At 45.8% G+C, this 60948-nt stretch overlaps 2 protein-coding genes across 2 annotated transcripts; both read left to right on the forward strand.

The window, feature by feature from the left end:
• Positions 1-3967: 3967 nt before the first annotated feature.
• Positions 3968-33524, forward strand: chst15b (carbohydrate (N-acetylgalactosamine 4-sulfate 6-O) sulfotransferase 15b). Its single transcript, XM_040177081.2, has 8 exons — positions 3968-4210; positions 18292-18907; positions 19845-20184; positions 28957-29088; positions 30597-30753; positions 31151-31307; positions 32240-32387; positions 32969-33524. Exons 2-8 carry the CDS (start codon positions 18467-18469, stop codon positions 33166-33168), a joined length of 1575 nt encoding a protein of 524 aa, XP_040033015.1. The 5' UTR covers positions 3968-4210; positions 18292-18466; the 3' UTR covers positions 33169-33524.
• Positions 33525-41730: 8206 nt separating this feature from the next.
• cpxm2 (carboxypeptidase X (M14 family), member 2) lies at positions 41731-60674 on the forward strand. The gene is made up of 14 exons (XM_040177051.2): positions 41731-42444; positions 43833-43934; positions 46945-47054; positions 49142-49281; positions 51899-51983; positions 52538-52688; positions 53218-53306; positions 54619-54742; positions 55059-55255; positions 55948-56127; positions 56760-57057; positions 57376-57515; positions 57911-58010; positions 59837-60674. Exons 1-14 carry the CDS (start codon positions 42144-42146, stop codon positions 60091-60093), a joined length of 2274 nt encoding a protein of 757 aa, XP_040032985.1. The 5' UTR covers positions 41731-42143; the 3' UTR covers positions 60094-60674.
• The last annotated feature ends 274 nt before the right edge of the window (positions 60675-60948 follow it).

Genomic DNA, 60948 nt, shown 5'->3' on the forward strand with positions numbered 1-60948 from the left:
CCCAAAACCAATGGGGTTAGTTTCCAGGCATCAGGCACGTTTGAACTTTTCCTCAGGAAGACAATAAGTATGGAGGAGGATGCCTTGGACACTACAATAGCGTTTATAAATGTGAACATTTCCTGTGACAAAATGGTTTCTGTCATATATTCAGCACCTCCATTCCCAATAATTTTCCATTAGCAAAACTGTTGCCAATTACTGTCGGATACTGTGTTACTTGTCTTACTGGCCAATGTATACATCACCCGCCATGTCAAATGTTCCTGATTCCTGATATGACAATAGGTGATGAGACCACGTATTTGTAACCACGGATCAGCGAAGGAGCATCGTTAATGCAACGCGAGACTCTCAGATAATATCTGAGAGTCTCGTTATGCTTGCATGCATGAATTTTAAATAGTAAATTCCATATTGCTGCATGGCATTGTGTTGTGGCAGATTGTTGTGCACAGTGTGCATGTGTGTGGAGGCCGTCTGGCGAGCTGATGTATAGCATCCGGTCCAGCGCCGCAGGACTCGGCTCTATTGGCTTCCTCCGGAGACGGGGACCGATTCACAGAAAAAAATCCCTTTTTTCCGCGAGAGGCGACCACGGGGGCGCGAGCAGGCCTCTATAAATCAAACGTGTATTTCCTCCGCCAGTCTCCACCTCCAGCAGGCTCTTTGAGCTCAGCTCCAACGGAAATGTTCAATCTGCCTCCATTCGTCCGACCGACTTGGAAAGAGGCATGACGGAGAGGATGGAGTGCGGCGGCTCCGATCAAAAAAATCAACCTCTTGCTAAAGTGCTGAGGTGGCAATATTCCCCCAGTCAGGTGCTCATGTCCCGGACAGTTAATATCTTACAGGGGATTTACACATGTAATAATAATATTAGTAATGACACAGAGCAGCTTTATACATTTGAACCAAAGAAAAACATCCTGTGATGGGGGTAAATTTAGCCCGCTCCGTGTCAAGCTGTAGGACTGTGCATTATTTATTCACGTGATGTTAGTCCCTATCGAACCATCATTTAAGCTCTTCGTAACATCCGGCTTCTTCCGCCACAGCTACGACAATTTAGCTTTTCATCGAGTGAGAACTTGGCTTTGGGGACTTATTTTCTCGAATGTTAGTTCAAAAAAGGAACTAACGTCATCGAATCGAATGGCAAGAAGCACGTGTTGTGCAACAGAGAGATCTGTTGAAATGAGCTGTGCTGACGGAGTGGATCTTGATGAGAAAACCAAATAAATCTGCTGAACCTAAATACTTTGAAGATGTTCATCTTCTGCAGGAATTCATCAACTTGAGGCAGAGAGCAAAACAAATTAAGGCGGGTTATTGAGACGGATCAATGCATTGGCAGTTGTTTAACATGAATGAATTTGAATGGTGATATGAAACATATAGATCAAGATGTGAACACAAAGTGGGGAAAGGTTGATCATTTGAAGATTTGGGGTGAACAATTCTACAAGGTTAATTCTGAATTTATTGTTTCTTGTCTGAATTCAGAAGGAAAAGCTTTAATTGTTACAGTAATATGTATCTTTACTTTACTTTACTATTAGTTAATTAAAGAAAAACAAAGCCTTTCTTGTATCTAACTTTGCTTTCCACATTCTTTGTTCTGTGCTGAATAGCTTTTACAAACATCATAATGACGAGGCGGGGATCGCATTTCAGCCTCCGACGTACACATCGCGGAATGAAAGAGATGAGCAATCCTCAACCACACGGAAGCAGCTGCCTCGGCTCCAGGGAGTCACGACCAGACTTAGCAACAAAACATTTGTGCGGTGGACAAAATGGAGACACCTCATTCCCTCATCATGACCAAAGCTATTGGAATCTGTCTTCAGAGGAAAGAGTGAATAATGTTTGTTAGACTATTACACTTTTTATCACGGGTATGCCATTTTCGGAGCAGAGGCCATAAAAAGAGGCTAGTGCTTAAAGGGCTAAACTACAAAATAAAAGTTTAGTTAATTTAATTTTGTTTGTTTCCTATTTTGAGGACATATGAAACCTGACAAAAATGTAACTTCAAAGACTATTTTATGCTCCTTTCATCGTAAATGGAGGCTTAGAAGTCGGTTGACCGATTTGTTGACCACCATTGCTGCGCAGTGATGACATAAAATGAATTGTTACAGTAAAAGGATAAGGGGATCTTTGGCATGTGGTTTCAGCGAGAAAGCAATTCTGGAACGCATGCGATTACAACCAACTGTATCAACCGAGGCTCTGATTCAAATATCTTGTGAGTCCTTTCACCGGAATTGGCTTGAAGGCGAAGAAAACAACAACGGACACAAGTGCCTCTAGAACCAGCGCGCACACGTTGCTTTCCTAATGCGTGTGATGAAACACATGAAACGAGCGCACTGGGTTATGCAATTTTCTCAGCTCAGAATGCACGTAAGACCAAACCAACAATAGCAGCGACGATTCTGCTTTTGGTTTGTTCTTTCCAGTGGGCTTCAGAGACCAGAGGCTCAGACTGTGGCTGAGAGGCATGTCTGACTGCAGACGTATAGGGCACTCTGCAGGCGGGGTGCCTCATAGGCTCCGCATGACTTGCTAAGGAGACGACTAGCCATTACACTTCATCACCCTTGTCATCATCATCATTATCATTGAGGTTGAATACTTACTAACTCTGCTACAAGTTGTTTTCGATTGAGATCATCCTGGAGTGAAGAATTCCTTTTGTGAGAAGAAGATATTCCTGAAAAGCCAGAGCCTCCCTTGGGCTAGTTAGGGCAGAAGAAAGGAGAACACCCACTGGCAATAACGGAGGTCCGAGTTCTTTGAAACTAGCACGTGGAAAAAAAGAAACTGAAGGCTTAATGGTAGCCATGATGATGATGATGATAATGATGACCGTAATGATGATTGACATCCCCTTGAACATAATATAAAAGAGCACGTTTTACCAGCTTTGGGAATCAGCTTCTGGTGTAGAGAAGCAGCACAGTCGAGCCGTTCAATCATCTCCCACATCGCTGCTGTGCACGCTTTCATCCGCCTCCATCATGCAGGACCTTGGGGTGTGTCTGCAGCTGAAACACCGGCGGATAAACACACATTTTCAAATCAATGTGATATTATTGGCCTCTGTTTTCCCAAGTAATTGCAGCGCTTTCTGTGATATTCATTTGTCTTGGAGGCAAAGCCCCCTTGCTGTCTGAATTGTATCGTATGCGCCGCTAACTCAAAGGAAGCAGAGGAAACCTAACCAACGCACAGATATAATTATGTGGCCTCCTACAGTATACGTCCTTCTTTGGCCTGATGGTCTGAATAACCAGTGAGTAGCAGCTGTCTTGGCGTCCTCGGTCCCCTCCCCCACTGTCACCCACACTCAACCGACCCCTCTATGGAGTGACGGAGCACTGCAATAATACATCGACGGTCCAACGGAGACTTGAGCAATAATATGGTATGTTTTTTCTTGACCATGCAGAGGTCTGAAAAACATGCGGGTTGGAAGGCAGTGATCCTAAAACGTCTCGCTTCGAGCATGAAATGTTTAAAGGATTGAGTTTGAAGAATAACGTTTTGATCAAGGAATTAATTAAGTGATTCATATTTTCTGGGTGCGGCTGTTGATTTATTTATCTCTCTTTAATTAGAGGGGGAAGTGACGTCAGGTGCAAAAAAGCCAATTCTATGCATATCAGGGTGCAGTCAGATACCTGAAACCTGTGCAAGTAAAACCCAAACTATGTGCAGGATTGTCTGCACTGCAGGGTAAATAAGAAGAAGAATATTTATCTGTTTATCTTATCCAGGAGAATTGGTGTGTTTTGGTATCGTGGTTCTAATTAAGGAATCAATGCTGCTCCCATCCAACCGATATGGGAGAGAGAGAGAGAGCGAGGCAGAGAGAGAGAGAGAGAGAGAGAGAGAGACAGAGAGAGAGAGAGAGAGAGAGAGAGAGAGAGAGAGAGAGAGAGAGAGAGAGACGCTCACTCCCGCTGTTCATATCGCAGAGAGAAGCAGAAGGGAACGAGCGGCTGTCACCGCGCAGACATCCCCAACTTGTTCACGTGCAGCACGCGAGCCGACGAAAGAAAATCATCATTACACGGATTTATTTTTATGTTTACAAATGCCATTAAGCCCGTGACCGGTGACCGGAATGGAAATACATACGAGCCGACCGGGAGAAGTTGTTTGAACCGGGAGAGCGCACTGCAAGGAGAAACTCATGGTAGGGTTTATTATTATTATTATTATTATTATATTATTCGCGATGATTATCTTTGTAATTTAATTTCCGCCCATGCATTTATTTAGTTCTATATTTTAGTTGCAGTATATGTCGTTGCGCTTCATCTGTTTCATCCCTGACGGTGAAGTTCATGCTGGGTTTTCAGTGTGTGCAGAAATAGAAAAAAGTTTTTCCTTTGGTTGGGGGGGGGGGGGGGGGTTGTTTGTGTGTCTGTGTGTGTGTGACTGCATACAACCGGAGACATCGCCGATATAACGGGCTCCTTTCAGCGTGCAGAATGAATGGGTCACTATGTATTCTAATCTAGAGGCGACCCCGCTCGGTTTAAAGTGGCAGAAAGAGCCGCCGCTCCTGGAGAGAACGGAGCGCACTTCATGCGCGGTGGAACAATCGAATAAAGGGATATGATCAATTACGTCTTCTGTCGGAAACACAATGTAATCGCGGTGTCCATCTGGTCCGCGGGGGCTTTTATTCTAACAACGCGATATTCTGTCAGGCTTTTCCTTGGAGATTGTGCGCTAATATTTTTGGCTTGCGTTCATCAGATGCGTCGTTGGGCTCGTCTGTCCGTGCGAGCCAAAACAAAAGGATCTCCCGCTGACCAATGGGAGCAGAGGAAGCCTCTGTTGGACGGCATGGTCCTCTCTTCTCTTTGTCCTGGACCTGAGACACGAAAGTATAGACCGCGTACCGCCGCGGTGGGAATGCTGGCCACACGGATCACCGCGCGTAAAACAGAGACATGTTCCCATTTAAAAACACGCAGTTGTGGGTGCCCGGTTGCGCGCGGAGACGCCCCAGTGGATATGATACGCATTAGATGTGCGGGTGTTCATGACCCGGTGAGCCACCAAAGCACCTGCCATTTAAAGGTCCCTAATTGAGTTCAATTTGCAAAGGCGTCTCTCAGCAGACTCATTTTGAATGCATCGCAAGACATAACCGCCTATAATGGTCTGTACGCCGAGGCGGGACATATGGAATCATGTGAGGTTGGATAAGTTTTGGTTAATGGTTACGACATGCCCTCGGGGTGCATCACATCTCACTTCCCCTCATTACTTCCTGCAGGAGTTGCAGGAGTCAATGTGCAGAGCAGCACAAGGTTTTTAAAAAAAAATACTGCACTTGAGCTTTGCAAGTGCAAAAGTCGTCAAGAGCAGTACAGCGCCACAGGGGTTAATTGATTATTCTGATTTAAATGACCCAGTCATTTATCAGGAATAACATCTATGTATTCTGGCTCTGGCTTCTCAAATGGGAGGACAAAGGGAATGTTATCTGGAGAAAGCAAGCAAGTTGAAGGTCCTTTTAAGATGTGGACACTTGTGATGGGTATTTTTCCACTTTATTTGACATTTCATAGATTAAACTAATACTACGTAATGAATAATTACTTGGCAAACTAAAGAGCACTTTCAGCTTTGAGGCACATATTTGACAATGTAATGCAGTTTGCTTACAAGTCGACACAGTGTCCGCGTGGGAAGCCGAGACCGTAGGCGTCGTGAAGCGAGGTGGGATGGATGATTAGGATGATTTAAATTCCACGGCTGGCAGCCACTTCGCCTTGGCTTTCCCATCGCAGATTTCCGTGGAGTGACTTTGATCAACTAACCCGTATATTTCCGCTTCTGATCGCTCTTGATTGAGATCAATTCGGGCCCATGGAGTGTTCACATAAAAGAACTTAAGAGTAAATAAACAATGAATCACATTGGCACACGTTGTGGAATCTGCATGTGAAACGGGACTAATGAAGAGCAAGAGACCTGTGAATGAATAATAAAAGAGTTATGACATGAATATCCGATCAATTAAGAAAACAGTCTTTCAACCGGACCTGTTCTATGTAATCACAGCGGGAAACGCAGCTTTTAGATTGAATTTTCCCATCAGTGGCTTTCATTTGAGATTCCAGTGATGCGTCTTTTTTCAGTCACAAACCAGCTGTAGACTAATTATTGCCCCCACAGACAAAGAGGGAATGCCTTTGTTATTGAAATCATCGGATTTCTAAAGGCAAGGGTATTCAACCGGAAAAGGCTGACTGAACCTTTGGGAATTCAATTTAAATGGACCTTCTTTTCAGGCCACTTCATCATGCAAACCGGGCCGAGCGTGGAAACAAACACGCACACAAGGCCGTTGCCTTTTTCAGATTGGAGCGGGTAAGCGACAGTGATAAAACATATCCTCATGTTTAAACACATTTAAACAGCAGGCTGGATTAGGATGACACCAGTAGATGAAACAAGTGTTACTTCAAACCTGTTTTTCTGTTGTTGTTGTTGTTGTTTTTTTTTGGGGGGGGGGGGGGTCTCTGGGAATAGGCTGGCAATATTTGATTGTCCTGTTTCAATGTTGTTACAGCATGGTGTCTTTCTGTGAGATTGGCGGAACAACAGCGTGGTTTTCATTAGCCGAGAAGTCCTTGATCCGAATGAATGCTAAATTGTCCTGCCATCCTGGATTAACTGCCCCGCAGATTTGACGGGCTGCTGCTCTCGTTTGTTCGTCCGGTTTGAATTTCAATTTGAGAGGAATTACGTTCAGAAACTTCTCAACGCTCAATGATTTAAATAAAAATAACTACAAATCCAAAGAAATGATAAAGATGATTACTTGCTGCAAACTTGCTTGTCTGGGACGTTTCGTACCAGTCGGGGCATCTGGCTCAATGTCTCATCCCCAGAACCGCTGACCAGTTCTTTAGTTTCCCTCGTTTCCCCCTGACTAGCACATTCCTGCCCCGCTCCGATCGCTACGTCACCCCCTCCGTTTCTTTTGGACCCGTCTCCTTCTTCAGCCCGAGAGCCTGAAGCAGCATTCTGCGTTTCTCAAAATGAAGCATTTGACCTCTTATTCAAGGGTCTTTTCTTTCAGTGTTACGGTAAGGTCAGTATCAAGTATGCGCAAGGGGGGGGGGAACGGGTCTTCTCTGGGTCACAAGGCACACGGATGGTTCATGGGGGCCCTCAACCGTGTGCATGCACCATTAACACATACCAGGGTCAGCTGACTTTCCTTGACAGACACACACAACTTATTTATACCAGTAGCAATGTGAATTTGCAACTGTCAGCAACACAGAGGACCAACTACCGGGAACCAAGTGACGCAGACTGACTGGGGTAAAGCTACACTTACGTTATGCTGTGTACATCTAGGGCTTTTATTGTGAAAGACGCTCTGCACTTTCCAACGCTGGAAGGAGCGATTAAGTTTGGCATCTTCGGCCGAGTTGTGGAGCCTCTGGGTGGTTGTACACTATACTGAACATTTTGAGTGGGTGATCGGCCGGCTCATTTATTCAACTGTTTATTTTTACAATAATGGAGTAGCAGATAATTCAAAGCCATATCTATTTGAGTTCTGGTGGTCAGATGATGAAACAACAGTAATTCATTAAGAAAACTAGCCAAACCTCCATTGGTTTCCTTCGCTCTGATGTGATGGCTGGCAGCGTTGAAATGTATTGCTGCAAGTTAAATATCGGAGGCCTTTAGGCACAAAAGCACTGTGAGGAGCATTTCTCATTATTTGAAATCGATAGACCAATCAATAAGAAAATAAAAGTCTCATTAGAGACTTAACGTTCACGCTTAACCAACCGAGCCGTGCACATCCGTCCTCGTCAGTATGCAGTTTATTTCCATCAACAGACTGTCAGACGCTGCTTTGTTTCAGTGTGCGTGTTTAAAGTCACGTGCCGGAGACCCGCTCGGGCGGCCCATCGAAAACACGGCGGCGAAGGTGAAGGCGCCATCTTTGGCTCCACTCCCCCCCCCGTCGCCAGTAACCCTTTGTTGCATGAATGTGACGGCCGGCTCCGGGGGTTTAGAATGAATCTGTAGGGGGGGAGACGACATCCGGCTGCCTCTCTCTCTCTCTCTCCGACTGCGCTCAAGTGCAGGGGTCGGAACTATGAACGTAACGGCGCACGCTGGAGGCCGGTGATGGATGGGTCCGGCCGATGGAGCCGCGTCGTGTATTCCCGATGAGAGAAGCGGATAAGCGGGCGGGATTTATGCGGCTGTGAAGGAGCAAGCACTCCAGGAGACGCCGTCCGACTTAAGCGGCCGTCCGAGGCTGTTTGTCACCGTGATTGATGAGCTTCCGGTGATTAAGCCAACATGCCGGCGGACATCAATCTGCTTTATCTCCTCAATGACTTGGTAGACAAGGAGGGAGCGTGGAAGACGGGTTCAATCTTGTCTTGTCACAGGCTCTTAAGGTGTAAACTACTTTGCCGTTGTTTTAGGAGGTCGTTATAGGCCGAACCTGAGACACTGTTAAGTCAGATGAATCCCATAAAAAATAGACATCTGCCTGTGAATTCAGAACCTCATGTGCTCTCTGGACAGTAGCTTCATTTTCACCTGTGATCCATTTTTTTCAGGTGAAAACAATTAAAAAGATTGATGTATTTTGTACACAAAGACATAATTGCGACAAAAAGTCCTGCGACCTTTCCCGTGTGTGTGACTTGTGATTTGCAAACCCGTCGGAGCCCTCGTGGGACCTTGAGGTGCTGAGTAAGAAGGTAAATCTGTCGTCCCAGAGTCGCCGTGTGTCGCTGCCAAGTCGGGGGAGGTTATTGCTTGTATTAATGACGCGTGGGAACCTAAACTGGCTTCTATGTCCCTCGCCATCTGTTCCCAGTTGTCGTGTATGGAGTCAGCTAGTGGTTTGATTTATGGGACTGGTAGTGGGGGGAATATTATTACTTATGCAGGGAGAATTGTGTTTACGACCATGTAGAAATCCCTGTTTACTGAATTACACTTCTGGTCATTATTAGCATTTAAATTGGTGGATTTGTTTTGAGTTAAGTTGTAATAGTTAAGCCTAATTGCTTTTGGCCTTCCCTCTATTTTGCATGATTTGGGGGTTTGAAGGAGCAGGTTGGGAGGCAGCGCTCCCCCAAGGACGTGCAGGAGAGACGAAGATGTGAGATTCAGTGTAAATATTCTGCTTGAGGTTAAGGTCAATTACTTAATAACTCAGCACCCAATTGCTTTTATTTACCACCAAACTCTTATTCCTTCTCAGTCATAACTCTCCAACCGACATTGACAACCCCCAATTAAAACTGATATATACGCCCTCAAATGCCCTGAAGGTGTTTCCTGCAGCGAGACCATTCAAACAGAGGGACGAGGTTGCGATTCTCGTGTGTCTGAAGTGTAATTTGAATTCCTACAAACGGTAAAAGCTACTTTCTTCCAGCCTTCACACCTTGACCTTTCCCTCTCAGACAACTCATAGGAATTGGTCTTACGGTGATGGACATATTTGTAAATTAGGCAAGTTTCAGGTAATAAAAGAAAGAAATAATAATAATAATAATAATTAAAAAAAAGAACGCCATTACAGAAAGGTAAGGAAACAGTGCTTCTGTCTACGCTGGCGTTTGATCGTGGATGCGGTTGTGTGTTGCCGTGGAAGCCAATGATTAGGTTAGACTCGGTATTAGTGGTCGTGTGTCTGTAAACAGCATCTGTCTTCCACATGTCCCTCCTAATGGGCCTCAACACGGACCCGTGGGGACGTCGACAACATACAGCACCGGCGAGTTCTTTTTCCAATTACCTTCGGCAACTTCTATTAAATGAGCTACTGTGAAACCTCTCAGCAGCACGGCCATTTCTAACAACTTCCTTAGGACCTCACCACCTTCCTCATAACGGCATCACTGAGCCGCATTTCTATTTACGCCTAAGTGCTGCAGCCGGTGATGTAAAGTAAACGCCACGGCGGTCACCCGGGCTAATTTCACCGCAGCGAGAGACGACGTATTAATGAGCTCAGACGGGTCAACAGAGAGAAACATTCGCGTGCGCTCGACACCCAGCTGCACGTATGTCTGAGTTCAAGAGGTCAACACCCAGGTCCGTTTACCAGACAGCCTCGGAATGTCCGGCGGGAACCGCCAGGCGCACCTGCAGGGCGCTGTTTTACAGCCCCACCCAGCCCGGGTCACATGGAATTCGTGCTGGACGTTGTTTTCGTCGCTGCGGCTGTCATTCCGCGGGATTATACCTGCCACGTTCATTTGGAGCTGGAGTTTCATATCTCTGCAGGCAGCTGCTGCCAGTGTGAACCTTCGGCAAACCGAAGGGGCTGTGTTTTTTTTGTTCTCTGTGCAAGATGAATGTGCTGTTGTAGTTAGAACATCTATCACCCTCGCTCCATTTATCAGGACGTGCCCGGGCAGGTAGAGGTGTGATTAAACGCTTTTTTTCTTTCTTTTTTTTGTTGCTACAATTTACTTCCCGAGCATACTGAACAGGGCAGATGCATTACTGTGATTTATGCTAAACCGCACACACAAATTGCAGCGCCGGCCGTCTCTTCTGTGAGAGAGGTAGAACATATTGGCAACTTTAAAAATGAAGACGCCTCTCAATTAATCCTCCGTATCGAAGAGGAGACCTCTACGCTCACCCTTAATTTGGAGAATTAACCTGCCTGTTAAACCTGGAGAATTTGTCCGAGCCTTCACTGTGTGGAGTCACGTGTGTAATGTAGCAGGGCGAAGATGAAGCGCGGCAATTTATAAATTGAAATTCCACAGGCCAAGTTAACACTATGGGACCCGCTGGGATGCCCTCCGGAAGCCCCCCCGGAAACTGTTGGCATCAAGCCGGAGCAGCAGGAGCAGCAAGCCGGGCCGACTCAGTAATAGCCTGAGTTTTGTTAATTCACACCTTTACTCGCCAGTCGTGAGCTAACACATAATCCGCGCACAGAGCCCACATCTGCTGGGAGGCTCAGTGCGGCCGAGAGGTGAAACGTAGAGGATTACTACGAGGAACCTCATGGAGGCGGGGAATCGGGGAAGGAAGCAGGAAGGCGAGGCGCTCTTCCTCAACGCCACATCCACGGAAGCAAATGTAGCATTGTGTTAATGCTGAGTATAGCCTCAGAAGTCCTCGCCACAACATTTTTCATCGTCTTTTTTAGGGCCTAAAGTGTTACGGTTCTCCCCCGCTAAATGTTCTCTAAGCCGATTTGGGTCGGGGCCATTTATGCTGCGCTGTGGGTTCAGAGGCATTCCACTGGAAACAGTAAACATTCCCATTGGATTAATTACCGACTGCTTCCCCGCCAGCTCTGTCTGCTGCTTGTCAAAAAGGAAGATTAACAGTAGATTGAACTTTGGTCCACATTGAGAGAGAGAGACGGCCCGTCGAGTCTCCCGCAGAGAAGGGGGGAGGGCGAGCCGAGCGGTGAACGCGTGAAACGGCGCTCGTCCGAGAAAAAGGAGTCAGAGCAGGAGAAAATAGAAAGGGAAATGTTTAACTTGATTATCCTTAAATGGCACTTCTGATCCCAAATCAATACCTTCAGTTAGCTGTTTGTTGGAAGCTCTGCAGCTTATAGACAAACGGTTGTTAACGGCGCTCGGTTATGAATGTTTTCGAGCTGCCACCCACATTATTGGAAATTTGAAATAACGATTAATGGACCGTAAGGGGATTGGCACATATTTTACAAACCTGGACAACATTCAGTCCTCCTACACAACCCCGAGCGCCCAACAACCAAAGCGATATTTCACGACTTCTTACGCCCACTTTGCTCCCCCCCCCCCACACACACACACACACACACACACAACTAACTCACAAGAGGTTTTCCTCCGTCAGTCAGCATTATTATTTAACTCTGTCCCTTTCTCGCCTGTTATTTCAACCCACGTCTCAAAAATCACTCAGCAGTACGAATTAATATTTCACAAATAAAAAAAACAACAGAACGCTAGACAAAGGACACAATGGAGAAACTGAATGGTTGTCACGCAAGCGTCACAGTTTAAAATATCTTATACCAAAAAATAAAGAAATCTAGGAGGGCAGATATGGAAATAGGCTCAATGATTTCTCTAGAATGATTCAAATCGGAGTATACGCGTTCTGAAGTTAGATAATAAGTCACGTCTCATCCAAGTTGGTCCTGATGCATTATTCATCGGTAGTGGCTTTGCTCACACAGCACTGTTTTAAATATGCGCCTCAAACTTGCTCTTTATCCATCACAAAATAAATCCTTAATGCTTCATGGTGTTGAAAATGCAGTTCTTCCCGCCCAGCAAACTTGCAATAGCGCATTCATAATTCAATGTAGAACCGGCTCCGCTCCCAGATAAGTCACATGCCCCGTCACCTTTTCTCTAATCTGCGTCCCAACTCTGCAAAGGTGTGAGGCTTCTGTGCGGAGACCTGAGCGCTTCACAACGCATCCATTACCGCTATCAATAACTTAAGTATCAGCCATTGTTTCCCGCGCCATTTTTTTTTTTTTTATAACACCATCACGAGCACTTCTCCACCTCAGATGGAGACCGTGCTGCGGGAGGCCGCCAGTGAAATTAAAGCAATGAATAAAAGATAAGACGAAGGAAAGCGCTGAACTGGGACTCCGCCAGAGATCCCAGCCGAGCGTCGCTTTTGAATCCAGGGCGGAAGTGTCAAAACGGCCGCGTTGATAATTTGACCCGGCGGCGGCGGCGGCTCTCGGGTCGGGTCGCGGTCAGGTCGTCTCGTCTCCTGGGGAGGGGTCGGGTCGGGAACTGTGCTGGGCCCTGCTGCCTGCATGTAATGGAAAATATAACTAGAGTGGTTATAATAAGAGGAAAGTCATTTTGTATGCACATACGCATCGTTCTGTGGCTACTTCTTCTTTTGCTATGTTTAGAAGTTTGTTGGCACGCATGCAGTGTTCTCTGACTGCTTCTTTTTCTTTTGCTATATTTAAACCCCAAAAACCAGTTAAAACACGTCTGTTTCACCGGACTCAGTTGTGATCACGTCTTAGCTGTAAACAACAGCTTGACCACAGTGTAACGATCTGCAACGGGAACTCTTGAGGTGTAAACCTCGCAAATAGAATGAAATCTGTACGTTTCCACTGATACGTGTCTGTGAAAACGTCCCTCCGCTGGCAAGCAAAGAATTTAAATGAAAACTCTCTTATTCTCCTCGGTTGATGAAGTGCTATTCAGAGGTTTGACCACACGGTTCACATTCTGGTTTCCACAGCGCTTCTGCTTCGGCCTGCGGGTTTTTGATTTCCACAACGCCGACTCCCTGGAGACCATCTTCTGATTGTTGGTCGACGGCGTGTGTGAGCTGACGGAATGTGATGGATGACTTTCGAAGGGCTTCCGCTCAGAGCCACCGAATGCCGGGCTTCTCTTTTTCGTGCTTGTGTTACCTGGTCGTGATTTACATGATGAGACGGGGCTGAGGACACAGTGGGGGGGGGGGGAGAAGGTAGTGGCATTCTTGACAGGGGCTCCTGCTCACTCTATCATCAGAGGGCGCCGTGGTAAATGCAATCCCATCTCCTGATGTTTCCCTTGTACTCCCCGGCTATCATTGATCATTGAGCAATTTCACGCCAGAGCAGCTCGCTTTGGTTCTTGCTTCATTTGCTCGCACCACGGGTGCCTTTTTCCAATTGAAATCATTCATTTGATGGGGGAGTCCACAGTAACGCATTTATTACTTTTTCTTTTCCAAGAGTGGCTTCTTATTTCTTTTGACGATCCAAATTGTTAGTTACTTAAAGAAATTATAGAAATTGTTAATTACTTAATTGTTAGTTACTACATTTTTTTTGCACTAGGAAACATACGGTTTCCTTGTGTTGGAGACATAAACACTGTTTTTGTTGGACAAAATCTAAATCCTATAATAATATTATTTACATTTATATACAGCATTTACTTTTTGTCTGCCGATCCCTTGCTGGATTCAGATTGCTATATATACACACGTATAATATAGATGCATGTATTTCATATTATCTCACTAATAACAACCCATCTGTAATAACTACCCGCTTTATTTACTAAATTACTTCTAATGCAAACCCAACAACCCAGCGTTAAAGTCCTTAACTCCCGAAACACAAAGCCGCCGTGTTTGTCGCATAGTAAAAATACAAAACAAGACAATGGTCTTATTATAAATTGTTTCATGAGCGAATCATTTTCAAAATAGTGGAAGAAGAAGCAGCAACATCAGGCCGCTAGATGAAGAGCTGCGGGTGACAAACGACGGCCGACGATTACATCACTGTGTCAGTTTAAAACAACCTAATCTGACAATTTCAAACTTGTTAAAAACAATAACGCATACACAAGACACCTATGCACAGAATATGGAGAGAGTTCTTGCCCTTTAAAGACCCCGTCCCTGCAAATTAAAATAGCCTTGACACTGGAGGAGGCAGTGTCTGTGTAATCAGTGGCTATTTATCGCCAGGTCCACTTCGGCCAATCACAAGCTTTCTTCAGTGTCACATGTCGGGCTCAGCCTCACGGCCGTACCACCCTTGCGGTGGCCTCATGCTGAACTTTAATTATTGAGAGTGGCCTGGTGGGAAAAACCATCTTCCTCCAGCTGACACAGCGATGACGACGGCCTCTTTTGTTCCTTCCCTCGCACTGTTCCTATCAAACTCTCTCGCTTCCTGTCTGTGGGTAAAAATGTTAAGGGGTCATGATGGAGAGGATGAGTCCTCGCATTAGTCCTTCAGATAGTATCAGCTTTTACAGTCATTAGCTGTGTAGAAGAGGCCACAACGCTAAAGTGGCGAGTCGATAGTTCACTACTCTATTCTTCCGTTTTTATTTTTTAATATCAGCTTGTTCCTGACTGACAAACAGCGTCTTCGATGTCACGACGGATGGTCGAGGGAGTGCGTCCCGGGCGGCTTGACACAAAGGACAAAGGACATGTGCTATTCTGCTCTCAAGGTCTCAAAGTCTTTTCATCACCAGGTTCTCCGTCCACGTCAGTTTGGCCTCAGGTTTATTTTCCTCCTCGGCTGTGGCTTCATTGCAGAGCTCGCTGGCTTTGGCTGGGAAGGCGAGCGAGGAGCAGATTTTTGTTTATATGCTGTGCACATTTCACTTGAATTAATCTGTATTCCTCTAGCGTCATAGACAGACTCTGCACGTCTGAGTAGACACATATTTCTCAATGATAATGTAAAGGCGATATATATATATATATATATTGTCCCAGGAATAATTGGAATAAACAATATCGTAAATATAGAAAAAGGGCTGCGGCTTACACGGTCATCACGCTCGTTAAAATGATCGGTGACTTTTCTAATGGGAGCAAACAAGCACGCTAATAAAACGGGCAATATCGCGGCCAGCTAAAATGACCATGGTTATGTCCATACAACGTAAAATGAGTCAATAAGGATAAAATAGCCGACCTCGGTACCGTATATCGTACAATAAATCGTGATTGCGGCCATGTGTATGTATTGTATGAGTCTTTGCTAAGCGGGAAAGCGAACGATTTAATGGAGTGTATAAACTTCCCAAGTTCACAGGCAGAATGGGAAAAGTAGTATTCCTGAGCTGCAAGTGAAGTCTAGTATGTTTGTATCAGTTCTGTCTCCACAATCAATGCCAGAGAAAGCAAATTGTTACGCCCACAGCCCGACAAGAGCTGTAATATAACCAGGCTTTAGTTTGCTTCAACAGAAGGATTAATAGGGGTTAACAATAGGTTTTGATTTACGCTATTTTCTTCCAGGTGCAATAGACAACACTCTGCCCATCTCGGCTGATTTTCTTCCCAGACAAATAATCAATCTGACAGCAACAAACACAAAGAAAGAAATAGTTCAGCGGAGAAGAAAAAAAGGTACACAAGAGAACGGCAATTAGCAGCCGGTGCGTGAGGCCCGTCGTTCCTGTTTTTTCTTCCCAGAGCCGGAGACGTATGCAGGCTCAGAGCGGAGCAGATGGCAGAGTGCAAAACAAATGGACCACATCTCCGAAATGGACAGAGAGTACGGAGAGGTATCCCTGCGACGGCTTATTAAGGCCGTGGCAAATTGCATCTGTAGCACACTGCGAGGGAGGCGGCGGCACAGCGTGCAGGCCGTTACCACCAGAGTCTCTGGAGTTAATCGCAATCATCGGGGATTCGAGTCAATGAGTTCGATCTATGCACTCAGACGACACTTAGGACTTTCTGATATAGCGGCTCGGATTTATATTGCAGATACAGTTTCTAAAAAAGCTTGCTTATAGAAGTGTTTGTGATTTGTACCTCACAAGGTTTTACATTTTTGTAAAAAATCATTCCTTAAGGCCTAATACTTCAGTAATACCTCCTTCATCATCTGACGTTCCTTTAATGAACGATATTTTATTATAATCTTGATGGCCAAACCGTTACACGTCTCTTGGAGGGAGTGGAGGGAGAAATAGTTAGAGTTATAGTTTGAACATACATGGTCTACTCTATAGTTCACTCATTGGATGCGCTCACTTCCTGTTCAGTTGACCAGCAGGTTTGAAATGGCATAAAATGCATTAGTTGAAATTCAATGTATTAATTAATCAAGGCATTATATATAAAACCCTGCACTAAAAACAGGTTTGTTTCCCGGCTTAAAGAACATGTCAGTATCCGACTGTGGTTCCGGCTTCTGGCATCCAGCCCTCTCTTTCTGTGACGACTCAGACAACCTCTCCAGGGCTGGAAGTCAGCCTTTTTTTTTTTCCCCCCCGAGTGGGGCTTGTTATTTCCCCACCTGTCTCCCAGAGAGACCGTTGCTGTCATTTACTCCGAGGGGAGTAAATGACATTGCTTGAGCAGCTTGGCGGGCGCTCTCCAGCCGCCCTCTTATCAGCAGCTCCGCCGCGAGCCCCATTAGTACAGAGTTGGGCAAAAAGGGTGCGGACGAATGGGCAAGGGAGACATTATCGGAAGCCACAGAGGAGCAGCCATGACTCACTTTGTCTTGTGTGATGTGCGGCGAGTCGGATGCAGGTGTGAAAATGATTCATGCATTTTTCAGGGTTTCTGGAATATTCACGTCCATCCTGTGCGTCCTTTGAAATAAGACAAAACTACACGTCGCTGCTGCAGGGGCATTATCATCACAGGTCCCAAATTCTTTCAACCTTTAGACATTGGCTCCTGCTTTCATCTGCGGGGCGACTGTTGATCCATGCGGCTTCCCGGTGAGGAATACCATTTTCTGATAACACAATTCCTCCTCCGGCGCAGGCCGAGTCGCTCCTATATATCGTGTCTCTCCCCAGTAGAGTCCGACACACCTTGAAGTTCCTGGACTGAATGCATCCCTCGTCCCGACGTCCTTATCACTGCCTCCACATTTTGACTCCGTTGCAATGGGAGGGGGGGGGGTAAGGGGGTGGACTGTGAGGTTTTGCTATTTGCTATTTGATCAAAAGGTGAGGTGAGGAGGGGAAATTTGTTGGAATGCTGCCCAAACATGGTTTATTGTCTTTGTTGGTTTTGTTTGATAGGGATATTAAGTGAACAGTATATAACCTCTTTTTATTGACTCATTTGAAGAGTTCATTTAATAAACCGTTTTCGCTCTAGTTGTCATGCCCAGGAATCTGTGTTAGTAGATTACAATAGTATCATGTCTGTATTTTCAGCATTTTTCTTAAATTCATTTCAGCTTTTTTCACTTCTGTATTCCACTTTCTGCGGAAAATTCATTTTCCGCATTCGTTGGAATGCTGAAAGCTGTTTCAGCATTCCAACGCATTTTCTGCAGGCAATGCATTTTCTAGTGTAATTTGTAATTTATAAAACACATTGCTGTCATCATTCCCACTACTTTATTTTTATTTTCTTCCAACCCGAGGTTGTATCGCTAGTGCTGCAAACGCACCGAGGTTAAAGAAACTCCCTTCAGCTATTTAATCGTTTGACTGCTTTCTTTTTAAAGGCGGCCGTATTTTCACTGGGGTTTTCTGAAACTTAGAGGATGTGATGACATGGCTCTTGTGGTGTGAAATGTACCTTTCATACCTCACAAAAAATGTAAACAATCAGTGCCTGGGCATGGTTGCTCCCCGAATGGAGCACATTCCAAGTCATCATATCTGACGTCTTTATCAGCTATCGGTTATCTACGTGTGGGTGGAAAGAGACTATTAGTGCACTACTAGTCTGTTTTTTGTTTTGAGGTTTTGAGGCATGAAGCAAGTGCGTGAATGCAGCCGACGCTCTTCTCCCCTCTTGCTACAGGCGGGGGTCAGCGGATGAGGTGGGCTGTTCTCCACGACCCATCATGGACGGTCGGCCCCTCCACCATCCCGAAGCCTCCCGTCCCTCTGGATCCTGCTCCCTTACGCGCCGCAGTAGCTGAGCCTTGAGACCTGGGCCCCGTCCCCCCGCGTCCCCTCCGCAGGCCGTCGGGACCATGACGCAGATGGACTGCAAATACAGCCTGCTGGGCTCCGCGGTGGACGACTACCGCAGGAGGCCGTTGCTCCTGCAGGTGGACGACGCGCCCGTGAACCTGTTCGCCGTCCTGGAGGTGAAGCGGGAGCTGCCGCGGCGCTGGAGCGCGCTGGCCGGCTTCCGCAAGGTCCGGCTCTACAGCTTCCTGTTCGGCCTGGCCGTCACGTTCCTCATCATGGCGTCGTACATCCTGACGGGAGACAAGAAGGGCCTCCTGCTCACCCCTTCGCCGTACCACTTCAGCAGCCTGGTCAGTCTGGGACCTTTCGCCTTCAACCTCTCGTCGGTCAGGGACAACGCACATATGAAACTGGTGGTGAAGTCCATCGCGTCCAAGGTGGAGTTTCGCAGCGGTCGACAGCTCCCGGAGTTCAAAGCACTGGTTGACACTGAACCACATGTGAGTACGCAGTGTGCTATGCTGCAGAGAAGTTAGAGGACGCGCATTCTAGCAAATAAATTGACTTTGCTTTCAGATTGATGGCCGTAATGAACACCTCAGAGTTTCATAGTGTCGATATTATCTCTCCATTTTGAAACCATAACAAAAAACAAGTCTGAGGGCAATATTGATCTGTCTTTTTAATTGACAATCTCACATCTGTCTGTAAAGAGGTGAGTCATATCAGCATGCATGCCCACAGGCCTTCTGCACAGGGTTCGATACAGATACACTTTTGCAATTCTCCACTGGGTCCAGTTTCTAATTTATTTTATAAGAGATAAAACTGCTCTGAAAGCGTTTTATAACACTTCATGTCACACCAGATAATTGCACACGTCTCTAGTGCTTTTTTTGAAGTACTTGCAGCACGTTGGTCCAATGGCTTTCTCAAAGTGTCTCACCTCAAAGCCTGGTTCAATTCGTTGTTAATCCTCATTATAAAGGGCTGATTTCCAACATAATCAATTTCTTATTGAACTAGGAGAGTGTAGCCTCGAGGTAATCGATAACACGTGCGCGGACGGATCCTTCTACAGTTGAGGATGAATCTGCTTTGGGTGAGCTGCACGAGCCAATTCATTTTCTTTGTTTACTAGTCAGTCGCCTTCTTCTGGAGAACTGTATGTCTCTGTGCATCCATGCCAACTCTCTGCCCCTCTACGGATTGTCTCACATGTGCGGCGGGATCCCGCGCAGATGGTGTTTGCCTACACCAGCCAAAACAGCGGCCTGTATAAATATCGACTGTTGAAGCGAACCTCTTCCTTTTAATGAGACTGGAAAAGCATTTGCCTTCCACGGTGCAGCCTTAGCATTGATCTCTAAGCTTTGTCCAAAGGTGGTTGGAAAGTACGGAGACTTAATTCCAACCTGCTTTCTTTGCTTTCCACAGATGTTTTCTGCCGTCCCTCGCAAATTCCTGCCCGGTGTCAAGAACCCATGCTGGTACGAGGAATACACTGGGAATATCACCGCGGACCCTTACAGGACAAACCTGTACGCGCGCTACTCCAGGCGCTTCCGAACGGTGTTTCAGCACCTGAGGAACACTTTCCGAGAACACTTGATCCACCGCGAGGGGAAGCCGTACCGCATGCGGTGCCTTCCGTACTTCTACATCATCGGCCAGCCAAAGTGCGGCACGACGGACCTGTACGACAGACTGAGGCTGCACCCGGACGTCAAGTTCACCACTTTCAAAGAGCCGCACTGGTGGACCCGCAAGAGGTTTGGTGGGTAGAGAAAACCGCAACTCGCTGTTTGCTGAGGCCCTCAGGCTGGTACACAGTCATGACAGCCCGAGAGCGTTTAAAGTGCGAATCGTGACTCCCTACGGTGTATCATTTGGGTAGCGGCGGGCCTCGGGGTGGCGGGGGGCACTTCAGGCATTCAGCCACAGGCGTTTGAAAGGGTCTCCGCCTCAAAGGCTAACCGGTCTTTTTGCATAATCAATTTTCTTTCTCCTCTGTACTTGCTCTCATCATATTGCAAAGTTTTGTGAATTGCAGAAACCCGCATTCCCTCGTCCATATGCATTTCAGTTATTTTCATTTTTTTTTATTATAATGTGAAACCTATTTGGTTGTGAACGGGACATGAATTAAGAATCTCCAATTCAAGCGGTTCAATCTCCCGATGCAATTAACCAGAGAAGTGAATATTCAACACCCATTTGGTGCCGTGCACGACAACAGAGCTAAACGGTCTATTTCCTACCCGAGAGCCGCCAGCCCCACGTTTACAGCTCTAATGGTGCAAGTTCTTTATTGCTTCACCCGCTCTACATTTCAAACGCTAAACGGCCCTTTTTTCCTTTCCCCCCTTTCCTGTACGCCATCACGGCATCACGCCACGTCCCGTCTCACCGCTGTACGCCACTTCCCCCCTTTGTGATACGTGCAGTCAGCTCACGCGGCGGCGGGGGCCCTGCTCATTAACGGCTCAACCGGGAAAAAAAAAAAAAAAAAAATCCCGACCAACTGCTCCTTTCCCCCGTCTGCGACGTAGATGTGCCTCTGTGGTTGAAGGGACTTGAAAAGAACGCGGCGCCGCACGCTTTGAACCCACGTGTGTGGGCGAACCGTTTCCTGCCCTCAGATGCACTTGCGACATTTCTTGCCACCGTGATCTCAGCCTCGTTCTTGCTTTGTCTCACACGTTTGCGGCTGCTCTCTTTGCACACCGTGGATTTTGTACCCTCATTATAAAAGAGTGGCAGAGCAATCGCCCCATTTATTTAATTCGACAGCATATGATTCATTCATTTCATGAGGGCACTGTTTTGTATTTGACAAAGGCCTAGTTCAGGATGGCATTTCTCTCCAGTTTTCGAGATATTTTACCGGTCGGGATGGCGAAGACTTTTGCATTGCACACATAATCCCTAGCACATTTTGAACAAACTGACACACACGACCTGCCGGCACAATCCTGGCCTAAACTGTTGGTTTTTCCTGGTTTGAACAGGTGGCAATTTGTCATTTCCCCAAACAGCTGAGAGATAAACCCTCAGCAGACATCTGCTCGACTGGCGCCTCTGTCATCTGAACGCGTGGATGCCACCGTGTGTTTGCTTGGCCGTGTGCGTCTGTGATGTTAAAAGAACCACCACGCCGCTACGGATGGGAGTAAAAAAAGCCACGCGAGATCCGGGATTGAGACGGGATCTTGTGGAAATGAAAAAACGTGTGTATTCAAACACAATCCCGCCCCTCACTTACCTTGCAGATGCTTTGTTGCGCTGCTCATTTGGGGACCTTCACCTAATGACCCAAACAAAGCCTTCAGTCCATTCCCTCCATTTGAGTGTTTTCTCTCCAAATGACATGCAGCAGATAATTAGCGACCAACTAAAAGTTGAACTTGAACTTGAACTGTTTTCAAACTGAGATTCTAAATTGGTTTTTCGCTCCCGAAAGAAGGCCGGTGATTATTCTCAACACCTATCATACGTTTTGTTTGCTCTTATAACCGAAACATCCATTAGGACTCATGAAGAGAATCTACAGCCGCTCAAAGGGCACCAGACATCAGGAGTGTGAGTCTGTGTGTGTGTGTCTGTAACTGTGTGTGTCTGTATTTGAGCAAAATAGAAGACGCAAAAAACGTGAAGAGCAGCTTTTACACTGTAGGGCAGCGATCTGTTCAAAGTCAGCTCTGATTAGAAGCAGTAATCAGAAGCAGATTAGATGAATATTTACCGAGTTGAAAGAGGGGAGTAGCGAGTAGATAATATCATGCTAATATCTCTTTTAAGAACAGCAGCTTATTCTCAGTAAATGACTGATACATATGTTTCTCTTTTTTTCCGCTTGGAGCTATCGGTCTAAAAATTACGTTTTGCATATAATAATTTCTGCCTGAGGTTGTTTTGGCACAACACTTGTTGATCATTTTGTGGAAATGTTGTTGAAAATGAATCAAAAAGAGGCTTAACATAACCGTCGTAGCCAAAAGGATCCTTTTGAAGTTCATCCAGTTGCCCCGTTACGGCTCTAATCCCTCGGAGGCCCGACCGCTGCACTGATCAGCCGCTGCGCTGTTCTCTCTTTAACAAACTGTTCAGTCGGATTCGATGGCTGTTCTTTGCCCCGGTTTGTCCGCCTCGTGACCCAAGGACCGGTCATTTCATCCTCCCACCTCCCCAAATTCATCCTTTCATCTCTTCTCCATCCCTCCCTTAGTAGTGTTGCACTTTAGAGCTGCGTGCTGACAATCAGCACTTTTCTCTTAAAGACATCCCCTTTTGAGAATACAAATGGTGACATTTAGCATGTATTTATTCACTTCATTCACCCCCTGGAAGGCTGCGTTCATCCGATTCAGTGAGAATGTGATTGGACGTGTGCCGGCGTTGAATCTCGGCGGGACGTGCCTGCGGTGCGGGAAGCGCAAAGGCTGTTTCAAAAAATGACTCTTCATTCACGTTAAAGAACAAATTAGGGGATGAAGACAAAAGCCTCGAAGCGAGAGACACACACACACACACACACACACACACACCGTGTCCCATCACAGCTCACACAGAGTAACCGCTCAGGATTAGTAGAGATGAAGGCTGGATTGTTTGGAGAATTTACTAATCGTGTTTTTGTTACGAAGGAATGATGGGAAACCAGGAGCGAGATGCGGTAAAGAGTCTTTTAATGGTCAAAAGGAAAAACAGTCCTCAATAATGAATAAACTCAAAGTCCTCTGGCGTTGGCCGGAAACATAACAAAAGCAGACAGGGGAAATCAGGAACTTAGGGGCATAAGGATTACTCCCGTGAGGACAGCGTTCGGGGATCCCGGGGTGCTCCCTACCAGCCGGATCCAGCAGAGAGGTGAAAGCAGATGAGCTGCCGGGGGAGCGCGCCGGTCGGGCACTCTGGAAAGGCACAGTCACAAATACGCGGACGGTGAAGGTGCAGGGCAAGACAGGACGAGACGAGTGCTGACGCGTGTGCCTACATTCATGGAATAATCCGACAACAAGACAAGGCTAGAGGGAGGGAATAAGAAGCAGGCAAAATCAGGTGGAAGAGGTTTCAGGTGAGACAATGATGAGGACGAGGGGAATCAGCTGTGAGGGATAATGAGGGGAGAGAGAGAGCAAGGGCAGGGGGTGTTTGCCTGAGAGTACCACAAGAGGGAGACAGGGGACAAGGAGGGAAGAGGAAGCCAGGGTCATGACAGTACCCCCCCTCTCAATGAGCGCCCCCAGGCGCTCCCTGGGATAGTCGGCGGGTCCGGCGGAAGTCATCGATCAGTGCGGGATGGATGTCCCGGGAGGGGGTCCAACTTCTCTCCTCTGGGCCGTACCCCTCCCAGTCGATGAGATATTGATGACCGCGACCCCGGCGGCGCACATCGAGAATACGGCGAACCCTGTAGGCAGGAGCGTCTTCGACAAGACTAGGCGATCGAACAGGACGAGGGGGGGGGCGAATGGCGGGTTTGATACAGGAGACATGAAACACAGGGTGGACACGGCGAAACTTAGGCGGGAGACGGAGCTTCACTGCGACTGGGTTAATGATCTTAGTGATACGGAAAGGTCCTATGAAACGGTTCGATAATTTCCGTGACTCTGACCGGAGAGGTAAGTTAGAGGTGGATAACCAAACCCTCTGACCACAAGTGTAACGCGGACTCTTGATTCTGCGTCTGTTGGCCGCGACTGACATGCGTCTACCTGCTCGACAAAGGGCCGATCGCACTCTCCTCCAGGTGCGTTTGCAACGGCTGATAAAGGACTGTGCGGACGGGACGTTGGAATCCGAGTCTTGGGACGTAAACAGCGGAGGTTGGTAGCCAAAACAGCAGTGGAAGGGCGAGAGACCGGTACTCGCGGTGGGAAGGGAATTGTGGGCGTATTCGGCCCAGGATAGTTGTTGCGACCATGACGAGGGGTTCTGATGGGTGAGGCTGCGAAGGATGCGGGCGACGATCTGATTGGTTCGCTCAGCCTGGCCGTTAGTTTGGGGGTGGAACCCGGACGACAGACTAGCGGATGCCCCAATAAGGCGGCAGAACTCCTTCCAGAATTGGGAAGAGAACTGGGGGCCCCTATCCGAAACGATATCCGTCGGCAGACCGTGTAACCTAAAAACATTATCAACCATGATCTGGGCGGTCTCCTTGGCGGAGGGGAGTTTAGCGAGCGGAACAAAATGGGCTGACTTAGAGAAGCGATCGACCACAGTTAGAATAACGGTGTAGCCCGCCGAGGGTGGAAGCCCGGTGATGAAGTCGAGAGCTAAATGTGACCAAGGGCGGGTGGGGATGGGTAACGGACGGAGCAGGCCGGCTGGGGGGGAATTGCCGGCCTTGGTCTGCGCGCACGTGACACAGGAGGTAATAAACCGACGTGTGTCTTGTTCCACGGAGGGCCACCAGAAGCGCTGACGAATTACCGCGAGGGTGCCCCGAACGCCGGGGTGGGCAGCAAATTTAGAGGAGTGTCCCCACAGTAGGACCGCCCGGCGCGTTGACGCGGGGACAAACAGGAGTCCCTTAGGGCAGTTCCGAGGGGTTACGGCTCGCGCAAGAGAACGCTTAACCAGCTTCTCAATCCCCCAGACGACCATGCCGACCACACGACCCGGGGGAACAATCTCCTCCGGGGTATTCGGGGGAGAGGAGTCAAAGAGACGGGATAGCGCGTCCGGCTTGATGTTCTTAGACCCCGGGCGGTACGAGATGGTGAAGTTAAAACGAGTGAAGAATAGAGCCCAGCGGGCTTGGCGAGCGTTGAGTCTCTTGGCCTCCCGGATGTACTCCAAGTTTCGGTGGTCCGTCCATACAATAAACGGTACGTGGGCTCCCTCCAGCCATTGTCGCCATTCGCCTAAAGCCAGGCGAATGGCTAGTAGTTCGCGGTTTCCGACATCGTAATTGCGCTCAGCGGGGGATAGGCGGTGGGAAAAAAACGCGCAGGGGTGTATCTGACCATCAGTAACGGAGCGCTGGGAGAGTATAGCCCCGACACCAACCTCGGATGCGTCGACCTCAACTATAAATTGTTTAGTGCAGTCAGGAGTGAGGGCGATGGGCGCGGTAGTAAAGAGGCCCCTAAGGACATCAAACGCCCTCTGCGCGGACTCTGACCACCTGAAACGGGACTTGACTGAGGTTAGCGCGGTAAGGGGGGCGGCGACTTGGCTGAAACCTCTTATAAAGCGACGGTAAAAGTTCGCAAACCCGAGAAAACGTTGTAGCGCGACACGGGAGTCTGGTAAGGGCCAGTCAGTGACCGCCTGAACCTTGGCCGGGTCCATACTAATCCCCTCGGCAGAGATGACAGAACCCAGAAATGTGACGGAGGAGGCGTGGAAAGAACATTTCTCGGCTTTAACATAGAGTTTGTTCTCTAGAAGGCGCTGGAGGACACGACGAACCTGTTGGACGTGCACCTGGAGCGATGGTGAAAAGATCAAAATATCGTCGAGGTAGACGAAGACGAAGATGTTAAGCATATCCCGTAGGACGTCATTGATTAAGGCTTGAAAAACCGCGGGAGCGTTTACTAAGCCGAACGGGAGAACCCGGTATTCGAAATGTCCGAGGGGAGTGTTAAACGCAGTCTTCCACTCGTCCCCCTCCCTTATACGCACAAGGTGGTAGGCGTTGCGTAAATCAAGCTTGGTGAAAAATCTAGCTCCCTGCAACACCTCGAAAGCTGATGACATCAGTGGTAAGGGGTAACGGTTCTTGACCGTGATGTCATTTAAGCCCCGATAGTCTATGCAAGGACGCAACGAACCGTCTTTCTTCCTAACGAAGAAGAAACCGGCCCCTGCGGGGGACGCGGAGGGAGCGATGGTGCCGGCGTTGAGTGAGTCGGACAGGTACCTCTCGAGCGCCTCGCGTTCGGGAGCGGATAAGGAGTATAGTCTACCCCGCGGGGGCGTTGTGCCCGGGAGAAGGTCTATACTGCAGTCATACCGGCGGTGAGGGGGGAGAGAAGTGGCCCGGGAACGACTGAACACCTCCCGCAAATCATGATACTCCTCCGGTACTCCTGACAAATCACCTGGCTCCTCCTGAAAAACAGCAGCAGAAGAGACAGGGGGCACGGCAGAGGACAGACAATCAACATGACACGACAGTTTCCACGAGGTTACAGAGCCGTTAGCCCAGTTAATCTGGGGGTTATGAAGGACTAGCCATGGGTGGCCTAATACCACCGGAGTATAGGGGGAACGGAAAATCAGGAAGTCTATAGTCTCTCTATGATTTCCTGAAACAGTGAGAGTGAGTGGTAGGGTCTTTCTCTGCACCATGGGAAGGGAGCTACCATCAAGAGCGAACAGGGGGGTGGGGTCATGCAGGTCTGCGAGGGGAATACCTTGTTCTAGAGCCCAAGTCTCGTCAATGAAGTTCCCCTCTGCTCCTGAGTCAACCAATGCGGCGCAGGAGGCAGATGATCCCAGCCACTGGAGATGTACTGGAAGAGAGGTGCAGGACTTAGAAGGAGAGGACCCGGATGAAGCGCTCGTCAGCAACCCTCCGCCTACTGACGAGCGGTGGCTTTTACTGGGCACTTTGAGGCAAAATGGCCAGCCGCAGCACAGTACATGCACAGGCGGTTCATAATCCTGCGCTGTCGTTCTTGTGGAGATATACGGAGCCCCCCCAGCTGCATTGGCTCAGGATCAGCAGGAGATGGTTGCGGAGGGGGTGCTGCTGCAGAGGCCGGAAATGGCGGAAGGTCCATCCTGCGGGTCCTCCGTCGTGTCTCGAAACGCCTCTCTATGCGGAGAGCCAAATCGACGAGGGCATCGAGGGCATCGGGGACCTCACGGGCAAGGATCTCATCCTTGAGCTCAGGGTTAAGGCCCTCGAGGAAACGGGCGACGAGGGCCGTCTCGTTCCAACCACTAGTGGTGGCCAGGGTGCGGAATTCAATAGAGAAGTCCGTAACAGATCTTCCTCCTCGGCGCAGCGTCGATAGGAGGCGGGATGCTTCATCTCCGTGTGCAGACCGGTCGAAAACTCTGATCATCTCTCCCTTGAAGAGGGAAAACTCAGACATGCAGTCTGCCTCTACCTCCCAGTTGGCCACCGCCCACTCTCTTGCGCGCCCGTCGAGAAGGGAAATAACGTAGGCCACTCTGGACCTCTCCCTGGCATAAGTGGACGGCTGGAGAGAAAAAACAACCTCGCATTGGGTGAGGAAAGCTCGACACTGTTTTGGCTCACCCGAGTAGCAAGGCGGGTTGTTAATTCGCGGCTCAGATGAGGTGCGCGCCCCGGTCGACCCAGTAGCCTCGAGGCGATGGAGGTGGAACTGCTGGGTGAGGTCCAAGATCTGGGCGGTCAGGGAGTCAATGGTCCGTCTTGCGGAAGATAGGTCCTCTTCGTGTTTGCCCAAGAGGGCTCCCTGAAGTTCGACGGCCTGGTGGAGATGATTGCCACTCGCCTGGTCCATCTTCTGGTCGGATTATTCTGTTACGAAGGAATGATGGGAAACCAGGAGCGAGATGCGGTAAAGAGTCTTTTAATGGTCAAAAGGAAAAACAGTCCTCAATAATGAATAAACTCAAAGTCCTCTGGCGTTGGCCGGAAACATAACAAAAGCAGACAGGGGAAATCAGGAACTTAGGGGCATAAGGATTACTCCCGTGAGGACAGCGTTCGGGGATCCCGGGGTGCTCCCTACCAGCCGGATCCAGCAGAGAGGTGAAAGCAGATGAGCTGCCGGGGGAGCGCGCCGGTCGGGCACTCTGGAAAGGCACAGTCACAAATACGCGGACGGTGAAGGTGCAGGGCAAGACAGGACGAGACGAGTGCTGACGCGTGTGCCTACATTCATGGAATAATCCGACAACAAGACAAGGCTAGAGGGAGGGAATAAGAAGCAGGCAAAATCAGGTGGAAGAGGTTTCAGGTGAGACAATGATGAGGACGAGGGGAATCAGCTGTGAGGGATAATGAGGGGAGAGAGAGAGCAAGGGCAGGGGGTGTTTGCCTGAGAGTACCACAAGAGGGAGACAGGGGACAAGGAGGGAAGAGGAAGCCAGGGTCATGACAGTTTTCCTGCTAACTAGAAAACGGTGTATTACTGTAACACCATCAAAGCATCTCTGAAAATAACACTCATTATCCTCACGCTGCGAATATGCTCCTAAATCTGCCCTGATACCCCCACACTGTCCGTTAAACCGTAATCATGGACCAAAGCAGCAAAGAGGGAAGACTGCACTTGAAGCTCAACCTTCCAATCGGCCGTTGATGGAAAACAGCGAGAATGGAACAGGAAGGGAACATGTTCCCTGCTGAATTTGGGTTCGATTGGATTTAATTTGGTCACCCTACAGTGAAGGCCACGCAGTCCCAACGGCCTCCTTAAAAGGGATCCCAGACGCACACGGAGGACAGAAAGAAGAAAGATGTGCTTGATGGATCCAAACCATCTTACGATTTATTGGCCCGTCTCTACTTCTCTGTAAAAACAATACCATGTGATAACTTGAACCCAAAGATGTTTTTTTCTACCATCCGTGTCCTCTCCGTCCCCAGGTATCATCCGTCTGAGCGAGGGCTTTCACGACCGGTACCCAGTGGAGGACTACCTGGACCTGTTCGATCAGGCTGCTTACCAAATCCAGGGAAACCTCACGGTGAATGCCAGCCAACCCGACATCATCATCGGTGAGTTGATGCCTCATTCAGATGGGCCAGTAATGGCCGCGAGGCGCCTTAACTGCTGTAAGTGGTGACAGAAAGGGTCGCGTGACTGTCTGGGATGGTTTTATAGAACCAAAAAATACAAATGACAAAGAAAAAGACTAGCTGTCAACGTTGATACTTTCCGTGCAATTTGTAGTGGGACTACAGTTTGCATGGTTCGACATGAACAACTTCCCATGTTTTGTTTGCAATAAAACCCCTCTGTATTTCAGAATGATCATCCAAAGCATCACATGTTAGCGGAACGCGTTGCTATCAGAACACAGTCGGCCACCTCTAATCACACTTCCGGGCGCTTCGGGTTGCGCAATACGGCCTCCCTGTTCCTGTCAAACATCATGTCATGCGGACAATATTCAACAATATCGATATCCAACGGCGTTCGTCTCGGGGGGGAACCTGTCGCAGTGTCAACTTGCTGGTCACGTCGCTCGCTAATCTCGCCCGCAATATTACAAAAGCTGCCTGCTCTCCATCCCCACGAGTCTTTGTGATGCTGGACTTCCTTCTGCTTTGCTGAGCCACTTCACCAAAGTGCCGTACAAAAGGCCTCATTGTTTTGTGTGTGTGTGTGTCAGGACAACAATAATATTCGCAGCGGGTGTGGGGAGGTCTTTCAAAACCTCCGTCCTCCATTTGCATACCCTGGTTCCATCCGGCTCTGTCTTTGTCTTTAAAAACAAATCTCAGAACTGATTTAGCCCTCCCCTTACGCAACTTTTTTTTTAAAATGGCCCCGGAGACCTTTAAATAGACTTGATCGGCGTGTATCATTTCAAGCACGGCATTAGCAGCGATCCGGTTCCACTCTCACTGCTGGAGGCGGATCAGGCCCGAGTTGCGTTCCCTGCAAATGCATCACAGCTTCACTCAGGCAGATAAGAGCATAATGAAGGCACAGACAGCCTAATGAGTCCTGGGTATCATTTGTCAGCGCGGCCTGATAAAGTTCCTGCTCTCGCATTGTTTGGGAGATGGACGTCCTCTGACTCGTCATGAGCGACTGGTTTCTCCACTATTTCACCCACAGCTGGAGTTGTTGTTGCACTTAGACCGTTGAACTGACTTGGCGGATGTAGTTACTGCTTTGATTCAAAGGGCAATTATATTATATAAAAAAAACATACTTTCATCTATTAACTATTACATTATTATTTTGATTTTTTTTTTAAGATATATAATAACTGTCTTCATTGAAAAAAATTATTTCTTGATGGATCTACTCTTGATTTATTCATTAGTAATAATAATATATAACGGAAAATAGATTAAATTGACAATAATATAAAAAGAAATCCTCACATTAAAGTAGCTGTATCCATGAAATATTTGTCATTTTTTATTTTTCAGTTACTTGTGGTTTGAATACAATGTGCTACAAATCTTGAGTCTTCAACAACACACATCAAATGAGTGAGAGACACTGTGAAAACGGGTCTTTGTGTACAAAGTACATTTGGTTTTGGCAGGAGAAGCCAGCGCGTCCACCATGTGGGACAACAACGCCTGGGTGTACTTCTACGACAACACCAGCGAGGGAGAGCCTCCCTTCCTCATCCAGGACTTCGTCCACGCCCTGCAGCCCGACGCCCGATTCATCATCATGCTCAGGGACCCGGTGGAAAGGTGACTTACCCCCCAACACCACGTAAACCCCACCAAAGTTAAAGTTCCTAAATGTACCAAAACTGCGCAGGATTGGGGGACGTGCAACAATTTACAAACGGCGCCCCATACGTGTCTCACGCCTTTATTACATCCGGACTTACTGCTGTTTTCTGTTAAATTGTTCATTAACACTCAAAACGATTATTCATGTTGCTATATTCTCAGAGTTGATATCTGTCTCCACATCCACTCATATCCTCAGTTGCCCTCTAGTTGCACTTGACGCCTCCACTCGGAGATTTGCCATACGCTGGATCTGAATAAATAGATTGTTGGTCAAATCCTGAGAGACAGTCTTTCAGCAAAGTGAAATCTTTGGGTTTCACGTTCAAAATGTGTCTCCATTTTCTCGCAGGCTCTACTCAGACTACCTTTACTTCGGTATTTCCAACAAGTCCGCGGAGGATTTCCACGAGAAGGTGTCAGAGTCGCTGCAGCTATTCGAAGGGTGCCTTACGGAGTACACGATGCGCTCCTGTGTCTACAACACTACCGTCAACAACGCCATGCCAGTGAGTGCCCCCAACCCCTCCCCCTCCTCCTCCTGCTGCTGCTGCTGCTTACGTCCCGCCGCAGCCTTTCAGAAGGCCGCTTTTTAGGACAAAACAAAATAGAGACAAAAGCGGGTGAAATCCACACTCCAGCAGCGGCACGCTAAAACTCGCGGGGCGGACGGTCTGAAAGGGGCCGGCGTTTAGCGACGCAGTGTCTGGAGCCGCCGCTTTGTGTTTAAAAACCAAGTTCAGAGGCGTGAAGTTCTTTTTTTTACTCACAAAAAAAGCACTCAGTCTTAGTGTCAGGCGGTGAAGGGCCCCGGTGTTGGGGCCCCTGGTCAGCTTTTCCCACCGGGTGTTGAGGCAGACCGGCGGGGGGCAGGAGGAGGCCGTCCTCTTTTTGGCGCCCGCTGCAGGGCCGCCACTATACTCGGTGAGCTTTGTGGCCCTCTGAGAGCGCTCTCACTGGACCGCTGGCGCGGTAAATCTCTATTTCGAAAACAATTGGGCTACATGCAAGCCAGTTTGTCAGATCTCTACATCGAAGACCAGCGGCCAATGGATTTGTTTTGGGATTGTTTCAGATTTATTTTGAAGGACACCCACAACAAGTTACCAAGGAGACATCTTTTCTGTCAAAAACCCAAAGATATTCTGCTTTTGGTATTAAACAGAACAGCAACACATCGTCACGTATGAGAAAACACAATTTGCGAATGCTTGTTGTTCTGATTCCGAAAAGAAACTTCTCAAATCCCCCAATGAGGCACGCACGCACACACCACACGATACCAGCACACGCTCACATGCCCGCATGGTGCCTCGCATCACTCGGCCGTACCCAAAGTGAAGATGAAAGAGGATGCCCCCCCCCCCCCCCCCCGTGTCCTTCCACTCAGCCACCGTACATGTCTTCACCGCATTGATTCTGATCCGTTCTGTGTCCTCAGGTCAGGCTGCAGGTTGGCCTGTACATCGTGTACTTGATGGACTGGCTCACCGTCTTCAGCAGGGAACAGATTCTGGTCCTGCGGTTGGAAGACCATGCCTCCAACAGGAAATACACAATGCACAAAGTCTTTGACTTCCTGCACCTGGGTGAGCAAGCGACACATTAGCGCACAAGATCCTGGTCGGTAATCACTCGCTCTGTTTGGCCCCGATCAATACAATTAAGACATCACTAAAGACTTGTGTGATGTGCGAAAAAGCAGTGTAGTTAAAAGTCCTCAAGGGAGGTAATTAGGGGATCGCAGTGTCTGCCGATTAACGAAGAGCCTTGCATGCACAGCCTTAAGCCTGTTGATTTTGTAGTGCTTCAGTCGTGTATGAAGTGAAAGGTTGAGTGTTGTTCTTCATGTATCAGCCTTTTCTTGGGGGGTAAACTAGATGGATTCAAGTAGCAGGCCAGTGTGCTCCGGTCTTGCCCAGTAGTCTGGAAGCCCCATGTGTCACCGGTCCATCCCACAGTGGAGTTGCCCCAAAGCTCTGGCTTAGCTCCTCAAAGAGCTGCCAACGGCGACCGGCCGAGACGCGATTACGGCCCACAGCCTCAAATCCTCCGCTCAGAGCCCGGCTGGTACACAGTCGAGTCCTTTTAACTGCATTTTCGGTAATCTGAAGTGGCCCAGAAAGGAGGGATGTGAAAGGAGTGTTTTTGTGTGTGTGTTTTTTTACAGGGCCTCTGACAAAAGAAAAAGAGTCAGAGATCACGAGAAGTCCAGCATCCAATACCAGGAGGCCGGCTGACAAAAACCTGGGTCCCATGCTGCCCATCACCAAAGAGATCCTGAGGGATTTCTACACGCCGTTCAACGAGAAGTTGGCCAAAGTGCTGCGGAATGAGTCTTTCTCCTGGGAGAGCACCTCCGAACACTGAACCACCCACCTACCTTTTACTACCGTTTAGAAACCACTGATGTGTCAGCCAGACCCTTCATTTGAGCCTCCTCTCTCATAAGTGCCCATGAAAAATCTGTTTTTTTATATATATAAATTATTTTCTAAGTTATAAAAGCAGAGATAAATCAAAGATAGCAAATAGCACAAGAGAGAGTGATGATTTTGTGTGTGTGACAGAATGAGAGAATGCATTTAAGAGAAAAAGAGATATTGGCGAGTCTTGATTGTATGTGGTTTTTCGGGACCGGATGAAATGAAATAGTGAATTCAAAGCTATTAAAACTGAGTCCTGTCTTTTTTTGGTTTGATTAATTAAAAGATATTAAGATCATATCTATTTTAATTGTTTTTTTCTTCTTTGTCTGACATTAATGGAATATGTCCGAGCAGATAAAATCCCTTCAAGATTCATTAGAATCCACTAAAACATACTGAGAAAAGGATGAATTTATGAATCTGTAATAAGAGCATGAGTTTTGTGACACTTCCCTCTACTGGAAATTACACGTAATTGCAACTGCTCATGCCAATAGCAGCAGGCCAAAAGCTAAACATTAAAGAAAATCAAATGCAAATTTCAGATAGCATGTTTCATGTGAATAATAAAACATATCAAAAGCAAATTCTAAACAACAAATATTATTTTCGGACTAAAGTTGATAAATGTAGCTAAAAAGGCAGTGATCACTCGGATCAAGCCTCCAGAACGGTTTCCTCTCCCACTGTTGAATGGCTGTCACAAACAATGAATAGATAACAATTAGTGACACGCTTGAATTAAATGTTTAAACCCCCTACAGAGAAACACAGCTGCCGCGGGTTAAAATATAAGCCGGGGACAAACCATTGAACATTTTAAAGGGAGGAAAAAAAATACTTTGAGACATTGAGACACTGAAGATAGAACACTGTCTCTACACCAGAGGGCAGACGAGGCTTAACAATAAACATTAAAAACTTGGACTTTGAGCATTTAGTAAGTACCGCACAGTTGACCTGGAATCAACTTCCAGATGACATAGTGTGCTGAGTATCGTAAAAATGGGCCTGAATTTTAAAACAGAAAGAGGTGAAAAAGAGTTACAGGACTCTCTCTCTCTCTCCTTCCATAATTAAGAGGAAACCTGCAAGCACACATATTTATTAAATAACGAGTGATTCCAGTTTTCTTCTTGTTGTTTTCAAAAAGGGGAATGCAGCCTTTTCGTTTTACAATCTCAAAATGCCAGCAGATTTAATGACTCACTCCTCTGAAATCAAGACAACAGGGATTTATAAGAGACTGCGAGTAATTTGCACGTTGTGTTCGGAGTTTTACGGTGTGTCTGACAATGAGAGCCTCCGACCTACTGGAATTTCCCCGATCTCACCAACATCATCAACACTTCTCTGGTCCAAAGATGAGCTCAGTCAAAAACCCGCAAAGCAGACAACTACAACCGCTGAGAGACTCCAGAGACTCTTTGAGACGTACGTTTACGTCCCATTGTCTCACATTCCTTTGCGTTGCCTCCGTGCAAACGCGTTGACTTCTATGGCTGGAGTTGATAATTGAGTTATGTGACTTGAGTTATGTATGTTGTGCTGCAAATTGTACTCTTTGTAGTCTAATCAACATGAAACCTATGCAAAGACATTAACAACTTTGTCATTTCAAAATCAGATGGCCATCAGTAGATGGAAATTAGCTTAATTTAATGCTGTTCAAGCCATGAACCAGCAGCTCAGTAGATTAAATGTTCCCAACGTTGTATGTGATCGAAACCCCACACATATAATTTTTTAATTTAAATATAATTTCATGCTGTGTTGTATGAATGAACTAAAAAGGACTGTATGCATAACAATATTTACATGTGGCGATAGCTACATAACATTTACCTCAATTGCAGTGAGGCAATGGAACCTCATTTGTGGGAGAAAAAAAACAAACATAAACATTATCCATTGTCATAAATCAGCAGCATAGAAAATTCACAAAGGAAATTCAGAAAAAATGAAAAATAAACATCCAAAAGACAACTTAGTTCAATCAGTGCAGGCTGAATAATTCAGAATCGTCAAGGCAACGGAGCGCTCGCCGTTTAAAAACCAGTGTGCGTGTCCCACAATGCTGTTAAGTTGTAACCTATTTGTTTTCTTCTAGTTGGCCTTTAGTAAACTTTTGGGTTTAAAGACACCTCAAAGAAAACTAATTGATCCTGTGAACATGAACATCTAAAACATTCCTGCGTCTCGGGACCGCATTGAAATGCACTGCTGCTGCTTGAGATCTAAACTACTGCAAATAACAGTGTTTCTGTGGAAATCAAACTACACGCTGTGGTTGTGAGCAGGTTTTTTTGAAGTGCTCGGGGCCGCTGAAGATGAGCTACCAACGACACGGAAGAAAGCAGAAAGCGGCGTTGCCTTTGGACTTTGGACAGACCTCTCCTAGAATGATTGGAGATACAATTGCATCGTCGATTTAACAACAACAAAAAGCACCATGAGTGCTGCTGGCTTAAATTGTACCTAAGAGGAGCTATTGATCTAATGGCACCTGTGATAACCTGTAAGCTGTCTCTGTCCCGTGATCCTCCTTCCTTGAAAGAAGGCGTCCAGAGGCCGACAGCTTGGCGGTGGCTTTCCCTGAGCCTGTAATACTGGGCGCCACATGGAAGCCGCGTTTGCTGGATTCACAGCAGGATGTTTGCCGCGTGGCAGAAACTTTGTCCCCAGGTCCATTTCTGCTCCGTCGGTTTGAATGAGCGTTGCAGCCGGGCTTCAGCTGAGAGGCATTCTCTCTTCAACGTGGAATCCAACCACGTTCATTTACGCTCCTCGTCAAGTAGCACTCCGACTCCGGTTAACTTTAAATTCCGTGGACTTTTTGGATGTCTGTAAACCGGTTTCTCGGGTATTATAGATTCAGAAGCCATTCGTTGGCACACACATTTAATTTCCTGAGGTTAAGGCCTTCTGGCTGCGACGAGAAGGAAAGAAAACGCTGTGATAGACCACCAGCATGTTCACCACATCTCCTGCTCGTCACTCTCGCATGATCCTTTCAAACAGGCTTAATCGTGAGAATAAAGATCTCGGCTCTGCGTAACAGAAACAGTTTTCAATGATTAATGGAGAGCGTCGTGAGATAACAAGCAAGAAAGACTTTGACAAACAAGTTTAAGTAACAAACATTGGCTGATCCATCACGCCTGCCTGACTACTCTGATCGCTCGCCAGTTATTCAGTATTTCAAAAGGCTGCCTGAGGACCAATCGTGCCCGTTGATGATAGAACACAGGAGGAATGCAGGAAACAAACGCATATTTATAAAAAGTGGGTGAGATTTGTTGGTGGAAATGAGTACTCTCTGGTTGGTTTTTCTATTACACTCTGTACTCCAATAGCAATTGAGGATATTAAGCTGCAAGATACCGCATGTCCTGTTCAGTTGTATAATGTGTGGGATATCAGAAGCTCAGCCCCTAAAACATCTGTTTGTGATATACAGGGCTATGCAGTTGTATCTCTTTTGGACACATATTTTAGAAATAGGAATGCTCCCATGTAAAGCTAGTAGTCAATGATTGTCCTGCCTCTTTCTACACTGTGATCGTGAATTACTCCTTTTTACCACACGTTTGCATCGTTTATTTGTCCTAAGTGTTCCGTACAGGCAAGTCTCGAAATATGTGGCTACGTTAGTCAATTAGGCTATTTTTACCAGGTCAAACCCTGAACAAAAGACGACGTGCTAAACCAGATGTTTCTTCTCTGCTTTTTGCCTGATGGCCTCTTAGGCAGCTTGTCCCGTCGCCGGATGGTCATTGTTCAACAAGGTTCAATGGATCCAGGGCCGTTGCTCTGCATCAACTCCCCCCAGAGAGTCCGGCCAAGCATTTCACAACAAGGATAGTACAGAATTCTAATGTGGTTACATCTGGTGGTTGGGCGGGCCGTCTCATGCCACGGCTAAACTACCAGATGTTCCTAAGAGGACCACTGCTTTAGTGTCAAAACCCTGAACACATCTGTATTATCAAACCCTCCATGATGCATTGAAGAAATCATGATTTTTGTGATGAATTCTACTTCCCTGAAAAGCAGAAGAAGAAGCTCTAAAAGTTTGCACAGACAAATAAATCAATTACACAGTAATAAATAAATACTACAGCAACTTGTGTTGTACAAGTTTACAAGTTTAGGAATCTATTGCCATTGAAATAAAAAACTGTCACTGTTGTTTGTTGCAAACATCTGGTCTTTTTTGGTCCCACTCAGCTGGAGCATGTCCCGTTGAATGTGGACAAATAATTAGAAACACAGGTGTTCAGGAAGGGAGAGTTTTTAGGGAGGAAACTGAGCGAGGCTGTGCTGAAAGAACGGGTCCGTATCCCAGCCAGCGAGCAGGAAAACTGACAATGTTACAGGGCAGCTTGAGGTCTGATTGTAATTCATGGATAAAGAGCATTTTCATCACCCAAACGCCTTCCAAGGGAAAACATTCCTACAATCTCCCCAAACCGCAAACAGCAATAAAGTGAATAACTTGGAGGACTATGACACATGAAATAGTTTCTCCAGGGATCAAAATAGGTTTTTAGAACTGGACAGAGCCAATGCAGAAGGTAGAAAACCCTAACCCTAAACGCAGGATATTGCCAGTGTAAGAAACAGACGTCCAAGTTCTTTCAGTCCCAACTGGCCTGCTGAGACAGCTGTGCATGGTGACACTCTATTGTTCAAATACTGGCAAAAAAACATTTACAAAAGGAATATTGTCAGTAACTTGCAGGCTATAAGCTGTAAGATGCAAGTTTTTACTTTGGCCAATAAGTGGTCGCAGAAAAAAAATGTAAAAAAAACAACATCACACTTTATTATCACCTTTTTAAGATGCCATTGCAAACTCTTTAACAAACTTTACCTCATTTATTTCTGCTCTGTTTGGCTCTCCACTAAGTATGGCATTACAAGTGGCTGCCTTTGCATGCACATAGTCATTTTTATCCATTTTTTAATATACAAATATGGCTAAAAGCAGCTTTAATATGTCAAATATTTTAGTATAAGTGTAAGGTTACTGTCCTGTAAGCGCAACCGGCTTCCGTATGAATCTTTTCTTACGCTATTGTGGATCATTTTGAAAAAGCCTTCGAGTGAAAACACAAGCCTGAAGGACTAATTCAATGTCAAGCATTCAGAAATTGCATTTCATATCATCCAAAAATCTTGTCGATATCACACAGTAAGTTGTCACTGGCTGTGCTATTCTATCGTTAGTAGAAATGGTCTGCTAACTCTAATTTCATAAAATATCCGGTTGAAATCTGCTTTGATTCTGAATATGTTTTTAAAAAAAAACGAAGAGAAAAAAAGAAAAAAAGCTTCTTGCTGTGCTTTGCTAATCGGGATCAAGTGTAAAACGTCCTCATAAAAACATCTAAGGAAAGTGGATGTGAAACAGCTTCAAAACAATCTGCTTGAGCACGAGACACTGTAATACAAACATCCCCACCGCAGTGCTGCGCGGCGCAATCCGGCTTCTCTAAGTTAAAACATTTGAAATATCGACCATATTCAAACCGATAAAATAGGCTTATATCTTTTTCGTTGGCTATAAAAAAGTACCAGAAAGCATAAGCTGACACAGACTTTAAGGAACACTGCAGTGTGTGTGTGTGTGTGTGTGTGTGTGTGTGTGTGTGTGTGTGTGCCGGTCTAGCAAATTGACCATTGCCACGTTTCACACGGTTTCCATGGACACAGGGGAAGTACTGCTTTGATCAAAAACCAGCCTTTTCCCTGCTTCTGAGATCAGAAATCTTCAAAGATATAATTTGAAACTAGAATTATACAGAAATATATTTAGTTTCTTAATGTCCTTTTAAAAAATCCATAGCATTGCAAACCTCCAAAGCCCCAGAACGACGGTGGAACTGGCCTTATACTTGTTCCTTGTCAATATCGTTAACGCTGACGTCGCCCCAACGTGACATCCAAACATTGGCAGCATCAATTTCATCAAGGGTTTGAGATTCATCCATAATGAAATGTACATGATGTAAAGTAGTGGCAATAAAGGAGCCATAGATGTGTCATACTGATTTTGGTGCACATTTAAATGAAAAACAATATAAGTCTTTGTCCCTGTCACCCACGGGTGCACCTGTTTGTTCTTAATGGAAATCAGAGAATATAAGACAGTTGAGCCTCAGGCCAGTTTGACAGACTCAAGCTTGTGTTTGATGGATGATCACAAACAGTGTTTGCGCGCTTACAGATTTGTCTACGTGCGTACAGAATGTGTGAGATTGCACACGTTAATCACTAAATAGCATAGTTAGGTAAGAATGCGGGATTGTGTTTGAATTTTCTTAGTAAAAGTGCAAGTCGTCACTAACACATTTGTCAGAGAACACCCAGCTCTTTTTCCTGTTTTACATTCAGAACCATCTTACATCATTCTTTCCACCCTCAGACGAGTCCCCCTCTTCTCATCAATCACGAGGTGCAAAACAAGCAGGGAGGTATTTGTCAGCGAGCCCCCAGCTTGTCACTCTGAGCCCTGACGTCCAATTAATGAGAATTCAGCCGAGGACGTTCTCCCCGTAAGAGATTATGGGGAGAGGCAGGCGCCATCACTCTCCCACCTTTGGTTCCCCCGAGAAGGACAGCTATTGTCACAACAGCTCCCCAGCCGGGTAAGCCACTGTTTGATCTGCTTACTACTACTGTAGCAGGTGAATTAATGCAGACATTCTGTCTGTCTCAAACGTGTCACGCTTTAATACATGTTGACCGTGGCTAAGTAACTTCTAGACTGCAGTTTGCATCTTGCAAAATCCATGTGTGTGCTGGGATCACGAGGAGCCATTGGAAATTGCATATTGTCCAGATATGGGGTTCTCTTCGCTCTGAGCATTTATTTTGGGTACCACAGCAGCAGTAATTAGTTTATGGGGCATTTATCACAATAAAATTGCAAGCAAACAGGAAACAACAAGAAATATTTTTTGCAAAACAGGGCAGGAAAATGCTGGGGGAAAAATATTTGCAAACATATTTTTTTCAAAAACAGCAAAGCAAAGAATGGGCAACATTCCTGCCTTCTAATTGGAATATATGGTAGTCAGACTTCCCAGGTGCGGGTCACACTACTTCCTACAAGGCCTCAGGAGGTCGGAGCTGAATGTAAGTGGTACATTAGGCCTTTGAAAAAAGTAACCCCTGTATACTGACAAGATTATGTCGTGTCATTTGTCAAAACATAACTGGACAAGTTGCTTGATGATGACATTTAAAAAAATGGCGAGAAATTCAGAACCCATTCAGTTCTCGGGTGAAAAATGTCAGTCTTAAAATCCTTTGCACATGAATCTCTCCTGGGAAGCAGATCCGCCCCTAGACGTGCCACAGCGACCGTGTCGCCATGCATTTGGAGGAACCTGACACAGTGGAGAATATTTCAAGCTTTAAAAGCCTTTGAGGTCAAACACTACAATTCTCCTGGCTGCCTTGCTTGTTTTGCTCCTGATTTTTCCTTCCTCATTCCTCCATCCAGACCGTCCAGGATGGGTGTTGTCTGGATGCGGAAAGGAGGGGGCGTGGGGGGGGCGAGCAGCCCGATGCCTGCCTGGCAAAACACTGAGCACAGAGCCTGCCACCCTCCAGCTGTCCGCCCACTCCAGATCCTGTTCAGCCTGCAGCCTGGGCCTCTTTCAGCACCATTCACAAGCCATCAGTCTCAGGTGTAGAGTCTGATTTCCATACAACCTATTCAGAGTCCTTCCGTGTGCCGTGTCCGTCCACGTCGCTTACATGTAATGAAGCGGCGCGCTTGAATCGGGCAGGCTTGCTAGGGAATTATTATCCTTGCCGTGTTGTGTCTCGCCTCGGGTCGACTAAATGTCAGAAGCTGTGCTTATTAGTTGTGCAAATGTTTGGTGGAATCCTACTTCTCCTCAGGACAACTTTAAGCCTGAAGGCTAGACTCCAAAGCCTCTGCAGAAATGAATTGCAAATGCTACTCGGGAAGCCAAATACAACACATCCTTCATCTATGTTTAAGATAAATCCTTCTAGCTGGAGAAATATGGTTTTGGTTGGTTTTGGAGTGTGTTGGCTTTAGGCTTATTATGGTCTTCTTGGGAAAGCGAGGCTCCATCAGCTGAGTGGAGTGTGAGGGGGGGAAGGAGCGGAACGCAACACGATGAACCGACGGGGCTGACGAGATGAGGCGTGACACATTGGGCATCCAGTCGGACGGCACGTTCCGCACAGAGTCGGTTCCTTTCCGATCCAGCGGCTTGCTAAGGTGTAAATCACTGCACTGAGTGCAAGCAGGGCTGGGAAGGAACGAGGACGGCCTCAGCAAATGACTCCATGAGAAGCAAGGCGTTGATTTGTTTTGTTTTTTCTCTTCTCTTCTTGTGGCACTTATTCAACCCCCCCCCCTCTCCCCACCCTGCCTGCGCCACTGCTTCTGCAACATTTTCAAACTGGTTGAGAGCAGCCCCCGAGTTGATTCCCTCTGGTTAAAGCCTGCCCCAGACAGAGTGGGAGGAGATGGAGATGAAAGCAGATCCTCAATGTGTCATGTGTGTTTCTCAGAGAGACGTATATTATAATAAGACGAGGGTGCAATGTGTCAGCGGCTTGGAATGGTTCTGGATCCGAACGGCAGACGGAATGAAGTGCTTCTTTTAGACTCACCTGCCAGCATCTGACTAAAGGAGAGATCTGTGCTGTCTGTCTCTCTCTCTCTCTCTCTCTCCCTCTCCTTTCTCCCTCCTCGTCTCCTGCTCGCTGCAGTCTCTCCCTCCCTCACTGCATTTTTCCCAGACCGAGGCGTCCATGGACCCTCTGGCTCCGCTGCTTTTTTTCCCAGTGACTCTGAGCGCTCAGAGAACTTTGTGAACTCTCGGCGTCGGAGCGGGAGGGCAGAGGGAGGAGAGGGAGCAGTGGATGGGACGGCGTCGGGTCATGGCAGGGCAGCGCCTCGGCCTCCTGACCCCCCTGGCTCTGCTGGGACTCCTCGTGGGGCTCGCAGACCTCAGCCACGGCTTCGCCGGCGAGGACGAGGATTACTACATGCAGGAGCTGCTGACCAGAGAGCAGCTCAACCAGGTGCGGGTGCAGGAGAAGCCTGCGGCCTCGACACCTGACATGCACGAGCAGCCGAGCCAGAGTCCCACCAAGAAAGCGCCCAAGGGAGATGCAGGCAGCGGCAGGCAGACGGGTAAAACCACTGCTGATGGAAAAACAGGTAAATATAATTTCAGATGGATAGTAGTTATTGTGACCATATAGTTGAGTTAGAAACTTGAAGTTCTGATGAAACTCTGGAACAAACTTTGTGAATTGGTGTCACCACAAGATGACAGTGTGCCGGCATGCAAGTTTTTGCTTAAAATATTACTTGGTGTTAAAAGTTGCAAGTTGATTTTTATTGGAAAGCTGTGTTTTCCCGGAGCGGTTGTATTCTTCACACGACGATGGATTGGCAAAGAAAATAAAAACTTTGGTCTCCTCGTGTAGTCTTCCTTTTTAAACCCGCCGACCATACACACAGATCAGAGCCGTCTTTTTGCACAACCGCAGGATTAACAGCCTCGCCCACAGCGGAGGTCGGGCCTGCATTACGTGTAGGTGCCAGAACACATGTGTGATATCCACGCTTTTTCCCAAAAAGCAGTTCTGTCCTCCTAAAGCTCCAAGGGCTGTGTGGGACTCTCGGCACACACAGTAGCAGCTTTTGTAGGTATGTTTGGGATCCGGCCGGGGCGATTGGAGGACAGTGACGGGCGTGAGAGCTTTTGGTTGGTTGGTGGCAGATAATAAAGAGCAGCTGTGTCGACAGTGAGCTCATGTTTCAGGCATCTGGCTTGTATGCAGGTGGGACTGGAGCAGCAATATGACATATAGAGAAATCACTGTTGTCTTTTGATGGGAGTTGTCTAATTAAGTTTTTTTACTAATCACACGGCATAATTATTTAATGATGATGATAGATCAAGATGTTCTGGGGCAATGGTTACTTTTTTGCTTTTCTAAAAGCATAAAATGGTTGGTTCAATGGTCCACTGTACATACAATAAGACAAAACAATCAATAAATTGGGGATTTTATTATCATATCGCTCCAAAGGTAATTGCTGTGTATCTTTATTCATTTCAAAAATGAACTTGTAATAGAAACCTAGGGTCTCGATTTCTGTTCTCGGTAATGGTCTTGAAAAAAATATGTTTTGAGATATTCTATAAACCGTCTATTGTGGTACATTGATGAACCTGAAGTTGCTGTGAACATGGCCCTCACCTCCCCGACACAATCGCATCTTCTCGTATCCTGAGCCAACATCTCTAGCCTTTCATATCTGTTGCGCTGAACCACATACGCAGCCTGGACCTGAGAATGAACCTGTTCCCGGAATGAAACGAGGCTAAAGACTTTCAGATGTGAGAAGCATTTCTACCACGTGGTTCCTGCCTCCATCCTGCCTCGTGTTGCAGGCTGCTTCTACGACTGATTTGAACACTGAGTTACCTTCTTCCTTACACGTGTACAACACTCAACAGTAAATCAACGTTATTTTAAAGTGATTTTAAGGTGACGTTCCGTTCCTGCATTGATGTAATGTCCTTCCTCCCTCAGTGAAAACGCCCAACAAAAAGGCAGAGAAGAGCAAGAAGAGCGCCGCAAAAAGCGCAACCGGCACCTCAGACGGAGGCCGTCAGTACAACTCGATGAATGAGGGTGAGTGAAAACGCTCGTTATGTGGAAATTCATGACCTCATGAGAATTCATCTTCCCTCCAAACGCGCCCGCCTTCACGCGAGCCGTTGAAGATGAAGGAGAAAAACAACAACTCTCTCAGAGATGACAAATATTTTGGAGAGGAGAAGGGTGTTTCAGAGAGCATATTTTCCCCTGGCAGAAAAAAACAAAGTCTAGCAATATAAGACGATGCTCTCAGAGGTGGAGTCCAAGCCACAGAGGGAGGGATGTCTTCTCTGCCTATGAAGCATTGTGTTTGGTTTCCATGGTGCGTGATACATCTGCTAAACTGAAGCCAGAATGCCCCCCTCCTGCCACGTCAGACGGCGGATGAACCAAGCGCGTGATTTAGGGCAAAGCAACATGTGCATTGATTCCAGATTTTCCGCAGCCTTGACCGTTGTGATGCCGCCCCCATTAGACTTATTTACACGGTGTCAGACATTTTTCTTTGCGTAATGAGGAGCTGTATTGAATTATTCTCGAAGCTTAGGAGAGGCTGCGGTGGCATATTTTGAATTCATGCGTTTATATTCGAGCTTAAGAAGCCGCCGTTTTTTAATTTGGCACTCAGGAATGGGAGCAGAAATGTGAATGGTCTTGCATGATGGAAAATGGGAAACTCCATGGGGACACGACTGGCACACAGAAGAGCAAAGTCCAGATCGGGAAGGATTAGGCTCCCAAAATCATGCTTTCACAGTTGAAACTGACTCAACATCAATCTGTTTGGGCCTCTCCAGCTGATTTATTAAAATGTAGGGATCATGCACTTTCTATATGAAGAGCTGCTGGATGTGCAGCAGAACCTCAGCGACTGCCTCATGGACACATACCAAAACAATACGGAATTAATAAAACACAGGTCTTAGACTTTTGATCCAGCAGATGTTCTAATGCCTCCTTTATTATTTCCATCAGTCTAACAGAAATGCTTTGAAACAAGATGTGTCTGCACAGATATCGCATTTTTTCACATCTGCAGAGTCAAGCTGCTGAAGCAGAGTCAATTTTGTAGAACGTCACGGATCCACTTTTCAGTGGCTTTATTGCAAAACTGAAATGTTACCACAAGACATTGTAAATTCTGACTTGTGGGGCCATTAAAAGTGGTTCACTGGGCGCATGCATTAAAGCAAGTTGTTCAGAATTCCATGTTTCCAGCTTTTATCCTGTAATGTCATTTATGGCCACAGGGACCAGTGTCGGCAAGCGCTTTTTTTTTGGGAGGAGGCCTCAAAGACCAGGATGTGCCTGATGTAATGGCTCCTTTCAGAAAGCCTGTGGTTTTAAAGGGTGTTTGATTCCAGAGGGATTTTAAATAAAGGAGTACACGCTCACGTATGATCACAGTGGGTTTTGTTGCTCTACGGAGTCACTATGCACACTAAGCTAAGCGGCCTAATCACTGGCTTGATCGAAAACGTTTACAATCAGCACATCTTTTCAGAAAAATGTATTTTTTCATGTCTCTGTGTCTGTTACGCTGCGGGAGACCTGCATGACACCAACATGTGCAGCATATGCCGCGTGTGCAAACGGACCGCCGACTGATCAGAAAATCCTTGCTGGGAAAATCCCATCGCCGTTATCCCGGGTCGATGTCCACAAACAGAAAAACATGGTCCCACCCAAATAGCCGGTGGGCATTGGGGATTTCACACATCCTCCTTTATCTGCTCATTTGGCACGCACTGCCTGATATTCACTGTAGTGTGAAAAGATGAGCTAATCTCACACGAGTGAGTTCCTGCTATCGCTTAAAGACAGGCGTTTGTTCAAATGTGCTGCGAGCCCCCTCCAGCAGCAAATGAAAACATTCTTAAGCGATGTGCAGCTTTTAAAGGCACTGAAGGAGGATGCAGAGTAGATTAGTTACATCTATGACTGCTGATCGCCGAATTAAAGCTTTGGCTTCAGCCAGAAAGACCATACTCTTGAAACTGTTCAGTCTCGATGTGCCTTGGATAACTTGTGTAGCTAAAGTCGTGTATTAATATCTTTATTGATGACGACGTGATCGTGAAGTGGAAACAAGTCTGAGAGATAAGTCTGGAAAGAAATAACCGTGTATATCAGTGTGTCATGGTGATGTCATCGGGGTTATTTTATCTTTGGGCTGGAAAAGAAGGCTGTGGAAAAGGGCATTAGAAGGTGGCTTCATGGCACATGTATGAGGTTGATTCATAACGAATTTACAGTCAGGACATATCCTTCTCTGCTGCTTCATATTCTCATTTTTTTGTATCTATCTGTCGTAAAAAAGCAATTTAAAATAGCTGCAGTGCTCTAAGGGAACTATGTGCTACAAAAGGTCTCGAGGAATCAAAACGTCTTATGATTTTGACCCGTCTGTCAGCATATCCAATTTCTGCTAATAGGACTGGCACCAAACCCCCCCTGCAGTGGTCAGGCAATAAGAATATGCCTTTGAGTTATCGAAAACCTTTGATCTGAATATATATCTTTTTGCCAACACCTTTGAACATGCTCAACAGGTTTGGAGATTATAGCTGCTGATATTTCACATTTTGTCCCTTGTCATCTGGAACGTTTAGGTATGCATCCAGGCGCGCAGCTATAAAAGCTGTGAAAGGTGTGCGTTGAAAAATGTGCTTATTGTGGAGTCATTTATCATCCATGAGGACACGTGTCATCATATTAAAAACCCACTTGCAGAAATGAGTTGTTTACAGACTGAAGTGTGAAGTGTTTCACAGACTCGATGATTGCTTAAGTCTTTTTTTTGTCTCCTAAACGCCTTTAAGGAGTCAGAATGAGGATCCGCTATCCAAACAATTACGTTCTGCTCTAAATTGGGTGTTTTATGTGATCGGCCTGTTGTTTTGACTACATTACACAGTTCAGTTGCAGATTTCAGTTGCAGAGTGACGAGCTGTACTGTGCACAAAACAATGCTCCTGGAGCCGTTCGGCACGTGACACACACACAACATTAACAATAGAAATGTGTCATTCTGGTGAAACAGAATGCCCTCCCATGGGACTGGAGACATTGAGGATTGATGACTTCCAGCTTCACGCTTCAACTACAAAACGCTACGGCCTTGGAGCACACAGAGGTCGTCTCAACATCCAGGTAAGACAGCAATGCAAAGTGTTGGTAGTTTGGGAAAGCTGAGCAGAAGGAGCTTGCATAGTTCCCCCGAGCAATTCCAGCCGTCTTGGGAAGTCAACGCTTCGTTTTCTTTTCTTTTTTTTTCCAGTACAAAGGAAATGTGATCCAGAGATAGCATCTTTTAATTTTCTCCACCGAAAGATGTTGGCTGCTAACTGGCTCTTGCTCTGTAAAAATATGGATTTTTAATACTCCAAAAGCTCATCAACAGAGAATGTAATATGCCATCGAACCCGGGGCACATCCCCAAACCTCACAGGAAGAATTGGCATTTGAGAGAAGAGGTATTTCCTGTTAGTGCGAGCTTCGCTTTGAGGGTCTCTGCATGTGTGGAGCGGGCCTCGTTCTCTGTGGGCTGTGCTGCAAACAATTAATGACACACGCACACACACACACACACACAAACACACACACACACATGCTCTTAATCCACTCAACACAAGGCAAGGCATTGTGCTTCAGGAAATTCCCAAAACAAAGTGTTTGTTCTTCAGCTAGTGTGTGTGTGTTTGGGTGTTTGGGTGCACGTACATGTATGTGAGCGCCTGTCAGGAATCAGGGGAAGAGATGGTGTCCAGAACTGCAAATTAGGCGAAACAACCTAGAAGGCAGATGTTGCCGGTGGGATCCAGCTTGTGGCCAGTGAGCTCGCTTTATGCCTCGCTTCTTTTCAGAGCTGCTACAGTCTGTTTAGTTTACAGACACCAAAAGTTCTGTGATAAATTTTACGTTTTCAGGGAGATTCATCTTCACAGTAAAAGATGAGCAATGGAAATTCTAGACTGAACGCCCTCTGCAAACTTGATGATTCTGATTTTAATTAATATTTGTGACATATTTTCAGAAGTAACAACATCTGAAGATGGGTCTGCACCTGTATATGGATTGGCACTAGTGGTCATTGGGAGGACCGTCTCCATATTTCCATTTAATGCGTTTGAATATGTATATTTTAGATCTGCTCTGCTATTTGACAGACAAAGGGGATGAAAAAAAGAAACCTTCCTTGGCAGAGAATTTTATTTGCAAAGCTCACAAATCACTGAGCAATAAATCTGGAAATGCATTTTTGCTTTAGGGAATTTGGTTCAGAGCTGCTGAACCATTAATACTTAAGGCTACAGCGTCTCTCATAGCTGCACTTAAATTTAACTTTGGGGTATTATTTAGTTTTCTCTTTATTTTGAGCTTCTTTTTCATTTCCAACCTGCAGCCCGACACAAAGCTGGATCATCTAATCAGCTTGTTCAGATATGGGATACGTGTGAGATTGCATAACCACAATTTGACCTTGGAGGTTTCTCACAGGGATCCAGGAAAGTTCACAAGCACAGGACTAATTTGCCACATTAAAGACTTTGATAAAAAAATAATTATGTATAATTAATCAAAGTTGCACAGAACCTCAATTAACCATTAACCCCTCTTTGAGGTGAGAGTGTTGAAATTGGATTCAGGATGTCAAGTTACATATATTTGTGTTCAGATCTTTGTTTAATTAGCCCCACCGTGTTAAATAAGTGCTGCGTACTCCAAAGAGACTGTCACGATTCAGAGTCAGTGTCACTGCCGAACGCACTCATGCACAGTGCAGAAAGAGATGATCAATGTGACCAACCAGGCTTCATGGAGACAGCAGCATTTCGCTCATTATTGGTTCAAATTTTAGCCGTTGAGCCGAGCAAGTGTGAAGAAAACGTGTCCTCGCGTGTCATCCATCAACACCCAGAAACAGATGCGTCCCGTGTTTCTTAATGTGACACAACGCCACTGGCGTGGGTTTTGCTTTTGTTCATTCACATTCGGAATGCTCAGGCCTCGTATCATGGAACTCTTTTGTTAAATGTACAATCAACATCTCTTCTTCATCATTTTCAAAGCCCGATTAACCTATTTCAGATTTAAAGGACCAAATCTAAACATCTCAGCACAGCTCGGCTCAGTCAACGAAGTTACCGTTAATAATATCCAGCGTGTTGCACCAAACAAGGACAGTGTCTTTGTGTTTCTACATGGACATCCGGATTAAAACTGTTTCTGGTCTGCAGGCCGGCATTTATGAAGACGACCTCTACGACGGGGCCTGGTGCGCTGGGATAGATGACCCGCTGCAGTGGTTCGAGGTGGACGCCAGGAGGCTGACAAAGTTCACAGGGGTCATCACACAAGGCAGAAGCTCCCTCTGGTCGTGAGTAGGAGCCGAGCAGACGTGCATGGACGGTCTCATGTGGTTTTAGGATGAAGAGCTTTCTCATCCAAGCTAACGATAATCGCGTGGGGCTTATATTATACCCGTACTATGTTGCCTTCAATGCCAGTAAGTAAGTAAATTATTAGAATACACAATGGGATCATTTAGACAATAAGACCACAAATCACCCTACAGGGTCATGTTGGAATAATCATCAAAATTCAGGCCAATCCATCCAATATTTGTTGAGATCAGGTTGGTCTAGACTGCAGACCAAAGTGGTTCCATGTGACTAGTATATAAATCTAAACAGGTAAAATCAAATTACAGATGGTACGGGTTTCAAAATAACAAGAATTCGAATGACTCTTGGATTTTCTTTTAAATCCAACTGGAAAATTTGACTTCACAAATACAGACAACACACGCTTTACAGTTTTGCCCACATGGCGCCGTACATCTTCACTGCTGTTTGCTCTTTTCCCAAGTATTTTCTGATCCTGTCACTGTGGGATTAAGGATTTATGAGTTGGATTGATTTGAGTAGAGCCTCATTCTTTCATCTCCACTAAAAGGTCAATATATTATATATATATATATATTATAACGTTAAAGAAACTGCACTGCGAGCTTGTTCAACCCACTCCAATGACCGGGAAAAAAAGAAGTAAAACCAGTTGGGATGATATTTTAAACTAAACGTTTTAATTGTATTTACAGTAAATGTTATCAGCCATGGGATCAGTCCGCTTTGCGCTGCCCACGGTTTCTGTGGAGCTTATTAAGACATGAATTGTAGTGCCATCCAGTTTCCATGGCAATTTCTACAAAGCATTTGGTTTAATGTCACCTCCAACTGCGTCAACTCATCAGAACATTAATCTGTCTGTCTCATTTAGAAAAATATTTATTCTTAAATGACAACCCAACTATGCATCCCCATAGCTTCAATTACTAAGTTAAAATATGGACTACGTTGTTTGATTGTACAGTGTCACCTTTTCTGACCAAACTCAAAAGGGTACACCTATACCTGACAATCAGTAAAAAATAATAAATAACATAAAATTCAACAAATCTTTGCAACTATTAAGCCTCATGTTCTGTTTGGGATCAATACAGGAAACCTGTCCCTCACTGTAAAGGCCTATGTCATCATTTATTTTTCTTAATGGCTGAATGGCTGAAATTATTTTCAAAAGAGATTTTTTTTAAAGTTACAAACTAAACAATTTCTATTTAACCATGTTCCTATAGTAACCAAGAAAACCAACAACTGCTTCGGTGCAGATTTTACCCATCCACTGTAGCTTGCTCTGAAATGATATTTGGCAACTTTTTGGCGTTTGTGCTTCTTAATTGGGAAGAGCGAGCGCAGACTTCTGGAAACTGCAGTGTAGTTAGAGAGCATGGGGAGATACTTTATCAGCCTGTGTTTGTAAGTCCTAGAACACCAGCTTCAGACAGAATTTTCTTCCACAATTAGCTCTGCGGGGCATGTAACTGTCTGCGGTGCCAGCTTCTGTCTGTAACAGTGCTTTAATTAGCAGAACTGGGAATTCTAACCGAGCCGGACCAGCTCAGCACTGATGTCTTTATCCAGGGGCACAGGATTCACTGTCAACCTACACGCTGCTCACATCGCTTACAGGTCAAAAAAGTTTTAGAAGTGGACCAATAAGATTTACTATACAGTAGTACGGAAATTGATGGAAGCCTGGAAAGATACAGGAAATAGTTTAAAATGGTTGACACACCCTAGCATGGTTTGCACCATGGTCCGCTGTCATTTAAAGACTGCATTATTTTAAGCAAATTTGCTAAAACTATGTTTTTAGATTTTTCCTTCCCAAATGAGATGATATTGGTGTCTTATCCTCATCCTGAGGTTGCCAGGCAACCAGCAGAGACTCTAAACAGTCAATGTGTATGGGCAGAATATACAGCATGCAACTTCAACGTGTCTTTTCTATAACTCAGTCTGTGTACAGATTTTATTAAACATGCTTTGGATGTGCTGGCGTAGATTTTGATCATTATTAGTTTTACAAAGCCAGGCTGGTTGCTTCCAGTGTTTGTGCTAAGCTAAGCCCAGGCAGGTGGATATTTCCATCATTAGCGCACAGAGAGTGGAATCAATCACGTGGTTCTCATCAATTTCTTGGCGACAGTGCATTTCACAAAATGTCAAACCACTCTTTTAACATTAGTACGACTTTTAATGCTAAATTCACAATAGCACCCATCAATTATATAACACTTTGTATTATTGAACTGGTTCGAGACTCCTGATTAACCGACAGCATTTCAGGATATGTTCAGTTGTTAAAGTCAATAATCTAAGCGATAGATAAAGGATTTTCAGTCTAATCAACTTAACCCAAATGAAATAAAAATGATCTACATGACAAACTTCACTTCTGCACAACTTTGAGCAATAAAAATCTCAGGTGTCTCTAATTCTGATATAAATTCTTTGACCTCCTCTCAAATTGAGCTATTTTTAAAACGACTCTCCCCCAGTGAGAATCAAGCGTGTCTGGACGTGTGCCGAGCGAGTCGCCTCATTTGCATTGAATTAAGCCTGATGGGATATTTCCTCCGCTCCTAACAGGAGCGATTGGGTAACTTCGTACAAGGTGATGGTGAGCAACGACAGTCACACCTGGATAACGCTGAAGAACGGCTCAAAGGACCTGGTAAGTCACAATCATGACACCCTTCCAGCATCCTTAATTCTTCTCCGTTGCAGCCCGGCTTCAATACCCCCGGTGCGGTTCGAATCTCAGCTAATGACATTTTGGTGTAACTTTACACTCCCTCCGTTGGTGACGTCATTGATGTGGGAGATAGGGCCCCTGCAGTAATTTAGTCTACACGCATCCTCGCTCACCCACTCACACACATGCTATGTCAAATGCCAGCTGCACTGTTTGTCTTGTAAAATGCCAAAAGGTGCAGGGAGGAACTACAACAGAGGGTGATAAAATCCTGGTGGTATTAAGATTTAATTGTGTTTTACAAGTGCATGAAGGTATGCTTTTTCTTGAGTTTCGTGTACAAAACCTGCAAAGATCTTTTACTATTTTTAATTGACCATGGGATTTATTTAATTTGCAAATGTTTGTATTGTATTCAAACGAGAAAAACAAATAAATTGAAGGAGACATCAACCAATATTTACTTAAAAAAATACAAAATAAAAAATCCTGTTCTTTATTCAACATCTTGAGAAATGCGTTTGCCTCAGTAGATCTTCATCGGCAACAGGGAAAAGGAGATCCCGGTCCGGAACATGCTTCCGGAGCCAGTGGTCGGCCGATACATCCGAGTCAACCCTCGATCTTGGTTTCACAGCGGCAGCGTCTGTATGAGAGTGGAGATCCTTGGCTGTCCAATGCCAGGTGACGGGTTTGTATGGACAAAGCCGACACATGAACAATATCCTGAACCTGGAGGGTAAAAAACAAAGGCAGGACGGTACAAGATAGTTGTTCAGGGAGAAAGAACTACCAAATTCAGCATCCACTGTCGCAAAATAAAGCTGTTTTCTAAAACTGTGATATTCATAGTTTGGTGTGGTCCTGGCACAAAACACCGTAGGTAGGGTTAGTGGAAAATTGGAAGCAAACCATCTGTGTTAAAGTTTTTTTTAAACATTTTTTTTAAAAAGAAGACTTTTTCATTGTCTTAAATCTTCAATACTTACTGCTACTGCACCAAAAATACAAACCCTAGCCCACATAAAACAATAGAACTTACACATAACTTACTCATGGCCGTGTACCACCTGAGGTAAGCTAAATCTGTAATTAAGCTGGACTGAACCCTAACTGGAGGAGAGTCCCAACACCCCAACCCCCATTGATCGTTTCTTTCCTTTGCAAATAAAAATAACTCCACCTCCTTTATGTGTTTTCGCACTTCCCTCAGATCCCAATAATTATTACCACAGACGCAATGAAGTCATCACAACAGACAACTTGGACTTCAGACACCACAGCTACAAAGAAATGAGGCAGGTGAGTCACACCGAACAGAAAAACAACAGATACGAGCCGTCTGCTTATTCAAAGGCACCAGAGCAATAAAAACGTCTCGTGTGACTTCGAGCCAGCGGCAGGCAACCGGTGTGACAATTGAAGTGAGCTTTGCCAGCCACGCGGAAACACATCAGGCATCTGGCTTTCGTCGTCACGTATCGGTGTAGATGTCGTGACCGGTAGCTGGTTTGTACGGAGGAGGAGGAGGAGGAGGAGGAGGAGGAGGAGGAGGAGGACAGCTGCATTTGTCAGTGTAATGTTGTAGTGTGTGAAATGTTGGCTGCTCCCCTGAGCTAGACAGTTCACTGCAGGTGTCCTAAGCTGCTGTCATGACCGATCATGAGACTTAATCAAATGGGTGCCCTGATCGTATGGCTCACTATAAAGCTACTTTGTCCTGCTGTGACAGCCAGGAATAACACGTATTTCTTTACAACTGTCTTTCTCTGCCCACTAAAAAGGAAAATGACTCATTTTAAAACACCTTTTCAATCTTAACATTACTTTTCTCCGCGCAGGTGCCCGGTATAAAATGTCCCCCTGGTCTACAGCAGTTTAAATATATAAATTGCCAGAACCTCAAATTGGAAATCGCACATAGTGGCTTCTCAAATTCAGTACATGCCCACGACGAGAGAAACTCATGACTTTTATTATCTTAGAATAAATCGATGGGCTGTATACGCTGTGAAGCTTAAAAACGCAGTGGTGCTGTTATTAAACCAGTAGCAAGAATCTCATAATCAAATGTTTGTTCAATGATTATCTTGGTAATGTCGGAATTTCTACCACTCGATTAAACCGCATCACTCCTGACTGGTTGATGGCTTCTGCGGCAGCAGCTGGAAAAGCCAACAAACACACATTTCTATGCAGCTAGTTATTTCTTTCCCCACTCCACTTCTTCTTTTGTGTCTCCACTCATGCACACATGGGTAAATGATTAGTTGATGCCATTTTAATCAGCTCCTCCACAAGCCTGTCTTCCTAATTACCTCGACTGCTTTTCCTTCCTTCTCCAGCGTTATTAATTAAGGTCTGTGACACTGCGCTGGCAATGGGTTCCCATCATTTAAGATAGCAGTACCGCCAATTACTTGGTATTTTCAGAATTGCCAAATAAAACCATTATTAAATAGGCAAAATAATAAGGCGTCTATAATATTATCTCTTCAACAGTAACACAACACACCAACCATCATCAAATCATGAAATATTCCTTTCCAAAATCCAAAAATTTTGAATTGTATTATTTATCAAGAGCTGATGCCTCATTATTTATCGCCCACAGCTTATGAAGGTGGTCAATGAAATGTGCCCCAACATCACCCGGATATATAACATAGGAAAGAGCCACAGTGGCCTCAAGCTGTATGCCATAGAGATTTCTGACAATCCAGGAGAACATGAAGTGGGTGAGTACGTCTAATGCAAATGGATTTGATTTAGTGTACAAGCAGAAAGGCTCGCTCGGTGGAGTGCGGATCTCCGTCATGTCTGTCTGCAACAACCACATCTGTACTGTGTGATTGAATGAACCCAACCTATAATCGGCCAACACCCCCCTCAATCATGATCCCACACACATGATCCTCTTGGTGATGATGTTAACATCAGAGACTGAGTGTTTTCCTCTGTCTCATGTTTGTGTTGTTCCATTTGAATATTGCACACACAACCCCCTTCTTTCTTCCCCCTGTTCTCTTTCTTCGGACGAACCCGTCCAACCAGGTGAACCAGAGTTTCGCTACACGGCAGGTTCCCATGGTAACGAGGTGCTGGGACGAGAGCTGCTCCTCCTGCTGATGCAGTTCATGTGTCTGGAGTATCGGTCCGGCAACCAGCGGATACGTCACCTGGTGGCAGAGACCAGAATCCACCTGTTGCCATCTCTCAACCCCGATGGGTACGAGAAAGCCTTTGAAGCGGTACGTCTGCAAGACGGACATCAGTGACCTCATATCACGTGCTGGAGGCTGGTGAGAACAGCCGCATATCTGTCGACAAGACTTGATGGGCCCGATGGGGGCACATGTGGCGCGAGCCGCAAAGTTGGTTCGACCGAGCTGGTAGAATAAATATAATGAGCCGATGAACAAAGTGTTGTGTAAGTAGACATGTGCTAGTTGCTTGGCTGTGAAAAAACACTGATAAAAAGTAAAAAGTATCAGGCAGCTGCACCCTTTCTCGATGAAAGGGCTTGTTAGCTTGCACAGAAAAAAAAGGACAACGGGCTGGCCAGTTTTTTGGTTTAAAAAATCATATCAAATTGCTAATTTTCAGTTTTATTCATAATTATCAACAGTAATTTTACAATTAAAAAAAAGTATACAATTAGGACAATACATAATCACAAAACAAGATACACTGATACTCCATAATGTATAAGTCCTGCTGCACCCACTCAGAATAAACCCCGCTCTGCAACGCCTGTCTGAGGTTTAGCAGCTTTTTTTTGGATGAGTTGTAATAACAGGGAGGCAAAGTGGGATGACACCTCCACACTTCCCAGCGAGCCTTTCTGAGCCGCGCTCCGTCGCTTAGGGAACACTCATTACCGCAAATCATTCTCTCTGAGTTTTCCTCACATTTGGTCTGTTTTTCACGTTCTCTCGCCCAGGGTTCCGAGCTCAGCGGCTGGTCTCTGGGTAGATGGAGCAATGATGGCATTGACATTCACCACAACTTCCCCGATCTGAACTCCATTCTGTGGGAAGGCGAGGCCAAGAAGTGGATCCCTCGCAAAATGTTCAACCACCATGTGCCCGTTCCCGAGTGGTACTTGTCCAAAAATGCCTCGGTGAGTGTCAATTTCAGCATGCCTACAGGGGACGGCATGCATTTTTCAGATTACAAACAGAAATGCCATTTTGTTTCCGCTCAACAACTGGAGGCTGCAACTTAATGTCCTCGTATTGCACTTCCTCCAAAATCCCATCGTAAGGACCGTCTGCATGTTGAAAAGGATGAAACAGCCTCGTGGGGAAACCATCGCAGTCTATTTTGGGAGATGCAAATGCATCAGCTACTCGTGACGACGAGGCGGCGAGCTAAAATAGGCCCCGCCGATCTTTTAAAAGCTCATTCCCACAAGAGTTCTGACCGAGAGCCACAGGTGACTCAAACCCCAAAGATCAGCCGCTGCAGCTTCAGATGCCTCATTAACCGCCGGCCAGCACTGAGAGACAGGGGGGCCGGTTTAGATCACGAGTCCAAACACCAGCGGCGTTACTTATCGAGGAACGTGTTCACTTTTCTGCCCGTGCATCCGCGAAATCAGTTCACAGCCCGGGAGTGTTGCAGCTCCATCACCCCCCTCTTGAGAGCACGCTGCGACAAAATTGTTTTCAGTGGGGGAGTTAATTTAGTAATCACGGTGCTGAGATGATTGCATGAGTTACATTATCCCCTCCTCCTGTGTCCCTGCTGTAGGTTGCCGTGGAGACGCGGGCTCTGATCGCATGGATGGAGAAGATACCCTTCGTGCTGGGCGGTAACATCCAGGGAGGGGAGCTGGTGGTGACCTTCCCGTACGACAAAACTCGCTCCCAAGGGGTGGCCAGGGAGCAGACCCCGACTCCGGACGACCACGTCTTCCGATGGCTGGCCTTCTCCTACGCGTCCACCCACCGCCTGATGACGGCCGCCAACCGGAGGGTTTGCCACACGGAAGATTTCGCCAAGGAGGACGGCACCATCAACGGGGCGTCCTGGCACACCGCGGCCGGCAGTTAGTGTTTTTACAGCCGACCCGGGTGTTTTCTCACATTGATCCCGACGCTGCGCTCTGCAGGATTTCTCTGCTCGGCTGTGATCCTTTGAGCCGCAGCTTTGTTCGGCACATCTGCATATTCAGAACCCGAAGCCCTTTGGCTGTTTTCAAAAAGCGTCCACCTTTTAGTTTGAAGCATTATGTAATTCAAAGGCAGAGTAAAAAAACATTTTTTTTAAAAAGGCTCAATTAAGACCACAAGTCCTCAGCAATAACTGGTCAAAATGCTGACTATAATCGATGCTGGCCAACAGATGTGCTTCTCTTTCTTGGCAGGTATGAATGATTTCAGCTATCTGCACACCAACTGCTTCGAGTTTTCGATGTACGTGGGTTGCGACAAATTCCCGCATGAAAGCGAACTGCCCGAGGAGTGGGAAAACAATCGCGAGTCTCTTCTTGTCTTCATGGAGCAGGTACAGAGGCAAACTGCCAAATCAGGGAGAAAACTCAAGAAGACGTGCTTGCGCGCAACCGATCCGCACATGCTTTTAAAAAAATAAATAAAGTGCTGTTATTTTTGGAATATGGAAGCCATATCAATTTGTTCCTGTCGCACAATCTGCACACATTATCAAACGTAAACCCTCACTGAAATTTGCAGTAAAAGCCACGGATTAAAATCTACGGCTGCATGAGAATGCGGGAGGAAAGTTATTAAGGCGTGCTCAAGAGATCTGTTGAAGATCAAAAATTATACATCACGCCATGTCGTACACATTGTAATAAATTATGAAGAGAAGTCTTTTGGGGGTAAACTTGGATCAGGATTCACTCATGGCTGCCCGGGCCGTGTTTTCTTCCTGTGCAGGTGCATCGTGGGATCAAAGGTGTGGTGAGGGACCTTCAAGGTCGCGGAATAGCTAATGCCATCGTTTCCGTGCAGGGCATCGGCCATGATATCCGCACAGGTACGACGCCGCAATTCAACTGTTTCACACATAGGATTTATTTCATTTGAGTAAGCAACACAAATGCAAAAACAAGTGTTGTCGTTTCGGATATTTTTACCTCGGCCACTGAAATTTGATGTGAGTCGGGTTGGAATTTGCAATCAAAGCAGTGCGACAGAAGCCTCCTCACTGCACTGACTCGACTGTCCCTTCACGTTATTCATCAGGAATGAGTCACTGGAGTAAATGGAGCAGGCTGGAGTCATTTGGAATCTCTATCACAGTCAGAGTCTGATAGTTTGACTATCGATCGTGCCTCCTCCTCCGGCAATCTCTGCTGAAGCCTAAAAATGCAGCATTCAAAGCCAAGTGCTTTTGTACTTAGAGCGTGAAATCAAATGTCAAAAGGGAAATTAGCCATTAATTTTCCTGAAATTAAGTACAAGTACAAGCCGAGTGTTTGCTCCGCCACCAGGGAGAAACCTCTTGGTTGCAGTTAGAAAATATTTTAATCTATTTATTTTTCTAAATTGTACCTTTTCTGCTGCTTTCTCCCATCTGAATGAATCAACGGTGTTCTCAGCACAGCGCATTACATTCATATCTTAAAGATGGCTTAACAGGTTGAGAGTTCCTATAGATCATTAGCATTTGACATTGAAGCATTCCAGAAAACAATAACATTCCCGTCTACCATCCGAACGTGAGTAACGTGGGCGTGAGCGGAGACGGACACGCCGTCACCTTTAATTGGCCTCTGGTGGCTTGAAAATCAGGTCAGGTAGATGTTTGGACGTTTTCGTGAGTTCATCACGCGCTGAAATACACTACAAGCACACTGGGGTCCCATCGAGACACCGGCGAGCAACGAGAGACCGAGAAAAATCCGACGCCACGAAGCAGAGCTATTTTTAAAAGTCTACGTAGGAATATAGAACACCTGCTTCTCAAAAGTAGAACACAAAGCACTCTGCAACTTTCATTTGAGTCTTCAGATGGAGCCTTGCTTCTTGCCACTGCTTAACAGGCTCTTTGAAATTCAGCTTTCTAGGACAAGATTTGCATTTCGCTGCTGCTGCACTAATAATGTGTAAAGCTAACTGTTCTTCTTGTTGGGATTTAACTAAAAGGGGATTAAATGAGCATTATATGTCCCACTTGAAATAGTGTTTGGATGTTGCCTCAAAGGTCAGATCTTTAAGGCAAAATGTTCTACCAGAGACAAAATGGGTACTGGCCACCAGCGGTTATCATGTGCGTTTTCATCCACGAGTAAGTGTGCACGTGTTTAACAGTTTGGGGAGTGTTTTGTTGAACAGAAAAACGAATATGTTGTGCTTCAGTCGGGCTCGGGGTGCAGGGCTTTTGTGCCAATTTGGACCCGGATTCACCCCTCTCTCAGCAAACAGAGGAGAAACGCGCTTCTGTGCCTTGGTAGGTATCAATGTTCGGCCCAGACGAGCCGGTCAGGTGAGGGGCCAATGGATCCAGTCTTAAACCTCATCAACCGTTAGCCGCCTCAAGATCAAACACGTTTGGAATTTTAATTTCAATGACATCAGTTCTTTCTGAGCGGCACCGTGTTGGCCAAAGAGAGAGAAAAGTCCGCAGCAGCTGATGGTGTCTCATAGCAACGTTAAACATTCTGGGTAATAAGGTGCACGTAAAATTCTATTAAAGAGGAAGATATTAAAACTTTGTTAAAATCTCACCTTCTGTTCTCCTTTAAAGAAATATTCAACAACCATTGTTGTTACCTCGTCTCCCCAGCATAAGATTTAGCCCTCTGCTTTTGTTTTTTTATAGATAACTGCAAAAGTAATATTTTTGTTGTGTGTTCGCAGCTTCTGATGGGGATTACTGGCGCTTGCTGAACCCGGGGGAGTACAGAGTGACAGCAAAGGCTGAAGGATACAGCATCACGAGTAAGAAGTGCGAGGTGGGCTACGAGATGGGCGCCACCAGCTGCAACTTCATCATCGGGCGCACTAACCTGTCACGGATCAAAGAAATAATGGAAAAATTCAACAAGCGGCCAATCAGATTGCCAGTCAGTCAGCTCCAAGCTCGCAGGACCAGAGAGATGCGCCTGGGAACATAAAGACTGTAAGCGGAAGAATTAAAAACAAGCATATGCACTGATCTAACTGAGGTCAACAGTGTGGAGATTCCTCCAGAGTGCCGTAGGTGGAATTAGTGTGATTGATAATGAGGATTAATTTAAACAGGATGCATTATTTGTCTTTCTGTTTTGTTTTAGTTTTATTTTTTTTTCCACCCAGACATAAGCTCTGTCTATTTCAACTAAATGTTTTTATATGCAGTGCATTTTGTAAAGGTTAAGTTTATCATCCCTTTTTTTATTATATTAATATATTATATTATTATTAAGACATTTTCAACCTTTTGATGACATCAACTTTAACAACTTACGGAATCAACTTTATTCAACAATATTACAAAACAAAAGTCTGTCTTAACCTTTCATTTTAACCACTGTGAGGAATGACTACATGTACATACTTATTAACTTATATAACACAGTTAAGTAAACCACTACAAAATCTGTATTATCTTATCAGTTGTACAATTCTGTGCTTTTGAAAGTAAACTTTTGGACTCAGTGACCATTTGTGTCACACTTATTTCATTAAATGAAGACTATGTTTGCACAAATTGAAATTGATCATTAGTGTGTTCATTTTATTAATGATTGTGGAGCTTAATGGATATCAAAAGGGTAATTAACGCTTTTGTTTTATGATTTCATAATCAGGAAAAATAATGATCCCAAGTCGTTTATTGGAAATAACTTTGTTATAATAATAATAATTTGTGAAATATTATAGAGAAAAGTGTATCAAATCTGTACAGTGGAGGAATAATCAATTAAACACAAAACACGTCAGAAGCAAAACAACATTTTGAAATGAACTCATATTTTACATTCACTCCT

The sequence above is a fragment of the Gasterosteus aculeatus genome, chromosome 5, assembly GCF_964276395.1.
Source record: "Gasterosteus aculeatus chromosome 5, fGasAcu3.hap1.1, whole genome shotgun sequence".
NCBI lineage: Eukaryota > Metazoa > Chordata > Actinopteri > Perciformes > Gasterosteidae > Gasterosteus > Gasterosteus aculeatus.

Coding starts and splice junctions, on each gene's coding strand:
- chst15b (XM_040177081.2), top strand. CDS start 18,467: ATGACGCAGATGGACTGCAAATACAGCCTGCTGGGCTCCGCGGTGGAC. Junction 20,185..28,956: donor GTGGACCCGCAAGAGGTTTG/GTGGGTAGAGAA, acceptor CTCCGTCCCCAG/GTATCATCCGTCTGAGCGAG. Junction 31,308..32,239: donor CCGTCAACAACGCCATGCCA/GTGAGTGCCCCC, acceptor CTGTGTCCTCAG/GTCAGGCTGCAGGTTGGCCT.
- cpxm2 (XM_040177051.2), top strand. CDS start 42,144: ATGGGACGGCGTCGGGTCATGGCAGGGCAGCGCCTCGGCCTCCTGACC. Junction 49,282..51,898: donor GGCAGAAGCTCCCTCTGGTC/GTGAGTAGGAGC, acceptor CGCTCCTAACAG/GAGCGATTGGGTAACTTCGT. Junction 52,689..53,217: donor CCTTGGCTGTCCAATGCCAG/GTGACGGGTTTG, acceptor CACTTCCCTCAG/ATCCCAATAATTATTACCAC.